Source organism: Olea europaea, chromosome 6 (assembly GCF_002742605.1).
Source record: "Olea europaea var. sylvestris chromosome 6, O_europaea_v1, whole genome shotgun sequence".
Lineage (NCBI taxonomy): Eukaryota > Viridiplantae > Streptophyta > Magnoliopsida > Lamiales > Oleaceae > Olea > Olea europaea.
In genome coordinates, this window is record NC_036242.1 from 13,460,912 (window position 1) to 13,529,732 (window position 68,821).

The 68,821-nt window shown below is 33.5% G+C and overlaps 8 protein-coding genes across 12 annotated transcripts; 5 read left to right on the forward strand and 3 right to left on the reverse strand.

Moving 5' to 3' along the window:
* The first annotated feature begins 12,174 nt into the window (after positions 1-12,174).
* On the forward strand, positions 12,175-16,064 carry LOC111395907 (microtubule-associated protein 70-5-like). 2 transcript variants are annotated; one of them, XM_023022125.1, is made up of 11 exons: positions 12,175-12,302; positions 12,775-12,860; positions 13,114-13,179; positions 13,457-13,627; positions 13,790-13,960; positions 14,045-14,200; positions 14,281-14,427; positions 14,699-14,770; positions 14,859-15,422; positions 15,511-15,650; positions 15,729-16,064. In XM_023022125.1, the coding sequence occupies exons 1-10, from the start codon at positions 12,209-12,211 to the stop codon at positions 15,610-15,612; spliced, it is 1,629 nt and encodes a 542-aa protein (XP_022877893.1). In that variant the 5' UTR covers positions 12,175-12,208; the 3' UTR covers positions 15,613-15,650; positions 15,729-16,064. The 2 variants fall into 2 exon arrangements, with proteins under 2 accessions (XP_022877893.1, XP_022877894.1); XM_023022126.1 differs by having other exon boundaries at positions 15,743-16,064.
* Positions 16,065-21,849: 5,785 nt separating this feature from the next.
* Positions 21,850-23,339, forward strand: LOC111395910 (microtubule-associated protein 70-4-like). The gene is made up of 4 exons (XM_023022129.1): positions 21,850-21,996; positions 22,468-22,553; positions 22,807-22,872; positions 23,121-23,339. Exons 1-4 carry the CDS (start codon positions 21,903-21,905, stop codon positions 23,298-23,300), a joined length of 426 nt encoding a protein of 141 aa, XP_022877897.1. The 5' UTR covers positions 21,850-21,902; the 3' UTR covers positions 23,301-23,339.
* A 134-nt stretch (positions 23,340-23,473) lies between these two features.
* LOC111395908 (microtubule-associated protein 70-5-like) lies at positions 23,474-24,900 on the forward strand. Of its 2 annotated transcripts, none has more exons than XM_023022128.1 (4): positions 23,474-23,627; positions 23,716-24,279; positions 24,368-24,507; positions 24,600-24,900. In XM_023022128.1, the coding sequence occupies exons 2-3, from the start codon at positions 23,905-23,907 to the stop codon at positions 24,467-24,469; spliced, it is 477 nt and encodes a 158-aa protein (XP_022877896.1). In that variant the 5' UTR covers positions 23,474-23,627; positions 23,716-23,904; the 3' UTR covers positions 24,470-24,507; positions 24,600-24,900. The 2 variants fall into 2 exon arrangements, with proteins under 2 accessions (XP_022877896.1, XP_022877895.1); XM_023022127.1 differs by having other exon boundaries at positions 24,586-24,856.
* Positions 24,901-41,208: 16,308 nt separating this feature from the next.
* On the forward strand, positions 41,209-44,144 carry LOC111395912 (heavy metal-associated isoprenylated plant protein 7-like). Of its 2 annotated transcripts, none has more exons than XM_023022132.1 (5): positions 41,209-41,310; positions 41,496-41,652; positions 41,774-41,970; positions 43,452-43,542; positions 43,630-44,144. In XM_023022132.1, the coding sequence occupies exons 1-5, from the start codon at positions 41,302-41,304 to the stop codon at positions 43,959-43,961; spliced, it is 786 nt and encodes a 261-aa protein (XP_022877900.1). In that variant the 5' UTR covers positions 41,209-41,301; the 3' UTR covers positions 43,962-44,144. The 2 variants fall into 2 exon arrangements, with proteins under 2 accessions (XP_022877900.1, XP_022877899.1); XM_023022131.1 differs by lacking the exon at positions 41,209-41,310 and adding an exon at positions 41,376-41,405.
* Positions 44,145-44,603: 459 nt separating this feature from the next.
* Positions 44,604-50,527, reverse strand: LOC111395911 (SNF1-related protein kinase regulatory subunit beta-2-like). The gene is made up of 4 exons (XM_023022130.1): positions 50,279-50,527; positions 48,388-48,566; positions 48,132-48,294; positions 44,604-45,100 (listed from the first exon to the last, which is right to left on the reverse strand). Exons 1-4 carry the CDS (start codon positions 50,456-50,458, stop codon positions 44,774-44,776), a joined length of 849 nt encoding a protein of 282 aa, XP_022877898.1. The 5' UTR covers positions 50,459-50,527; the 3' UTR covers positions 44,604-44,773.
* An 11,039-nt stretch (positions 50,528-61,566) lies between these two features.
* LOC111395913 (acyl carrier protein 3, mitochondrial) lies at positions 61,567-63,730 on the forward strand. 2 transcript variants are annotated; one of them, XM_023022133.1, is made up of 3 exons: positions 61,567-61,781; positions 63,061-63,273; positions 63,394-63,730. In XM_023022133.1, the coding sequence occupies exons 1-3, from the start codon at positions 61,602-61,604 to the stop codon at positions 63,571-63,573; spliced, it is 573 nt and encodes a 190-aa protein (XP_022877901.1). In that variant the 5' UTR covers positions 61,567-61,601; the 3' UTR covers positions 63,574-63,730. The 2 variants fall into 2 exon arrangements, with proteins under 2 accessions (XP_022877901.1, XP_022877902.1); XM_023022134.1 differs by lacking the exon at positions 61,567-61,781 and adding an exon at positions 61,788-61,941.
* A 114-nt stretch (positions 63,731-63,844) lies between these two features.
* Positions 63,845-65,298, reverse strand: LOC111395914. The gene is made up of 2 exons (XM_023022135.1): positions 64,993-65,298; positions 63,845-64,388 (listed from the first exon to the last, which is right to left on the reverse strand). Exons 1-2 carry the CDS (start codon positions 65,225-65,227, stop codon positions 64,099-64,101), a joined length of 525 nt encoding a protein of 174 aa, XP_022877903.1. The 5' UTR covers positions 65,228-65,298; the 3' UTR covers positions 63,845-64,098.
* Positions 65,299-65,758: 460 nt separating this feature from the next.
* On the reverse strand, positions 65,759-68,570 carry LOC111395915 (nudix hydrolase 2). Its single transcript, XM_023022136.1, has 7 exons — positions 68,469-68,570; positions 68,183-68,320; positions 67,512-67,589; positions 67,364-67,414; positions 67,217-67,251; positions 66,927-67,035; positions 65,759-66,132 (listed from the first exon to the last, which is right to left on the reverse strand). The coding sequence occupies exons 1-7, from the start codon at positions 68,544-68,546 to the stop codon at positions 65,944-65,946; spliced, it is 678 nt and encodes a 225-aa protein (XP_022877904.1). The 5' UTR covers positions 68,547-68,570; the 3' UTR covers positions 65,759-65,943.
* Positions 68,571-68,821: the final 251 nt, after the last annotated feature.

Consider the following 68,821-nt stretch of genomic DNA (forward strand, 5'->3'; position numbering starts at 1 on the left):
TAATAATTAAATATTAGACAACACAATATAAGAATTAAAATAAATAGTTAACTTAAAAAATTAAAGGAAATAAATAAATAAGCTATTTTAAAAAAAATTTGGGCCTCTGGCGTCGGCCCAGATGACTGGGCTGTCTGGCCGCCAGGCAGCCCAGTCAACTGGGCGCCCAGGCGACCCAGTTGACTGGGTCGTCTGGGTTGATTGGCCCAGTCGACCCAGATGGCTGGGCTCCCAGACGGCCCAGTTGACCCAGGCGGCCCAGTCAACTGGCGCCCAGACGGCCTAGACGACCCAGTCAACTGGGTCGTCTGGGTGAGTCTGGGTCATCTGGGCATGCCTAATCGGTCCAGTCAGCTGGGCTTACGTATCCTTTGTGGAGATCGCCGGAAAACTCCATTTTCGGCGATCTCTACTCCATTTTCCTCCTCCCAAACTATTATCCTTACCCAAAAATCATGTATTTTTCCAAAAATCAACACATGTATATAAAATCATGTTTTTTTTTTCCAAAAATCAACATAAAAACTTTAAATATGGGTCGTCTATTTTTTCTTTTTTATCAGTGCTACAGTAATTTTTCTCTTTCCTTACTATATTCTCTTTCTTCTTTAAATAGTAAGGGTAAATTTGGATTTCTCTTGATTTTCAATATTTTAAACATTTTGCTTTTTTTTTTTTTTAATTGGTCAAAGGCCTCTTTGGAAAACTGGCCGGGTCAACCGGCTGTTGGCCACTAATTCCTCCAAAGTTCTAATTTGGGCCCTCGAAAACTGGATCAGAACGGTCCGGACCTTTTGTCCCCAGCCCTACAGTTAAAAAGGGCAAAATTACGCAACTACGTAAGTTTCAAGATTTATTTTTAAAAATAACAAACTTGTCAATTTATGTCAAAAATCAGGTGATTACATTTTGTGATCCCTAATTAAAGTTGAATCACATTTTATAACCTCTAATAAAAGTTTGTAACTTATAATTTAATTAATCAAGATTCTATCAAAATCGTATACTATTTATGATTACAATCACGTATCAATTATAAATCATACAAAATCATAGTCACATTGACAAATTGTGGGATTACAATTGCAAATTTAGCCGTAAATTATATTTTTTTAGGTCACATATTATTTATTGTTCACAAATTACTCATTTTATCGGTCTCAATTATTCAAATAATGGACACAAATGCTCTTCATTCTACCCTACTCCACTTTACTACCATCCAAATATCGTTGCCACCTCATTGTCGCCACTACCAACTACACCAACCACTGTTGACTTGATGGTTGACTTCTTGTTTTGATTATTACAAACAAATTATGTTTGATTCTAACAAATTGAACTTAAGTGACTGATAGTGATTATTGCAAAATTATGACACGAAAGATCTAGATCAGGAATCATGCAACCTTGGCGCAAAACGATATACACACAAGATTCACGAAAAAGGAAATAGAAATCGAGCTTTCACGCACCAAATTACATTGGATAAAGAAATTGAAGACATTAGCTATAGATGCATTTGTATACTCAAAGGTAAAGGTAAAACATTTTAATATCTCCCATCGATTATAACTCAAACAATTTTTATGCACGAGAATTATCATGACAAACTTTACTTGTATAAAAATTATTTTCAAAAAATAAGTAATTTGATTTTTCACAATTAAATCCTTATAAAATTACTTATCTATACAAAGTACATTAGAAAAACCTACAAGTTTCTTAAAGAATATTTTTCACGAAAAAGGAAAATTTGATGGGAAAATAGTTGGCTCATCCGGACGTCCGAATGGGGTCTTCTGGACGTCCGGATGCGATGTCTAACGGTCACATTTTTTAATTGTTTGGAAAACGGCTAGTTAATCGTCCGGATAACAAGCGAACGTCCGAATCACTTGTCCGGATCTCCTAATTGATGGCTATAAATACCTCTCTTTATACCTCTTTTAAGGTAAGCTTTGAGAATATTAAATAGAGTTATTTATTGATCTTATCTACCTTATTTTTCAATCTTTAAGAGATCAAAATATTTATTTGTTGAAAGACTTTTTGAGTGAGTAACTTTTTCAAAAATCATATATCTCAATAAAAGTTTTTCACACAACACTTGAGTTATATTCTTCGTGATTTATTGAAGTGTTTGTGCCTAATTCTCTCTTAATATTTAGTTGTATTCATACCATTTGTTAAGAGAGAAACCTTTCGATTGTAACTTTGATTTTCTTGTGGGTCGAGTTGAGGTCTCGGAAAGCTCAACGTGTAAAAGGATCGGTGCTCCTTAGTTTGGATTGCACCATAAAGTCAATCAAAGATAGTTAAAAAAGCCTTGCTCATGACGGAGAGCTTGGTAATGGGGGACGTAGATCGTGATTGGATCGAACCTTCTTATTACATCGTTTGCACTCTCTTTTCCCTTCCTCTTATTATTTTGTGTTGTCTTGTTTATTCATAGTTATTTGCTTAAATTTGCGGTTATTTTAGAAAAATATTCAAATAACCAATTCACCCCCCTCTTGGTTAGTTATTCTTGGGCCTTCAACCACTACCACTTCCACTTCCAAGCTAACACACAAACATGCACAACTAGAGATGCAACGTCAGTATCACCACCATTACCTATATCAAGAAGCACCACATTGCCTCCTTAATTTCACCATCTCCTTGACATCTACCACACTACAACAACCACTATCACCTCAAATCCAGAACCTACATCCTTCCATCTGCAACAAGTCCGTCCAAATCCGCAAAGTTATGTAAAGCACCACCTCACACCTTTCTGCTAGTGAGAGGATACTTGATTTAGTAAAGTTAGGGCAACCCATAAAGATGATAAAGATGGATAGCCAGAAAGGGACAGCAGAGTCTATTTAAGTGGTGTTGGTGGTATCAAACTTGGTAGGTTTCACAGTTGGTCTTCCTAGAAAATCATAAGGTTTTTTCAAGATTCTAGTGGAAAAAATTGTCATAGCACAATTCCAACCTCAAAAGGGCTAAGGATCGTCTAGCAAGGCCATAGAGTGGTTGCTAAAGGCGATAGCCACCTCTATCACTAAGCTTCCTTTGATTACTACAGCATTTCCAGTTGATCCAATCACAAGGTGGCAATGGTGATGGCCATTGAAAGGATGCAAATCGAGTGATTAATAGTGATTGGAATTTGGGGAAAAACCAGGGCTTTATAGACTAAAGTTTCCACCATCGCGCAATGATGGTGCCTCTGTAGTGGCAGCGCTTATAACTGTGGTAGATTGGAGGTGGTGAAGTTGGTCAGGATTATGGGGAAGGTGACCCCACCGTCGGTGATGGGTGGATTTAATGGTTTGGGGGACGATTTCAATGTGGCAATGGGCAACAATGGGCCTCAATGGCGTGGGTTTGGGATATGGGATAGATTCGAAAGGAATTGAATTAAGAGCGTGTTTGGTTTGAATAAAAATCTCATTTTAATCTAAGTCAAAATCAAACAATCAATATTAATCACATCTTTCATGAATCCCACAACTTTTCAACTACACATTTCAAAAATTTCTATCACAATTTACTAATAAATCTAATTTTAATCCCCACCAAATACCTTCTAAGTGATAGGGTGAGTGGTGTGAAGTAATTGGATGTAGTTGACTTTATTTTTTGAAAAGATAAACTTAAATTTTGATTTTTGATATGAAAAAGTAAAATTCAAAAATGAGTGTAATTTTTCCAATAAAAAATTACAAAATCATTTTTTGGAGAATTTTGTAGCAGTAGAGATCCCAACATTTTAAAATAGTGCAAGTTATTCGCAAAATATTAAATTATAACATATAGTCTTGAACCTTTCAAAATTGTGCGATGAAGGACCTCTGAACTTTTTTGTCCACAAAAGGGTGCCTCTATTTATATTCACAGTTTTCATATTTTCATTTCACTCTATATACATCCTTATTAAATTTTTTAAATTTTAAAAAATTACTAATTTCACCCACATCAAATTCCAATATTATCCTTTTAAATTCATTAATTTAAACATTATGGATCCACACAAATTTTATATATTCATTCCACTATAAATATATCCTTGATAAAATTTCAAAAATTTTAAAAATCACTATATTTATCGAATCACTATCAACATTTAATCTAATTCTTAATTTTCCTTTTATATATAGTTATAAAAGGTTAGGGAATCTCTTTTCTAGAGTTTATAGGATTCTCTCAATACTACTCTGCACGTAACCAAACAAATTACTCCTCGAATCATATATTAATTAAGTTTTTTGCTTATAAGCTAATAATTTTTAAGTTTGTTTCCTTTTGTAATGTAAAAATATTTGGACAAGTATTGAAATTTATTTTGAAAATTTTCATTTACTTTAATCTATCAAACAAATACTTAGAAAAACATAAAAATAAGATTCTATTTTTCATATCATAAAAGAATTATAACTAAAATAATGCATTATTTTTTTAATTTCAGTTGAAGACAATATTTTTTTGATTATTAGGGTTTTATGATTTTATTTGAAGATAATATTTTATGATTATTAGAATTTTTATTAAACCAAACTCTAAAAGAATATAAAAATGTTTGAAAGAATTTATGAAAATAAATAGCAATGAATGAATTTAGAATGATATATTTTTATTTAATGTTATAATGTCTATTTAGGTAAGTTTATATAAGATTGGAAATATAATAAATTATCTTTTTAACTGTGAATGTAAAGAGTTGTATCACGCACAAAATTCATCAATTGATTGGGACCTAATTTTGTTCAATCCAATAAAGGACAAAAATGTCATTTTACCTTTTTCAACTTCCCTCCAAACCCACCTAACCTCCCCTCACCCCCACTTCTCCCCACCAACTCACTCATCCTTACCTCGGCAACCGCCACCAACGCCAAGAAAATATCCTTGTTCTTTCTAAGGATCTTGTTACATGTACATCAAGTTTTACATAATAACATATGTCACTTTATCATTTATCAGTTTAAAATACAATCAACTTTTTCATCCAATCTTTCCTCACCATATCAAATTATATAACTCTTTATGTACCATTTTTATGTACAAATAGCATAATCTTTAGAATTCTTGTTCTCTAAACTATAAATTCATAATTCTTCGAGATTTTTAAAATTAAAAAATAAATAAATAAAAATGGCAAGATCTATTCATCTGATTTTTCCTTCGAAAGGTGGCCTCCATTTTTCGATTTCTTGGATGCTTTCGAATTCAAAGACGAACTTAAAAATTTATTTTTTTCTTGGATTACTCAAATGAACAAGTGCTTATATAAAATTAACATGTATATTTTTTTATGCTTAGGTAGCATATGATCGAGGGTTGAACATAGAATACTTTGAAGATATTGTTTTGTGAATTTACCAAATTAGTAAATTTGAATCACCACAACTACGATTTTATCATCCATAAACCTCAAAATATTCGGACGTGAAAGGTTCAAATTTATATATAGTGAAAATCTAAAATTTTGAAAGAAGAAAATGAAACCCTAAAACCATATTGCTAAACATAAATTTGCACCATTTTACACCAGAATTTCCACTTTGGGTTGCAACCAAAAAAAATAAAAAATAAAATAAAATTGCCAAGGGTGAAAAAGATAAAAGGAAAAATGTGGTGAAATCAAAAGGCCCTATACGGGCTACACAAGTAAATAAAGAGCAAGATGGGAATTCATCAAATTCACAACTTAATTCGGTCGAGACAGCTTCATGTTCACTTGGAAAAGGGGCGCAGAAACCTATGGATCCGGATGTGTTACATGGGCAGCCTCCTAATTGTAATATGGAGCAATTTCAACCTGTTCTTGCGGCCAACCAAGAGGGGCATATCTTGGACCAGGTTGAGCCTCCATTTGTTGAGGTTGTGAACAAGAAAAAAGGGCTGCTACTAGGAAAAAATCTGCACATGATGGCCTCTCAAAATCTGGGGCAGATTTCTCATTAATTTGTAAGGAGGCAAATTTAAATAAATCTAAAGGAAAGCTTGATGAGCAAAAAGAAAGCCAGGAACCAAAGTTGACAAGAGGAAGGGTGCATCCCTTGCTTCTACATCATGAAAATCGCTTCTTGGAATATTAGGGGTATGAATCCACCTCTAAAACAAAATGGAATTCGAGAATTTATCAACCAACATTGCATTGATATTATGGGTATTTTGGAGACGAAGTTGGTTGATCAAAAATTGAAGAGAATTTGCGGAATAAATTTGATGGCTTCATGCATGTAAACAATTTTTGCACTCATAAAGCCAGATGGATCTTGATTTTGTGGATCCATCCAAAGTGTTTTTGGATGTGATGGATGTTCATCCACAATTCATTCATTGTAAAGTTACTTACAAGGTAACATCTTATACCTTTCTTGTTAGTTTTGTTTATGAATTTCATACTTTGGTTAACCGGCGGCCACTTTGGAATAACATTATGGAATTCAACACTAGAGTTTCGTTGCCTTGGATGATTCTTTGTGACTACAATAATGTTCTCAAATTTGATGAGAAATGTAATGGGGCAAACGTTAGTCCTTATGAAATTAAGGATTTTGCAAATTGTTGCCTTCATGTGGGTCTTACAAATGTACGGTCCATTGGTCATTATTACACGTGGACTAATCACTCGGTTTGGAGGAAAATTGATAGGGCAATGGTCAATGATATTTGGGTGCAAAATGGGGCATATGTTCATGCAAATTTTCTACCTTCCGGGTGCCTTTCTGACCACTCCCCTTGCATTGTTTTCCGTACATGACCATGTTGGGGAGCGCTAATTTGCACTCATAAAGCCAGATGGATCTTGATTTTGTGGATCCATCCAAAGTGTTTTTGGATGTGATGGATGTTCATCCACAATTTATTCATTGTAAAGTTACTTACAAAGTAACATCTTATACCTTTCTTGTTAGTTTTGTTTATTAATTTCATACTTTGGTTAACCGGCGGCCACTTTGGAATAACATTATGGAATTCAACACTAGAGTTTCGTTGCCTTGGATGATTCTTTGTGACTACAATAATGTTCTCAAATTTGATGAGAAATGTAATGGGGCAAACGTTAGTCCTTATGAAATTAAGGATTTTGCAAATTGTTGCCTTCATGTGGGTCTTACAAATGTACGGTCCATTGGTCATTATTACACGTGGACTAATCACTCGGTTTGGAGGAAAATTGATAGGGCAATGGTCAATGATATTTGGGTGCAAAATGGGGCATATGTTCATGCAAATTTTCTACCTTCCGGGTGCCTTTCTGACCACTCCCCTTGCATTGTTTTCCGTACATGACCATGTTGGGGAGCGCTAAAGAACTTTTCAAGTTTTTTTAACATGTTGACCAAACATGAGGACTCTCATGATCTTATTCAAACTTATTGGAACTTTAATATGCGGGAGATAAAGCAATTTATCCTTTACAAGAAGTTGAGCAAACTAAAGGGAGCTTTGAAGGAGCTTAATATTAAGCATTTTGGGCACATTTCAACTAGGGCAAATGAGACTAAAAATGAATTGGAGGTTGCCCAATTACAACTACATAATCAACCCATGAATGAAAATCTTCAACTTATGGTTGCTAAATTGAGAAAGAAAGTTGTTGGCTTATGTGAAGCGGAACGTGGCTTTTATTATCAAAAGGCAAAATACATCTTCCTTAAGCAAAGTGATAAATGTACAAAGTTCTTTCACTCGGTGGTTAAAAGGTGCTCAAGGAGGAATTTTATAGCTACTATACTGAAAGAGGATGGGATGTATACTACATCAGGAGATCAAGTTGCCACGAAATTTGTAAAATTTTACACTACTTTGCTGGGAAAAAATTGCCCAACTCGGCCTATTGAGATGGAAATTGTAACAAACGGTCCCTTGGTTTCATTGGAACAAGGTAACTCTTTGAGTCGGGACATTTCTTATAAGGAGATCAAAGAAGCACTCTTTGATATTGGAGATGATAAGTCTCCCGGACCGAATGGTTATACTTCTTGTTTTTTCAAGAGTGCATGGGGGACTATTGGTGATGAGTTTGTTGAAGCTATCATGGAGTTCTTCTCTTCGGGTTCCATCCTCAAACAAATCAATCACACGATCATTGCTTTGGTGCCTAAATCTTGTCACACACTGCATGTTGGGGATTTTAGGCCTATCTCTTGTTGTAATATTACTTACAAAGTGATCGCTAAAATTCTTGCCTCTAGATTGAGAACTATTTTGGATGGTATTGTGGATCATGCACAAGCTGCTTTTGTGGAAGGTCGGAGTATGATAGAGAACATTCATCTTGCCCAAGAACTCATGAGGCAATACAATAGGAAAAGTGTTGCTCCAAGATGCCTCCTAAAAATTAATCTTACGAAAGTTTACGATTTGATAAGTTGGGATTTCCTTAGAGATATTCTTGAAGGGTTGCACTTCCCCTCGAGATTTATAAGTTGGGTCATGGAATGTGTTACTTCTCCTACGTATTCCGTAGCTTTGAATGAGAATAGACATGGGTTCTTCAAAGGAAGAAAAGGACTCCGACAAGGTGATCCCCTCTCCTCCTTTTTGTTTGTGCTATGTGTTGAATACTTCTCAAGAATGTTTAAGGCTACCACGAATGACAGTGATTTCAATTATCACCCTAAATGTGGCCCCCTAAAGATCACACAGACTTTTTCAATAAAATAAAATCATATGTAAATCGAAATTTTTTTCTTATTTTTAATCACACGTTTTCCAAAAAATCACTATTTAAAAATACATTTATAACAAAAAAAATAGGGCTCAAACAACGGCTAAATCTACGAGTATACCAAACACGCATCAAAATAGGTAAGTTTGAACCAAGACTCACTTTCCAACTTAGCGCCAAAATTTCAATTAGGATTAATACTTCTAAAATAATTGATAAATATCCGGTTTGAAATTTTGGTTATAGTGTATTCGGTATTCCACTATATCTTTTTCTCCCTACGAGGGACAGCACCCTTTTTTGGACTCCAATAGATATATAATTTTCCTTATTTTTCACCTCACCTTCCTCAAAAATCACTATTTCAAACATATTTTTCCCAAAATCTATTTTTAAAAGAGAGAGAGGATACGTTTGATGAGATTTTTGAAAAATAAAAATTATTTTTGAAATTAAGAAGTTTTTGAATATGTTTGAATAATTTTTTAATAGTGCTTTGCCTGGATAAAAATTTTAGGAAAAATTGATCTAAATAATTTTCTCATAAAACTCTTTTAAAAAAAATAAAAACAAAAGTAAAAGTACTATCTAATATTTGTTAAAAGGATTCTCTTCGTCGTCTCATCGAGTAATCTTTAGTAAAGTTGTCATAGCCTCATAGGGCACTTTTTAGTCTCTCATCAAACTTCCCATGTCAGTGCTTGATATTGTCTTAAAATTTCTTTTACAAGATTTCGAAAAAAAATTTAGTTCCTGTTTGGTTTAGTTAAAAATAAGATTTAAAGTAGATTTTCATAAAAATTTATAAATTGTGTGTTTAAAATTAATTGTTGACTTTTACTTTAATTTTAATTCAAAAATCTAGTACGACCAAACTGGGGATTGACATATTTTGATAAAATTTGATGAAATATATGAAAAATTTTATTTAGTTGTGAATCTAATAAAATGTGTAATTAAAATTGAATGTTGACTTTGATATCAACTTTTAATAACTTTTTAAACAAGTACTTACAAGCAAAGATGATCATATGGTGATTCATGTTATTTTTGAACCCTTTTCAATTTATTGAAGATTCCTACATCAAACCACTTCGTCTAAAAGTTTGAATCATGAGAGTAGCAACAAACATATTTTTAAATTTTTTTTTTTTTAAATGTTCACTCACGTGCTATAAGATTTTTCTTTCATCCAAGGCTCAATGCGTGAACAAATTTTGAAGTCCGATTTTCCTTAACTCTAATACCATCAACCCAACTAAAGTAAAACCATATACTTCGTATTCTTGGTTTTAGTTCAAATCGCTATCAGAATAAAGACTTGCCTTGACATCAAGCATGAATCTAGGCGGGTTTAATGATTAAGCAATTGATTAAGTCCTAATCAAATGCTTTCCATCAAGATTTGCAGATCACGACTTCACTAAAAATTTTCCTTGATATTTTCTCTTGATTTATGATCATTTTGCAAGAAACCCATCTTATTAAACTTGATAATTAAGACGGTTTAATGTAAACGAAAAGTCCAAGAAATGCACCTTAGTTTTCTTGGTATAGGAATGAGATGTTACCAAATTACCTACCATCTCTTTCCTTCTCAGAACGTTCGCAATGCCAATTTGAACTACTGGCTGCAAACTTTCAGTTTTTTTTAATCACATTTTATCATTTTGGAGTTTTGTTTTCTTGAACTAATGTCATTAATTTCCCCATGAATTTGTTCCATCTATATATATGGTTTTACATTAGTAAAATTTAAGTTAACGTCAAAATTGGCTTTTAAAAGCGTGGATGCTTGAAAGTTCTTTTATAACATTGTTGTATTAGTCCTAAGATAGTCGAAAGATCAAGCTACCGTAGTTTTGCGAATTGCGACACAAACTCAACATAGTAGTTGGCAATTGCACATGTGAATGGTGAAAACATGAACATGTGTCTATTCTATATTCTAGTATTGAAATTGCTATCTATCAAATTCGTTTAGTAGGACGTCATTTTTCAAGATTTTCCAAGGAGCTTGATTTCAATGGGTCTAAATTTAAAGAAATAATAGTTAATATCATGAAGTAGGTGGTGTATCACGATGAAAATATCTGAATTTACTGTTTATTCTATAACACATGCTAGGACGTCATTTTTGAAGATTTTCCGAAGAGACCTTTATTTCAAGGGGTTTAAATTTAAATAAATAATAGTTAGCACTTGTTTGATTGCCATTATATTTAAAATATATATTTTTCTCTCTTATTTTCAATCATACATTCTTTTATAAAATAATATTAGTATATTATACGAAAATTCAAAATTTTTCTTATTCTTTAACTACATGTTCTCCATCAAATCACTATTCTAAAATGTATCTTTGGAGAATATCGAGGTTGAAACATGCCCTTAATAATCATGAAGTAGGTGGTGTGTCATGATGAAAATATCTGAATTTACTGTTTATTCTATAACGCATGCATAGGACGTCATTTTTCAAGATTTTTCAAAGATAACTTTATTTCAAGGGATCTAAAATTAAAGAAGTAATAGTTAATAATCATGAAGTAGGTGGTGCATCATGATGAAAATATCTAAGTTAACTGTTTATTCTATAACACACGCTACAATTTTCATTTTTCAATGGATGGCAAAGTGCAAAAGGATAAAATCCCATGTCAAATGAACATAAAAATATATACCAATATATAAGATTGTAACCACTCCTCTTAATAAGTTTGGCATTTTAAGATAGAAACACATGTCTTAATATAATATCATAACTCATTAAATTTGAACGAGCAACTCGATCCAATTAAGGCTCGAAAAATAAGCACACATATTTCAAGATTGATTTGTTCAAACGTGTCACCATCTTGCAAACGTGTTAAATAATGAAATCTCACACTGAATAAAAATAAAAATATAAACCAATTTATAAAGACTTTGACTACTTTCTTAATAAATTGACCTTTTAAGATATGATCCCAAATTTTAACATAAAGCACGCGACGTAATAAAGACCTTTATCACGTACGGTAGGGTCTATTTGTGTGAGCCTTACATAAAATTTCCTTAGGAGAAAAGGCCACCTCGTGTTTAAGAGAGGTGCACTAAAGACTTGCACGATAAAGTATTAGTGTGAGCCATACATAAAAGGATGAAGCTGTTTTTACAGCACCCCCACTGTGTTGTACTGCTCTGGGGCTTGAGCTATTTTTTTATTAGCGCGGGCCCCCCAGTGTGAGGGTGTTGTGAATCGAGCCAGGTGCCATGTTGTGCACATAGTTCGATCCTACATAAAATTTCCTTGCGAGAAAAGGCCACCTCATGTTCAACTGATTCTCGAGACGAGGGAAAGAAGGGTGGGTATCAGATATTTTCGATTGGAGTTTGCTTCAAAATGAGGGAAATCCATCCCTCTCTTTGTGGTCAATTCCTTACAAGTATGGACTCTCTCTTCAAGGGCTAGGAGCAATTACTATATAAGTAACTCGTAACTAGTCCGTTTCTTTGCATTAGAAAGCAGGACAAAAGATAACAAAGAAAATGTCTGTGTTGAAGGAACTTGGTGAAGAACTCTCTCTTTCACATCCAGACCCTGTTGTCCTTGAGCTCAACAGGCTCAACAACCTACTCAAAGGTTCTCTCTCTCTCTCTCTCGTTTTTAATAATACGTGTCACCGAGCATAGTCGAGTAAGAAAAAAAAGATGTTTATGCATGTGAGCAGTATTTAAACAAAAAATTAGTTGGAGACATCAAGAATTAGTTGTGGTACTGACTAGGACAATTCAAACACAGTGTTATCTAGTTTCCAGGTCCTCTATATTCATTTTTACATTAATATATCACATTTTGGAGATTTCACACTCCTATTCTCCTGCCCACGGAGGAAAAGTATTATTTTGCTCACTTTGGAAAGGAAGTCTTTCTTTGTGCTTCAGTGAGAAGTCTTATTTTATTCTTTGAAAAGAACTGTAAGTGAGAATCTCATGTCATATCAAGTGGACAGCTTTATCCTGTCCACGATGGGCAGGAGAACAGTTTCAATAGTAAAGACAGATATTACATTAATAAACATCACTAAAAATGATGACTGCTGACATAATTTCAGAGAAGAATGGGGAATTGAAGAAGGCTCAATGTGAATTCAGGGCACTGAGAGCAACTGAAGTCCTCAAGGATAAGGCAATGGAACAGGTACTCAAGACAAACATTCTTAATTCATATTTCGAAAAAAGTAAACTTTTCAAAGACTTAGGAAATGTCTTAAGAACTCAAAACAAGTATCCTAATTTCTTTAATTTTATTATTAAAATTCGGAAACTTTAAAGACGCAGTTGCTTTGAGTAGCGACAGCATGAATTTCAAACTGCAATTCACCAATGATATTGGTATAGCATGATTAAAATTGCTTCCTAAATATACGTATCTATGTACAATTTGTTTACAGTTCAGGAGCGAAGTGATAAGATTGGAAGAAAAGCTCTTAGTCACTGAAAATCTTCTTGAACAAAAGGTACATTTCTCTTTTTTTTTTTTCTTTTTTTTTTTTTTTTTTTTTTCATATATGAAACATTTAAGCCTCTATTTGGCAAATTTATAAATGGTTTTTAAAAAGAATAGTAAGAGAAATAGTAGTGGATCCCACAAAATATGTGTAAATAATTATTAGTAATAGTTATGAATATGCAAATTAATGTTTGACTTTGACTAAATTTGTATCCAAATGGAGCTAAGTTGCTATATCAGAAAGTTAGATATGAAGATAACTGGTTTGAATGTGATTGATGCAGAATCTTGATATCAAGAAACTTGCTGATGAGAAGAGAGAGGCATTGACCGCACAATATGCGGCAGAGGCGACTCTTAGAAGGGTGTATGCAAATCAAAAGGATGATGATTATGTTCCTATTGAATCAATCATAGCTCCTCTTGAGGCAGAACTTAAAATGTATAAGAATGAGGTAAATTAGATGGAGATATACAACATCTGTACTGTACTCTTGCTAGCCAATTGGTGTATAAGTTGCCAGAATCGAAAATAGTAATGTGAAAGTCGAGCTGATAAACACGATATTGGTACATGTATCTACTTTTCTGTAATCTTGTTTTTTGGAACTTTTTAGATTGGAGCACTGCAGGAGGATAAGAGGGCAATGGAACGTCTCACAAAGTCGAAGGAAGCAGCCTTGCTTGAAGCTGAGAGGATACTGAGGAATGCTCTTGAAAGGGCACTTATAGTAGAGGAAGTTCAAAGTGAAAACTTTGAGCTCAGGAGACAAATTGAGATCTGTCAGGCATGATTCGACCAAATAATTATAAGGTTAATCTACAACTTAAATTTGAAAAAAGCTAATTAAAATGCTTTTGTGTTTGTGCAGGAGGAGAATAAAATACTTGACAAGAATAATAGGCAAAAAGTTTCAGAGATTGAAAAGCTTAGCCAAACTATTATCGAGCTCGAGGAGGCCATACTTGCTGGTGGAACAGCAGCCAACGCTGTCCGTGGTTACAGACGACAGATTTCTGAACTAAATGTAAGTCATGCTTGTGTAATTTGAATCACCTGTCTATACTTTTAAGTATCAATTCATCTTAGTCCTGTCCATCTCGACAGGAGGAGAAGAAGACATTGGAGAGGGAGCTTGCAAGAGTCATGGTTTCAGCAAACCGAATAGCAACAGTTGTTGCTAATGAGTGGAAGGATGAAAACAGCAGAGTTATGCCAGTCAAGAAATGGCTAGAAGAGAGAAAAATGTTTGAGGTATTACTTACTACTCAAAACCGTAAAAGCTCCTATAAGAATGGCCCGCATTCCATTCTTCTATGCATGAACAAAAAAAAAAAAAAGTATCCCTTTTCAGCTGATCTATAACATATTTGATAGAGGAATTTGACAGCATATATATATATATATATATATATAAAGGTAAGTTAAAATCTTCTTGTTCTAGTGTCTAGTCCTATCCAGTGTGATTCAACGGTTTGTATGTGTTACGAGTTTGTTTCTTAATTTTGAGACCTATATATTATAGGCTGAGATACAACGGTTAAAAGAAAAACTAGCTATCTCAGAAAGAGCAACCAAGGCAGAAGCACAACTAAAGGTACTGGGAACCATATTTCATACAGCCATTAGATATAATATACTTCTTAAGTTGATTGAGTGAACTAAAGATGCTTCATTTTCCTTAGGATAAGTTGAAATTAAGGCTGAAGACACTGGAAGAAGGCTTAAAGCATGTGTCTACTTTCTCAGTGAATTCTAATGGATCCCCGAAAATTGAGAAGTCAAATAATTTATTTGGAATCCTAGCAAGTAATACCAGAGCAAACAAAAGATCTACATCACAACAAAGATCGTCCACCGCTAGTAAAATCTCGATGCAGACAGGGGATGAAAGGCAAACTCCAGGCGCAGCCGGAGAAATTAAGGCAGTTAATAGTTTAAACAAGAGATACTCTTCTGGGGGAAGTTTCTTGAAAAAGAGTTTGTGGGCTTCTCGAAATAAGATCGTGGATTGCAACGAAAAGGAGAATACAGAAATAAACGAAAACACTATGATCAGTATTGAAAAGTGTAGAAGTGATGAACTCAGAGACTCGGAGAACGTTAAAAGTATGGACAGTACTAAAAAGGATAGTGATGATATGGTCTCGGGATTTTTGTACGACAGGCTTCAGAAAGAGGTCATATATTTGAGAAAGTCCTGTGAATCGAGAGACAGTACTTTAAATGCTAAAAATGAAGAAATCAAGGTAAAGTCCCAGTAACTGCCCCCATATTTGATGAGTTTGTGTGATTAATATGCATGTTGTGTTCTAATGCTAGGTTCACTATTTTCAGATTCTTATGAAGAAGAGTAAAACGATGACACGAGCATTAGAAGTACAGTCGAAGAAAATAAAGAGAGCACCAATAAGAGAGAAGGCTTCAGTTCTAATATAGGTGGATGACAGGATAAGAAACAGAAGCTCATCAAAAAGGTTTGTAAATTTTCCCATTGGTCTGAATTGAAATGATTTTATATGCAATTACGGATAAATTTGCTAACCTTTTGACAGTTTCAATTGATAAGGATCATGGATGCCTTTTAAAGATCCATTTGAAGAAAAGAGGTGATAATGATCTGGAAATCACTCCATCCATTAGACTTCTCAATATTTCTACATATTCAGATGCAGAGAATTTGACAGTTGTTAAATAAACAGAAATAATGTCTCGATAGTATGTGAAATTGAAGGCTACAAGGCTAGTTTTTATGAATTTTGGAATGATATGTATCCAAATTATCATATTTACGTTGATATTACTCGATCCAATGTATAAGAGTTCCACCAGTAAATAATTCAATGAAAATTGTTAAATTTTCACCAAATAGAAACACGAAGCATTGGACAGATTCTAGAAGGTTGAATGTTGCAAGGAAAAGAGTTTTTGATACACCGTAACAGGGGAAACAGAGATGATCAGCCTAAAGACTAAACATCTTTCCTCTCTAAAATCCTGAGAGCTCACAGTTTCAATCAAACCATGGTGCAAATGCTCGAAAATATCGGCTTTTTGTCATACAACACTAGAGTTTCGTTGCCTTGGATGATTCTTTGTGACTACAATAATGTTCTCAAATTTGATGAGAAATGTAATGGGGCAAACGTTAGTCCTTATGAAATTAAGGATTTTGCAAATTGTTGCCTTCATGTGGGTCTTACAAATGTACGGTCCATTGGTCATTATTACACGTGGACTAATCACTCGGTTTGGAGGAAAATTGATAGGGCAATGGTCAATGATATTTGGGTGCAAAATGGGGCATATGTTCATGCAAATTTTCTACCTTCCGGGTGCCTTTCTGACCACTCCCCTTGCATTGTTTTCCGTACATGACCATGTTGGGGAGCGCTAAAGAACTTTTCAAGTTTTTTTAACATGTTGACCAAACATGAGGACTCTCATGATCTTATTCAAACTTATTGGAACTTTAATATGCGGGAGATAAAGCAATTTATCCTTTACAAGAAGTTGAGCAAACTAAAGGGAGCTTTGAAGGAGCTTAATATTAAGCATTTTGGGCACATTTCGACTAGGGCAAATGAGACTAAAAATGAATTGGAGGTTGCCCAATTACAACTACATAATCAACCCATGAATGAAAATCTTCAACTTATGGTTGCTAAATTGAGAAAGAAAGTTGTTGGCTTATGTGAAGCGGAACGTGGCTTTTATTATCAAAAGGCAAAATACATCTTCCTTAAGCAAAGTGATAAATGTACAAAGTTCTTTCACTCGGTGGTTAAAAGGTGCTCAAGGAGGAATTTTATAGCTACTATACTGAAAGAGGATGGGATGTATACCACATCAGGAGATCAAGTTGCCACGAAATTTGTAAAATTTTACACTACTTTGCTGGGAAAAAATTGCCCAACTCGGCCTATTGAGATGGAAATTGTAACAAACGGTCCCTTGGTTTCATTGGAACAAGATAACTCTTTGAGTCGGGACATTTCTTATAAGGAGATCAAAGAAGCACTCTTTGATATTGGAGATGATAAGTCTCCCGGACCGAATGGTTATACTTCTTGTTTTTTCAAGAGTGCATGGGGGACTATTGGTGATGAGTTTGTTGAAGCTATCATGGAGTTCTTCTCTTCGGGTTCCATCCTCAAACAAATCAATCATACAATCATTGCTTTGGTGCCTAAATCTTGTCACACACTGCATGTTGGGGAATTTAGGCATATCTCTTGTTGTAATGTTACTTACAAAGTGATCGCTAAAATTCTTGCCTCTAGATTGAGAACTATTTTGGATGGTATTGTGGATCATGCACAAGCTGCTTTTGTGGAAGGTCGGAGTATGATAGAGAACATTCATCTTGCCCAAGAACTCACGAGGCAATACAATAGGAAAAGTGTTGCTCCAAGATGCCTCCTAAAAATTAATCTTACGAAAGTTTACGATTTGATAAGTTGGGATTTCCTTAGAGATATTCTTGAAGGGTTGCACTTCCCCTCGAGATTTATAAGTTGGGTCATGGAATGTGTTACTTCTCCTACGTATTCCGTAGCTTTGAATGAGAATAGACATGGGTTCTTCAAAGGAAGAAAAGGACTCCGACAAGGTGATCCCCTCTCCTCCTTTTTGTTTGTGCTATGTGTTGAATACTTCTCAAGAATGTTTAAGGCTACCACGAATGACAGTGATTTCAATTATCACCCTAAATGTGGCCCCCTAAAGATCACACAGACTTTTTCAATAAAATAAAATCATATGTAAATCGAAATTTTTTTCTTATTTTTAATCACACGTTTTCCAAAAAATCACTATTCAAAAATACATTTATAACAAAAAAAAATAGGGCTCAAACAACGGCTAAATCTACGAGTATACCAAACACGCATCAAAATAGGTAAGTTTGAACCAAGACTCACTTTCCAACTTAGCGCCAAAATTTCAATTAGGATTAATACTTCTAAAATAATTGATAAATATCCGGTTTGAAATTTTGGTTATAGTGTATTCGGTATTCCACTATATCTTTTTCTCCCTACGAGGGACAGCACCCTTTTTTGGACTCCAATATATATATAATTTTCCTTATTTTTCACCTCACCTTCCTCAAAAATTACTATTTCAAACATATTTTTCCCAAAATCTATTTTTAAAAGAGAGAGAGGATACGTTTGATGAGATTTTTGAAAAATAAAAATTATTTTTGAAATTAAGAAGTTTTTGAATATGTTTGAATAATTTTTTAATAGTGCTTTGCCTGGATAAAAATTTTAGGAAAAATTGATCTAAATAATTTTCTCATAAAACTCTTTTAAAAAAAATAAAAACCAAAGTAAAAGTACTATCTAATATTTGTTAAAGGGATTCTCTTCGTCGTCTCATCGAGTAATCTTTAGTAAAGTTGTCATAGCCTCATAGGGCACTTTTTAGTCTCTCATCAAACTTCCCATGTCAGTGCTTGATATTGTCTTAAAATTTCTTTTACAAGATTTCGAAAAAAAATTTAGTCCCTGTTTGGTTTAGTTAAAAATAAGATTTAAAGTAGAATTTCATAAAAATTTATAAATTGTGTGTTTAAAAGTAATTGTTGACTTTTACTTTAATTTTAATTCAAAAATCTAGTAGGACCAAATTGGGGATTGACATATTTTGATAAAATTTGATGAAATGTATGAAAAATTTTATTTAGTTGTGAATCTAGTAAAATGTGTAGTTAAAATTGATTGTTGACTTTGATATCAACTTTTAATAACTTTTTAAACAAGCACTTACAAGCAAAGATGATCATATGGTGATTCATGTTATTTTTGAACCCTTTTCAATTTATTGAAGATTCCTACATCAAACTACTTCGTCTAAAAGTTTAAATCATCGGAGTAGCAGCAAACATATTTTTTTTATTTTATTTTTTAAATGTTCACTCACGTGCTATTAGATTTTTCTTTCATCCAAGGTTCAATGCGTGAACAAACTTTGAAGTCCGATTTTCCTTGACTCTAATACCTATCAACCCAACTAGCAGCTTGTTTGGGAGCGATTTTTTGCCCCAAAAAAATTGATTTTTTGACCGTTATTTCACTATTCCAGCCGTCATATTTGACTTCTTCTCTCACAGGTGGACCCCACTTTTCTACTAACGGTCAAAAAATCAATTCTCAAAATCACTCCCAAACAGGCTCTAAAGTAAAACCATATACTTCGTATTCTTGGTTTTAGTTCAAATCGCTATCAGAATAAAGACTTGCCTTGACATCAAGCAAGAATCTAGGCGGGTTTAATGATTAAGCAATTGATTAAGTCCTAATCAAATGCTTTCCATCAAGATTTGCAGATCACGACTTCACTAAAAATATTCCTTGATATTTTCTCTTGATTTATGATCATTTTGCAAGAAACCCATCTTATTAAACTTGATAATTAAGACGGTTTAATGTAAACGAAAAGTCCAAGAAATGCACCTTAGTTTTCTTGGTATAGGAATGAGATGTTACCAAATTACCTACCATCTCTTTCCTTCTCAGAACGTTCGCAATGCCAATTTGAACTACTGGCTGCAAACTTTCAGTTTTTTTTAATCACATTTTATCATTTTGGAGTTTGGTTTTCTTGAACTAATGTCATTAATTTCCCCATGAATTTGTTCCATCTATATATATGGTTTTACATTAGTAAAATTTAAGTTAACGCCAAAATTGGCTTTTAAAAGCGTGGATGCTTGAAAGTTCTTTTATAACATTGTTGTATTAGTCCTAAGATAGTCGAAAGATCAAGCTACCGTAGTTTTGCGAATTGCGACACAAACTCAACATAGTAGTTGGCAATTGCACATGTGAATGGTGAAAACTTGAACATGTGTCTATTCTATATTCTAGTATTGAAATTGCTATCTATCAAATTTGTTTAGTAGGACGTCATTTTTCAAGATTTTCCAAAGAGCTTGATTTCAATGGGTCTAAATTTAAAGAAATAATAGTTAATAATCATGAAGTAGGTGGTGTATCACGATGAAAATATCTGAATTTACTGTTTATTCTATAACACATGCTAGGACGTCATTTTTGAAGATTTTCCGAAGAGAAGTTTATTTCAAGGGGTTTAAATTTAAATAAATAATAGTTAGCACTTGATCGCCATTATATTTAAAATATATTTTTCTCTCTCTTATTTTCAATCATACATTCTTTTATAAAATAATATTAGTCTATTACACGAAAATTCAAAATTTTTCTTATTCTTTAACCACGTATTTTTCATCAAATCATTACTCTAAAATGTATCTTTGGAGAATATCAGGCTGAAACATGCCCTTAATAATCATGAAGTAGGTGGTGTGTCATGTTGAAAATATCTGAATTTACTGTTTATTCTATAACGCATGCATAGGACGTCATTTTTCAAGATTTTTCAAAGATAACTTTATTTCAAGGGATCTAAATTTAAAGAAGTAATAGTTAATAATCATGAAGTAGGTGGTGCATCATGATGAAAATATCTGAGTTAACAGTTTATTCTATAACACACGCTACAATTTTCATTTTTTTTTATTTTTTATTTTTTGATACCCAAGTATCCCAACTTCGTCAGACTAAATCCTAAATCTCTAGTCACTGACCCCTCAATGACTCGAGGAGGTAAATCGTAGGTTATGCCCTTGTTGGCTCCCAAGTTCCCACTTGGTTTATACTCATGGCCCCAAGAGAATCATCCTCACTGCATTGATCAGGAATCGAACTCTCCACGCTAAGGTTGCAAGCCGGCCATAGTGATTGTTCCACCAACTCGGATGTGCCCTGGGGGGCACAATTTTCATTTTTCAATGGATGGCAAAGTGCAAAAGGATAAAATCCCACGTCAAATGAACATAAAAATATATACCAATATATAAGATTGGAACCACTCCTCTTAATAAGTTTGGCATTTTAAAATAAAAACACAAGTCTTAATATAATATCATAACTCATTAAATTTCAACAAGCAATTCGATCCAATTAAGACTCGAAAAAATGAGCACACAGATTTTAAGATTGATTTGTTCAAACGCGCCACCATCTTGCAAGCATGTTAAGGGATGAAATCTCACACTGAATAAAAATAAAAATATAAACCAATTTATAAAAACTTTGGCTACTTTTCTTAATAAATTGACCTTTTAAGATATAATCTCAAATTTTAACATAAAGCACGCGACGTAATAAAGACCTTTATCACGTACGGCAGGGTCTATTTGTGTGAGCCTTACATAAAATTTCCTTAGGAGAAAAGCCCACCTCGTGTTTAAGATAGGTGCACTAAAGACTTGCACGATAAAGTGTATTAGTGTGAGCCATACATAAAAGGATGAAGCTGTTTTTACAGCACCCCCACTGTGTTGTACTGCTGTGGAGCTTGCGCTATTTTTTTATTGGCGTGGGCCCCCCAGTGTGAGGGTGTTGTGAACCGAGCCAGGTGCCATGTTGTGCACATAGTTCGATCCTACATAAAATTTCCTTGCGAGAAAAGGCCACCTCATGTTCAACTGATTCTCGAGACGAGGGAAAGAAGGGTGGGTATCAGATATTTTCGATTGGAGTTTGCTTCAAAATGAAGGAAATCCATCCCTCTCTTTGTGGTCAATTCCTTACAAGTATGGACTCTCTCTTTAAGGGCTAGGAGCAATTACTATATAAATAACTCGTAACTAGTCCGTTTCTTTGCATTAGAAAGCAGGACAAAAGATAACAAAGAAAATGTCTGTGTTGAAGGAACTTGGTGAAGAACTCTCTCTTTCACATCCAGACCCTGTTGTCCTTGAGCTCAACAGGCTCAACAACCTACTCAAAGGTTCTCTCTCTCTCGTTTTTAATAATACGTGTCACCGAGCATAGTCGAGTAAGAAAAAAAAAAAAAGATGTTTATGCATGTGAGCAGTATTTAAACAAAAAATTAGTTGGAGACATCAAGAATTAGTTGTGGTACTGACTAGGACAATTCAAACACAGTGTTATCTAGTTTCCAGGTCCTCTATATTCATTTTTTCATTAATATATCACATTTTGGAGATTTCACACTCCTATTCTCCTGCCCACGGAGGAAATGTATTATCTTGCTCACTTTGGAAAGGAAGTCTTTCTTTGTGCTTCAGTGAGAAGTCTTATTTTGTTCTTTGAAAAGAACTGTAAGTGAGAATCTCATATCATATCAAGTGGACAGCTTTATCCTGTTCACAATGGGCAGGAGAACAGTTTCAATAGTAAAGGCAGATATTACATGAATAAACATCACTAAAAATGATGACTGCTGACATAATTTCAGAGAAGAATGGGGAATTGAAGAAGGCTCAATGTGAATTCAGGGCACTGAGAGCAACTGAAGTCCTCAAGGATAAGGCAATGGAACAGGTACTCAAGACAAACATTCTTAATTCATATTTCGAAAAAAGTAAACTTTTCAAAGACTTAGGAAATGTCTTAAGAACTCAAAACAAGTATCCTAATTTCTTTAATTTTATTATTAAAATTCGGAAACTTTAAAGACGCAGTTGCTTTGAGTAGCGACAGCATGAATTTCAAACTGCAATTCACCAATGATATTGGTATAGCATGATTAAAATTGCTTCCTAAATATACCTATCTATGTAAAATTTGTTTACAGTTCAGGAGCGAAGTGATAAGATTGGAAGAAAAGCTCAGTGTCACTGAAAATCTTCTTGAACAAAAGGTACATTGCTCTTTTTCTTTCTTTTTTTTCATAAATGAAAAATTTAAGCCTCTGTTTGGCAAATTTATAAATGGTTTTTAAAAAGAACAGTAAGAGAACCCAAAAAAAATGTGTAAATAATTATTAGTAATAGTTATGAATATGCAAATTAATTTTTGACTTTGACTAAATTTGTATCCAAATGGAGCTAAATTGCTATATCAGAAAGTTGGGTATGAAGATAACTGGTTTGAATGTGATTGATGCAGAATCTTGATATCAAGAAACTTGCTGATGAGAAGAGAGAAGCATTGACTGCACAATATGCGGCAGAGGCGACTCTTAGAAGGGTGTATGCAAATCAAAAGGATGATGATTATGTTCCTATTGAATCAATCATAGCTCCTCTTGAGGCAGAACTTAAAATGTATAAGAATGAGGTAAATTAGATGGAGATATACAACATCTGTACTGTACTCTTGCTAGCCAATTGGTGTATAAGTTGCCAGAATCGAAAATAGTAATGTGAAAGTCGAGCTGATAAACACGATATTGGTACATGTATCTACTTTTTATATATATATATATATATATAAAGGTAAGTTAAAATCTTCTTGTTCTAGTGTCTAGTCCTATCCAGTGTGATTCAACGGTTTGTATGTGTTACGAGTTTGTTTCTTAATTTTGAGACCTATATATTATAGGCTGAGATACAACGGTTAAAAGAAAAACTAGCTATCTCAGAAAGAGCAACCAAGGCAGAAGCACAACTAAAGGTACTGGGAACCATATTTCATACAGCCATTAGATATAATATACTTCTTAAGTTGATTGAGTGAACTAAAGATGCTTCATTTTCCTTAGGATAAGTTGAAATTAAGGCTGAAGACACTGGAAGAAGGCTTAAAGCATGTGTCTACTTTCTCAGTGAATTCTAATGGATCCCCGAAAATTGAGAAGTCAAATAATTTATTTGGAATCCTAGCAAGTAATACCAGAGCAAACAAAAGATCTACATCACAACAAAGATCGTCCACCGCTAGTAAAATCTCGATGCAGACAGGGGATGAAAGGCAAACTCCAGGCGCAGCCGGAGAAATTAAGGCAGTTAATAGTTTAAACAAGAGATACTCTTCTGGGGGAAGTTTCTTGAAAAAGAGTTTGTGGGCTTCTCGAAATAAGATCGTGGATTGCAACGAAAAGGAGAATACAGAAATAAACGAAAACACTATGATCAGTATTGAAAAGTGTAGAAGTGATGAACTCAGAGACTCGGAGAACGTTAAAAGTATGGACAGTACTAAAAAGGATAGTGATGATATGGTCTCGGGATTTTTGTACGACAGGCTTCAGAAAGAGGTCATATATTTGAGAAAGTCCTGTGAATCGAGAGACAGTACTTTAAATGCTAAAAATGAAGAAATCAAGGTAAAGTCCCAGTAACTGCCCCCATATTTGATGAGTTTGTGTGATTAATATGCATGTTGTGTTCTAATGCTAGGTTCACTATTTTCAGATTCTTATGAAGAAGAGTAAAACGATGACACGAGCATTAGAAGTACAGTCGAAGAAAATAAAGAGAGCACCAATAAGAGAGAAGGGTTCAGTTCTAATATAGGTGGATGAAAGGATAAGAAACAGAAGCTCATCAAAAAGGTTTGTAAATTTTCCCATTGGTCTGAATTCAAATGATTTTATATGCAATTACGGATAAATTTGCTAACCTTTTGACAGTTTCAATTGATAAGGATCATGGATGCCTTTTAAAGATCCATTTGAAGAAAAGAGGTGATAATGATCTGGAAGTCACTCCATCCATTAGACTTCTCAATATTTCTACATATTCAGATGCAGAGAATTTGACAGTTGTTAAATAAACAGAAATAATGTCTCGATAGTATGTGAAATTGAAGGCTACTAGGCTAGTTTTTATGAATTTTGGAATGATATGTATCCAAATTATCATATTTACGTTGATATTACTCGATCCAATGTATACGAGTTCTACCAGTAAATAATTCAATGAAAATTGTTAAATTTTCACCAAATAGAAGCACGAAGCATTGGACAGATTCTAGAAGGTTGAATGTTGCAAGGGAAACAGTTTTTGATACACCGTAACAGGGGAAACAGAGATGATCAGCCTAAAGACTAAACATCTTTCCTCTCTAAAATCCTGAGAGCTCACAGTTTCAATCAAACCATGGTGCAAATGCTCGAAAATATCGGTTTTTTGTCATCCGCTTTGATCATCCTACTTTCCCACTTTTTTTTCATAGGATCTGTCAAAAAAAAAAAAAATAGAATCCTATGGTTCAAAAATTCTACAACTCTGGAATGGTAGCTAAACATGGCCTCCATCGCTTACAAGTTCTTCGTACACGGGACTGATTTGAGATTCGTCTCAAATGGAGCTCCACTCCACTTTTAATCAGCAGCTCCAACTGCTTCCTTGTCACTCCGCTTTGATCATCCTACTTTCCCACTTTTTTTTCATAGGATCTGTCAAAAAAAAAAAAAATAGAATCCTATGGTTCAAAAATTCTACAACTCTGGAATGGTAGCTAAACATGGCCTCCATCGCTTACAAGTTCTTCGTACACGGGACTGATTTGAGATTCGTCTCAAATGGAGCTCCACTCCACTTTTAATCAGCAGCTCCAACTGCTTCCTTGTCACTACTATTTTAACTCTCTGAGAGTTACAATCTTCTGCCACATCTGTTTTAGAAGGCAATGCCAACGCCTTCTTATGACGCTGAAAATCTTCTCCAGTTTTATTTCCATTGCACAAGGCTTCAACTTCCTCCTCTTCACCTCCATGAGGTCTAATTCTTTTGTGGGATTTTACAAACTCTGTGCGTACACATTTCCCATTTTGCATGAAAGATGAGTCTTCAGATAACTAATACACAACATACATATACATGCATACTGCTGTTTATACTGAGAATAGGTCTCAACCAACCAACAAACGTGCAGGCCATCTTACAACAATAATTAAATGTTTTCATAATGCAATCATTTGTGGAAATAATGACCTTTTGAGGCTGACTCTAACACTATAATTTTATATTTACAAAGTCAAATAGGTAATGTTATGTTCATTGTACTTTGCACCCCAAAGGGCGCATGAAATGCTGAAATTGTAAAATAATAGTCAACTTCTTGTAATCAAATGCGCACCATTATATAAAAATCAGATTTTTAGTGGATTTTGATAAAAATTGAATAAACATGTGGTTAAAAAGTTGGTCTCGTGAAATATATTGTTCAATTCATTAGACTTTAACTTAAATCTTAATCAACTTTTTAAAATAAACCAAACTGGATCTTAGTTTGTATGAACATAGTTACATAGCAAAATTAAAATTTGGGCCTCGGTTAGTGTGGGTGGTAATGCTTTGTAGTGTGCTGGTAATGCCTTGTGTTGGGCCTCCTGTGGCTTGGAGCACTATTATGTTGGGTTTGACTCTCTAGGCCAGAAAAAAAAAAAAAAAGTGATATATGTTCTCGTGTGTTTCGCCTTCTTAAAAATGAGACATATTTTGCAACATGACGAATATTTACTAGTCACGTAGATGTAACTGACGTGGAACAATGTAAGTCCCTTGACGTAGCATGTATCAGGAAAAAAAATCAACAAAGCTCCTATTACAGGAAAATTTTAACAAAATGCATACCGACGCTGACGTAACCAAATCTAATTGGCATTTTTCATGTTTTCCTATCTTCCAATGGTACCACGCCAAGACAATTCAAAAAAATCTGCACTTATAACATGATTGAAAAATAATAATAATAATAATAATAATAATAATAATAATAATAATAATAATAATAATAAATAAATTGCAACGAAGGTAGTAAGGTATTATTCTTAACAATGAGGATGAAACTTGTGTGACCAAATCAGAACAAATATGGAAAAGATAGAAGACTTCTCTCTGTAAGACAGTAAATAAGAAAAGGTAGACGAAATTTGCGAAATTTGAATATTGAAAAATAATCTTAAGATAATAAATTAATCTCTAAATTATAGGGATTCGTGAAAATGAAAAATTAAATGCAAAAATATATTTATTTCTTTAATAGTAGATACCTGACTTGTGGGGAAAAATATTTATTGATTTGTGATAGGGGAAACTCAAAACATGATTTTATCAAATTTTCTCCTTCTCTAATTTCTTTTCACAAAAAATTCATATCTAAGCAATTAAGTATGGCCAATTTCAAAACTAAGAGACAAGGTTTAAAACTTCATAAATGAAATATTAATTAAATTTTACTTATGAAATAATTAATTAAATATAAATATATATATACACACACACACACACACTCACTTAAATATGTTAAGATCACAAATTATAGAATTAATTGGTCACAAATTATTTCTCAATCACAATCAAAAATTTTATATGTCACTATTTATTCATTGGTCACAAATCAAACTATTTATAAGTCACAATATATTTATCGGTCATAAATTACAAATTTTATAAGTCACGACTCGAATTTTTATGTCACATATTATTTATTAGTCACAAAATATCCAATTTATTGGTCACAATCTCAAATAATTGATCACATATTATTTATTTATCACAAATTAATCAATTTATTAATCATGATCAACCAAATAATTGATCACAAATACCTTCACCCTACGCCATCCCACCCACAATCACCGTTCCACCGCAACTCCCACCGCTTTAGAGATGCATAAAGGAACGAAAATGTAACCTTCTCATTTTCTGAATAAAACATAGAGGTTATATCAACACTACACTTTCGTAAATGCACTATATTATAATTATATTATATGCCCCTAAACTTTATTTAGTGTCACATTTATTTCCCTATTTTTCATTATATTTTAACCTCAACTTTATATTAGCAAATATTGTCTATAATGACAGGTTTCATCTATAAATTATTATAACATGCTTTAAAAGAGGGAGCAAATATTTAGTGATAATTTTGTAATTGTTGTTTTTTCCTTCTTAAAAAATATGAGGTGCAAATAAATGTTTTTCTCCCACTTAATGAATTTTTTTGAGGAAAATCGTCATCATAGACAACATGTTTTAATTAATGAAAGATTGAAAATAAAATGCGATAAAAAAGTTGGAGACAAAAGTGTGACAATTGGTAAATATTATGGACATTTCATGCAATTATACTGTGATGCACGTAAAAGAATTGATATCAATATATTTAGCTAAAACATAACACAATCGAAATCATGGATTCATTTCTTCCAAGGAAATTGCAGCGGAGGTCCCCAAATATTTTATTTTGTTACAGAATATGCCTTAACCTTTCATTTTTGTAGTTGCAGTCCCAAACCTTTTGCTTTGACTACAACTGAAGTCCAAATGATAGATTCTATCCAAAATTCCGTTAATCAACACTGAAATTGGAACTTTGACTCAAATTGACAAATTAAATGAGGGGTAAAACAATCAATTTACTTTTTCTATAATAAAAAGGTTAAAATATTTAAATCAAATTTATTTATTTTTTAAAAAAAAATATTCATCTCCTCAAACCCCCACCCCACCCTTTTCAACAAAATTGAAAATTGAAATCCCAACCATCCATTGTCACCATTGCGAACTGTCACCATCTCCGTCCAAAGTCTCAAAACCAAAAAAATCAAAAAAAACTTTTCAATCTATCCACATGACCTCAAAAAGACATGCTACACATTCCAATAGTTTAGGGATCAGGGTTTCATCGAGTCCCTTCCTCAAAATGCTTTTGATTTGAAAACCTCAAAGTTTCGATTTGTTCCCATTGTTTGAAAATATCATCAATAAAAAAAAAATAAAAAAAATTTAGAATTTAGAAACAAATTTTGAGTAAACTCCCTTGTAAATTTGCAAAATTGTATGCAGATAAGGAAAGAATCCCTAATTTTAGCATCAATACCTCATTCCTTGGCTCAAGCCTGGTAATGCTTCCGTTCTATTGTTAATAGGCTACAGTTTTCCCTGCCAGTGCGATTGTTGACATTAAACCATTGCTGGCTGTTAACCGTGTACTTAACATCTTAAGCGTTGAGGCCCAATGATGCAGCCCAATAACTTGTACAGTTGGTCCATTATGGTAGAATGTGACCCGACTGGCTTCTATGTGCATACTCACATTTACTTAAACACAACTTAGTTGTTGGAGTCAAATGGCTGAGATGGTAACACTTGGTGTTGACTCAACCGTTGGATGCATGATGAACCTTTTATATTCAGAACCTCTCATTTACTTGCTAGATTTTTGAGATAATTCTAGGGTTTTACTTTCACTTTAATCTTTGTACTTTCTCTTTGAAAAATCTTAGTTTTCGTCTATAATCTCTTGGGTCTGGATGTTCTTGGTGATGTCTAGTATGGATTACGGTATGTGTGTGATTTTTCTATTCTTTGATAAGCAGTAACCTTTGGTTACTTAGTGTAATCTGTAAAAGAGAGAAAAGTGAGAGTTTGCGGCTGAGGGCTTAGAGTCATTGGATTCTTGAGTCTCTGATACTTGTATATTGATATACTTTGCTGAATTCTAGTAGATTAAAGCGATAACCATTTAGGTGGATGCTCAACGTGGTGATTAACCCTTTGTAGGTTAACATCCAAGCCTAAAGGCGAAAAGTCCTTGTGTTCTTTGTTTCGATTTGATTTGGTTTTTATCTGGGACTATTAATAGCAACAATGGTATTAGAGCCGCTTGATGTGTGTTGAAAACCTTGGATCTAAATATTTTCGACATTCTTGATGGTCAAAACCCTAATCTTCACAGAGTTGTACTGTAAGGGCTTGATCTTCATTATTCGGAGAAAGTAAAATAGTCTAGCATTTACTATTTTACGTCGTAGAATTGAGACACATCTAGTAACAAGTTTTTTAACCCTATCTCTTTCGATAACTTCAATTTTTTAGATAATTTTAGGCATCTTGATTGAAACTAACCTCGATCTTCCTTTGTCTAGGGTTTCATACGAGAACCCTAGGATTTGAGGGGACAATGTTTGTCGATTTCTTCAAGATTATCTTCTAGATTTGTTTTTCAAAAGTCTTTACTTTGTGATTTGGTTACTTGAAATTACTTGCCTTCTTTTTTACGAGTTTGTGCATCTTTGTTAATATTATTTGCATACTAACACTTTGTGTGTGGACTTCAATGAATGAAATACTTTCTCTATTTTGTGTACTTCAACTTTGCATTGTTTTCAAAATAATCAAAGTTTTTCAAAATTATGGAAAGTACCAAAATTGATAATGAAATTTGGAATGGCAAAGGAGACTTAGGCTCTGGAATCAGAAAATGAAGTCCCTTCTAATGCAACATAAATATGTTAAGCCCTTGACGAATCATGGGGTGAAGAAGTTACTGAAAATAAAAGAACTAAGCAAGATGAAATTGCATGGAACATGATTTTCTTCCATTTATCTGATTGTGTGATTAGAGAAGTATGGAAGCTTGAAATTGCAGTAGAAATTTGGACAAAATTTGAGTATCTTTATCAAACTAAGACCCTTCCCAATAAATGTTTCTTGTGGAAAACAATTTTTAAATTTGATCCTAATTGTGATCTTGAAGTGTATCTTGACATATTTGATAAACTTTCCCAAGATATCACCAATAGCGGTGAAACTCTTGAATCTTTGATACTTGTATATTGATATACTTTGTTGGATTCTATCGGATTAGAATGATAACCACTTTGGTGGATGTTTAACGTGGTGATTAGCCCGTTGTAGATGAACATCCGAGCCTATGAAGGAAAATTCCTTATGTTATTTGTTTCGATTTCATTTAGTTTTTATCTGGGATTTGAAATTGTACCAAGCTCTAAAAATGAATATTTTCATCAGTAAATTGAACTTTTGGTTCATGGTTTTTACTTCACAAACCCTGTGAGAAAACATCTAAGAAAAAGAGCTTAAACACATGCAGCATATGCGGTTGATTAATATGTTTTTAGTTTCTGGCAACTATGGTTGGTAGGTGAGACAGTAGAGGCGGTGGCAATTAGGTAATGCAATAGCGTGTGGATGGTAATGGTAGTCGAAAGTGAGATTCTAGGGTGGGGGTGGGGCTTGACTAACAGAATTTTGGGAGAAATTGATCATTTGGACTTCAGTTGCAGTCAAAGTAAAAGGTTTGAGACTACGGCTGCAAAAATAAAAGGTTAAGATATATTCTGCAACAAAATAAAAGGTTTGAGACCTCCACTGCAATTTTTCCTTTCTTCCAAATGCCGAAGACACTTCATCCTCATCAAATATCCTCCTTTCTTAAGCATTAACAACATTAGATGTCCATTCTATTGATTAATTTTCCCTTCATCAAGGATCCTCTAGAGACATCATCGACAAAGCCCCATCTAACAAGAAGCCAGTAGCAATCTAATTGATTGCTAAATTGAAGGAACAATCTTTGTCAAAAATTTTCATTCTTCGAGCAACTAAGAATTCTTGTATATAAAGTGATATTGGTACGACTATCAAGGTTCATCACTCTTTTCACTTCTACCTATCTTTTTTCTCTCCATCTCCATTCCACGGTAGATAGAAACTTCTGAGTACATTGACTCTTCCTGCTACAAGAGCTCAAATTCATCATCATTCGATTCCAAACTTGATTTTCTTGAACAACTTTTTCTATATTAAAGACTTTAAAACTTTTCAAGGGGAAAGCACTAGCTAAGGTTATTTTTGCATCATCACATGTGTTGTTAATAAACAAGGGCAGAGCTAGAGGATTTGTCCAGTGCGGGCACAAATTTAAGTATCGGCTACAATGAGTTTTTTTGGCCAAAATTAGTCTATAAATGAAAAGAGTTTCATATGATCAATGCAGAGTCCTAGAGAGAAATAGTTCATGTTTCATGTATTCCATACTTGTTTCAAGGAAATGACCCAGTCTCGTTTATCTGATTAGGCGAGAAATACCCATCCCATTTAGGACGGGAATCTGCAAGTATCAAATTTAACGATTTTTTTTATTTTTTTTTATTTTTTATTTTTTTGCCATCCCTACCCTCAAGTCTCTCTCTTGCCACACTTGGCTGCCCACCTCATAAAATAACATTGGTTTGAGATTATTAATACAGCTAATATTTGATTAATCTTTTTTTTTTTTTTTATCTACCATATCTTCCATTGATAGCTCAAAACTTAGGATCTTCAGTTTAGTTCCACCAAAAATTCTGTAAAAATAAGGTAGTAGATACAAGTTCAATCACTATAACACCTCATCAGCCTCGTAATAGATCAAGAATTTAAATTTTCATCATAATTAATTTAAAATTTAAAATATATAATGTACACTCCCTTGCAAAATCCTTCCGATAAATTCAGAAAAAATATATATTAAACTAAATTACAAGAAAAATTACTAGGAAATTTCAATTCGCTTTAGCATCCTTCTTTTTACTCACCACAGAATAATCCTACATATAAAAACAAATGAACTCAAATCAACAACTCAACCAAAAATTCTGTGTATTGAAAAAAAAACCTAGAAAAAAACACAATTACCAACTTGTGAGAAGTACGAGTAAAGCCAGAGGGATATGAGATGTCACGAGTGGAATTGGAGGTAGAATTATCAATAAATTTCACGATCCATTTGCAACCTGGTCTTGAGAAATAAGTGGGAAGTCAAATAGGGTTTGAAATTGCTTGGATGTGTTTTGCAAATTGCAATTGATTTGTGAATAATCACAATTAAATAATACAAACCAAGCAGCCTGAAGGTAGTGAATTGGGCCTAATTTTAAAAAAAATATGGTCCAAAAGAAAATCCCACAATTTAAAAAAAATAGACTCTATGTAGCTTTGCCCCTGTTAACAGATACTGTAATATGAATTTACTATTCTTTCACGATTGTTACACGTCATAATAAATTTTTTTGCTGCTTGTTACATAGTCTTATTACAGAAGTAAAAGATTCATCCGTTTTAGATCAAACAGTTACTTCTAACTATTCGAATGTCAAATTGGCTGCCCTATCATCATAGGGAACTTGTGAATGAAGTGAAGAAGGGTGAAAATTTTATATTGATATTATGTCTATATCTTCTATTTTTCAAATAAATGAAGCACACATTGCTCTATTGAGGAATCAATTGTTTCAAAAAGAAATATAAGATTTCTAAAATTATTAAGTTACAAAACAGGCCCATGAATCTCACTGGCAATTTTTCAAGATTCATTTCTAGAGATTCCTAAGCATTCCATATCCATACTTGGCATCCGCCAAAAAAAGAAAAAGAAAAATGGAAAATAGACAAAGAAGATGATTTAATAAAATATACCATAACCCTTTTCTGGTTTCCCGTGTCTCTGTCCCATTAAGAAGGTGTGGTATAAAATACAACAAAATTCAAACTAGTTGTGCTTTGGTTATTTTTGGAGCTTAGGGTGAAAGAATACTACGATTTTGATATTTTGTTACTTTTGGTGGACTAATTTGGAATCATTTTGTGCACGTCAATTATTTTCGAGTTATCTCATTAAGATTCTTTCATAAGAGTCAATTTTTCAAAATTTTAATTATAACTGAAAATTTGTTATGTCACAAATGTTGAGTCCTAAATAATCTAACTAGCAAGTGTACCAAAAAAGGAAAAGGGAGGGGGTGCAGGTCATTAATTGAAGAGGCTAATTAGTGTAGGCCAATGTTTGAGGAAAACTCGCAAGCGTACGGGATTATTGTACAGACAATAAGATTTGTGAGTTACAAATATTGTTCCTATAAGAAATAAGGTCTAATTTGTAGTTTAGTAGTTACTATTAAATTCGTGTGATGACATCAAAATAGTTGTCATATGTTTGTTGTTTAATTCTACTCTAAAAAAAAGCAATAAAAAGTGATCAAATCTAATGTGAATGTTTGTATTGGAATCTTGAATCCCCCTATTATCATTTATATCAATTCTTAATTCGTAATCTAGTAAATCATGCATTCAAGATAATCGATAATCTATTTCTATTCAATATTCTTTGTCAAAATATATTAAACATATGTTTAACATGATCAAATCTTATTCCAATTCCGAATTCATAGGAAAAATATGTATTGATTCATAGGATTTATCTCACATGATTACACATATCATAAATATTATTCATAATACTTATTGCTTATATGTTAATTTTGCAGCATTCTAAATTTATTGTAAGTATTCATACATCACAACAAGCAAATTACTGTCTAATTGATGATCAAACAGTCAAATAGTTTAATGAGAATGCAAAATCAATCAAGAAAATCAAGAATTATTAAACTAATTGTCTTGAATTAAATTAAACAAACAATATTATTCATTGTTCATTTAATACAAAGGAAAAACCAAGCCAACCATCTTAATTATTAAATCATACAAGAAATAATGAAGAGACATCACCCGAGTCGAAGAAATGTGGAAGAAAGTGGATAAAATATTGATTTTGGATGGATAAATCCACTTTCTTGAATAAAATATTGATTTTGGATGGATAATCTTCAAGAATATTGCACAATTCCTTTGATGTTAATGATCTAATCTCATTATTCACCTCCAATATAGATTAAATATAAAGATTTCTAGGTCTAGGGGCCTAAAAATTGTTATCAAAGTAGAGTTTCAATTTGAAAAGGAAATAAAATCTCGCATCGGAAAAGTACTATGCGGTCGCATAGTACATATGAAAGAGCTACTTAGAAAAACATCATAGCTAGTCTTGGGGGCTTTGGAGGCATAGATGTAGTCGCATCTATTTAAACCTATGCGACTGCATAGGTATAATATTTTCCTACTGGACAGCCTTTAGTGTTGTGGTCATATATTTCTCTTCCTATATTTGATTGAAGTGATTCAAAGTGAGTTGTAAAGTTAACTCAAAGTTAACTCGATTCGAACATTTTCTATGCTAAAAATTGGTCTCAAACTTAGACTAAAAATTTGAAACATAAGTTTTTTGCCTGAAAGTTGATATGCGATAATACGTTAATATATTTCATCTTTTTGACTTCTTTCCTCATCCAGTTGACCTCTAACACTCTCGAATCTTCATCATAAGGACACAACTTTTCAGTATTTTCACTTTAGTCCTCGAACTTTGGATTTGTTTTATTTTAGCCTATTTTCTCTTGTAATCTTGTTCATTTATTTTTCAATTATATCCACTTAAATCCTTGATCGCCCGTCTTATCTATGAATTGTTTGCAACTTAGACTCCAAATTTTTCGCCTATGTTTCACTATTTTTGCATTCATTTCTCCAATTCCTCATCAAACATCGAGTTTATCTACAAAATGTAATATAATACAAGTTGGGTAGTATTTTATATAAAGAACAGGAAAATATCATCTCTTATGACCTCAAATAAGTGTAGAAACCATACTTATTAGCCAAGTTCATCAACAAAAAGTTAAAGGGTATATTTCATGATGAATTTTCTACATCCATAAATATGACAATCCTATTCTTAATCTATCATTTATTACACTCACGGTCCCAACTATTCAAAATTATGGTACCCATATCCTCAACTAACAAAAAATATTTATATAAATGTTAAATAATCACATGACATTAATGTGTTGTCGGGGATGCAAATTGGGATGGAATGAAGCAAGGATATAAATTTCGTGAACATTGAAGAATTTTATCATATTAAGATTATCAATGAAAGTTAAAGACGTCATTTAGATTTTTCCTTTTATAAAGAAAATTTTGTTGGGCATTTTTTTTTTTCCTTTTGTGTCACGTGGTCATTAACGTTTAAATAAAGTTGCATTTGATTATCAATATTTTTCATAGAAAATGTATTATTCTACCCAAATTTCTATTTTTATGCTGTTTTCATGAAAAATATTTTTTCTACTTTTGGTCACATGACCATATTTTTCTCAAAATTAAGGAAAATATTTTCTTTAGAGGAGTAGGATTTTATTTTCCAAAAAACTCACTCTCTCTCTCTTTCTCTCTCACCAATTCATTCCCTCTCATCTACCAACCAATAAAAATCGAACAAGTATAATAATTTCTAGGTTGAAAATTAAATCAATCAAATACATCTAATTGACTATTTTCATGCAAATAAATTCAAAGCATTTGAATTACATAGATTTTATTTTCTTTCCACATAAATTCATGTTTGCAATCAAACGCACCATAAATTTTTTTTGTGGACTTGAGACATTGGTGCTACACATTTAAAAAGTTGAGAACATGAGTGCAATAAATGGTAGGTTGGGGAATGTGTGCCACATTTATTGAAAGTTAGGGACTCCGATGAAATTTATCAAAAAATTGAATTGCATCTCGAGTAAAAATTTAATTTGGGCCTACTCTGAATTCGAAATTTCTCAACTTTGTTGCTAAAAGTTGAATCTTTAGGGCTGCAGTACCACATTCAATGTCAAGATGAAATATGATTCATCAACATGAATATGGGTGTCGTAAAATTAAATAATTTAAAATATGTTATTTCACTTTTGATTCCATTTTTATCTTATGAGACAAAAATAAAATAAATAATGGATGTATATTTGTGTACTATTAGAGATTCTCCATAGACTAGTCATTTTGTTTTCTTTCACATACTATCTTTAAAAAAGGTTGAATCCTAATCTTAAGGGTCCTCCACCATCGCATCCCTAGAGTATTGTAAGAGAGGTTAATCGCAAGATGTGCTCTAGTAAGTCAAGGAACAAGAGCTGTCTGTACACTGGTACTAACAAAGAGTCTCAATCCAAATTTCAGGAATCAAAAAGTCAAGGAACAAGAGCTGTCTGTACACTGGTACTAACAAAGAGTCTCAATCCAAATTTCAGGAATCAAACCCTCACACTGCGGCTAACAGTAAGACTGAATATACCTCACTCTTATCATTTGCACCACTGAGATATGCCTCAAGGGATTCTTTCACATACTATCTTCATTTCATTGCAGATAACAAAAGAAGTCAATAGTTATCATCCACGTGTCAATTCCTGAGTGGTTGTAATGGGGAAGGGTCTCACAAGATTCAAGCTTCAATTTCCCTATCAAGATCCTGATAGGGTTCTCTAGACAGACCATAAATTTGGTTTTCATTCTTATAAATCACTGGGGTTTGGAATCCACTGCCATGGGGCTCCACCCTAGATATAATTCATAATAATTCGACCACTTTCAAGAAAATTTTATGGCCCCAAAAAAGGTATTTCAACATGCAATGTAACTTTCGTCCATTAAATTTAAATTTATAATCTCCTCTGGTTCTTGCTACTTGCATGTTTTCCCAAAAGTAGAAGGAAAAGATTAGGGGTCACCTCGATTGGTGTAGACTTGTACGTGTGGTTATTTAGGAAGGGAAAATGCTCCTCTGTCAAAAGAAAGCTTGACAGATGCACTGACACTCTCTCACAAGCACGGGCCCCACATGAATAAATAATTGGGAGAAAGAAGTGGTCTCACCTCTAATGTGAGAATAGGTCAGGGTTTCTAGAACCATTTTTTGGGTAGTGCAGCTCAGTCCTTTAGGAAGAGCTTATCAAAAACATGTATAAGGTGGTTTATATTTATTAAAATATAAATTTCAAATACGTGATCTATTTAAGTTTATTGTGAGTGTAGGTAGGTCCATTTTAAAAACAAACAACACATTTAGCATCTGCTTGGTAGAGATTATAATTAGATTTTTAGTAGATTTTGATAAAAATTTATAAAATGTGTGGTTGAAAAGTTATTAGTCCTATAAAATGTGTGGTTAAAATTAAATGTTAACTTTGATTTGAGATTTTAATTGAATTTTAATCCAAATCAAACATGGGTTTAGTATTTATTTTTAAATATAAGTCATCCCTAACATGATAATAGTATTTTTAGGAATAATTCGGCATAGTTCATTGATTCATTTGCCATTTCGACTTATCATGAACCAATAGCGGTTGTTATAATCTTGTTAATAGTGGCTAATGTTGCTAGATATTTGAAATAAGTTAATTATATTGAATCACATCTAGCTCCTATAAGAACTACATTCTCTAAAAAGAGGTTTTCCCCTTAAACTTATTTTTAACCACAGATTCTTTCAATAAAATAATTTTACACATAAATTTAAAAAATTTCCTACTTTTTAACTATATATTCTTTAAAAAAAATCGCTATTATAAAATCTATTCTCCCAAAAAAATAGGGCTCAATTAGAGCATTTCGAATGCAATCTTGGAAATGTGAAAAAATTATTTGATATAACTAAGCGTGGACAATGGCTAAAAAATTTAGAATATTGCCCTGAGTACAGGGCATTATTTCTACAGGGGCTTGCAAGGCCCCTCACTGTAGAGGGAGATCGGTGGGTCTGACCTGTATTAAAAAAAAAAAATTGAACAGACCCCACCAATGTGTCTAACTTGACAGAAGCCTGTGAGCCTCGACCTGTACCTGAAGCACCTCCCAAAAATTTATATCCAATACGAGTTGACAGGATTCTTCCAGTTTACTTGACAGAAAAATGTTGTCTAGATATTCTTCATCAAAATTTAGAAACTTTGTTAGACAAGATGACTCAACAAAATTCATGTTTCTTTTTTGAATTTTTATGTTCTATTCAAATTTAGATTTTTTTTTTTTTATATTTAAGAAAATAACTGATACCTAGACCCCAATCTATAAAATGCATTGGAAACTAATTTTAGACTTGACTCTTGAGTGCATGTTTATTAATGTTCTAAAAGTCAGATTGCGAATAAGCGATAATGTCAAGTTTCAAACTATTAAGAGCCTAAGCGGGAGTGTGAGTAAAAAAGTGTAAAGAGTTGATGGTGACAAGATCAAGCTTCTCACTGAGTCATGACTTTTAAAACACTGCTATTTATTAGGTATTAAAGCTAAGTAGAGTGGATGTCTTTTGTCTTGTAACACATCGATAGCAATCCAATGATAGAGCATTGAAAATGCTTTTAAGATGCCAAAATTTTTCAACCCGCCCTAACTCTCATTTTATAAATATATAATTTAAGACACAAATACAAAAATAAATTGCACATCCCCACTCTCCCTCCAAAGATACCCATCAAGAGGGGAAGTAGGAAGTTCAACTCTGTTTTAGTCTCTAGGCCCCTATTTGGTACAGAATAAAAATTGAATTTTAATCTAAGTCAAAAGTCAACAATTAGTTTAACCACATATTTCATGAACTTTTACCAAAATTTACTAAAAATTTGATTTTAATCTCCACTAAACACGAGATATTTAAAATAAAACATTATTTTCTTTCACTGTTTAAAGTAAAGAAGGTAGCAGTTGAGTTTAGAGTTGACTTTAGATTCATTGATTGCGATTTGTGGTGGAACTAGGAAAAAAATTTAAAATCTTCAATAAAATAAATTGGTGAAAATATTTAAGAATTCTTGAATACTCTCCGAAGAAGGAAAATTGCAAAATAGGCTTAAATTTAGGGATGTAAACAAGATGAAGGTCGTGGCCCAATCACTGCTCCAATAAAAATTGTCCAGAGCTTTTATGGCTCGAGCTGAGCCAAAGCTCGACAAAAAAAAAGGCTCAACTCAAACTTTTTAGCTGGGGTCTTATCGGGCCAAGTTGGCTCAATTTTTTTTTCCTAAAATTTGAAAAGAATTTAAAAAAAAAAAAAGAAAAAAAAAGAAAGAAAGCTGCAACTATGTAGCTCAGGCAACTCCATAGCAGTATGTATAACAGCTTCCTGTTTACACAGGTAGCTGCCAGGCAACTGTGCACGATCTTGATTTGCATAGAAATTTCAGAACTATAGGCCTAGTTAAATTGAAGAAACCCGAATGCCTACTGGCAGGCAACTACAAGCTGCCTATTTTTGCCCATGTTCAAGGGCCATTTTGGCCAACCATACGAGCCGACTCGAGCTTGAGCCAATGCCCAAAAATAAGGCTCGATCCCATTGGGCTTCAGGCCGAGTCGACTCGGGCTTTTTCTGAGTTGAGCCGCGAACAGTTTGAGCCAAATTGACATCCCTTCTTAAATTTCCAATAAACATAATAAAATATGAGACATTTTTAAAGTCCCAAATAGTCTCTTGTGAGTCTTTCCCAGATCAAGTCTCGTTAAGCCTATTGAGAAATAGTGATTTGAAATTCATTTCTTACCTATTTGACCAAGATCAAAATTAAAATAAGTATAATTATATCCACTATACACTTTTTATTAGTTACATTGCATTTTAGTTATATTAAAGGACAATTAAGATCATCAATATTTGCTCATTATGATTTTTATGTTCTTAACTTTTTCAATGCATTCTTATCTTCAATCATCCATTAACTAATAGATGGCTGTTTCCATCCAAAAAGTCCATTGAGAGGAAGTAAAATAACTCTTTTAATATTATATTTTAAAAAAATAAATAAATGCAAATGTGTGACTCGAGTACTTTTCTCTCATTTCAAAAAGAGTATTTTGATGAAAACACGTCAAAAAGAGCGAGATGTGTTAGTTAATAGGATGTTGAATATAAGAATTTGACAAAAAAGTTCGAGAAACAAATGTTATAAAGAGAAAAGATTGAGGACCTTAGTACAATTAAAATATGATACAACAAATAAAAATTATGGTGTAAAAAAATTTTGGACATCAAGTGAGTCGATCCAAGTATTTCGACAGCCACAACCCTAGTACATTCCAAGTATTTCATTAATATAGACATTCGAATATGCGTAATTACTAAAATAGATGCCGAACTCGAATCTCAATTCAAGTTCCATAATATTTTCTACAAAAATATGAGCTGAAAATACAATTTATCTTTCCAATATCTAGTGGGAATAGAACAAATAAAATATGTCATCAAATACATATATAAACTACAAGGCAATTTCATCTTCTTAATATCTAGTAGAAATGAAAGAAATAAAATGTCATAAAATACATATAAAAACTATTTTTTAATTCATGGTAAATATTTCAACCACTTTTTTTCCGGACCTTGAAAACTTGCTACTTGTTAGATCAAGTCTTTGGATCAATGTGAAAAAATTATTTAAAAAAATGACAAATTTGATTCCAAAGTCGGATATTTATGGTTCCAATTCAAGAATTAATGATTCTTGATTTCGATTCCTTTCCTTCTTTTTTTTTTTTTTTTTTTTTTTGGGAGCAGGGCCAAAACCTCGATTTCAATTCAAGAAGTTCAATTCCGCTTAAAATATACACCCTAAGTATAAATATGATGAACACTAAAATAAGATGGAAAAAAGTGAAAAATTGAATGACCATTTTGTCCTCCTCTTCAAGTCAGGTCAGCATGGATGACTGACTTGTCATTACCCGAAATTACACGTTAAATTTCATTTTTCGCATTCTTCACTTATAAATGTTTTCAAACACACACAGAACATTACAGTAGAACCCACTACACGTAACACATACACACAGATATAGATAGAGAGAGAAGATCTCAACTTTTCATAAGAGCTTTTCAAAATATGGGTGAAGTAAGCACAATATTTTCTCTCAAAATCCAAGCTCTACTACACATTTTTACTTTCTGGCCTTTAAACATACATGTTTATTCATGCAGCCATTTCTGGTTACAAGAATTTAGATTACAAAGTTATTCATATATTTAGAAACATGCTTTTATAGTTCTAGTGATATGTATTTGTTTATGTTTTTGAAGGAGAAGAACGAAGAGGCAAGCAAAGAGGGCAAAAAAGAAGAAGAGAAAAAGGAAGAAGAAAAGAAAGATGAAGAGCCTCAAGAAATTGTGCTCAAGGTTGACATGCACTGTGAGGCCTGCTCCAGAAAAGTTGCCAAATCTCTGAAAGGATTTCAAGGTCATTTCTATAAACCTTGTTAGTCAGTAGTGTCTTTCTTGGAATATTAAGGTTGGTCAATTTATCTTTATATTGCTTTTTATAATTATAAATTGCAAATAAAACTGGTTAACTTTAACAGGAGTGGAGGATGTAACGGCAGATTACAAGGCCAGTAAAGTTGTAGTGCAAGGCAAAACTGCAGACCCTGTAAAAGTGAGCGAGAGAATTCGAAAGAAAAGTGGCCGAAAAGTAGAAATCATTTCACCATTGCCAAAGCTACCTGAGGAGGTTAAGGAAGAAATTAAAGAGGAGCCCAAAGAAGAAAAGAAAGAAGAGGTAACATCTCTACTCCATCCCAGTTTGAAATTTTAACCCCGCAGTAAATGTGAAATAAATGTTGGTTGGTGTATGTTGAGTAGACGCCAGTTTGAGCTGCCTCAGTGCAACTTGTGAATGAGATTGAAAAGTGTAGGAATGGTTGACAATATTTTTGACAAATTGCAATCTCTCAAGATTTTAATTGGCTGTTAGACAAAAAAATAAATAAATTCAATCTACCGATGCAGTGTTACTCGTACATTTGTAATGCTTTTGTCAATAAAGTCATTTATACATTCGGGGTTGACACCCCAGATGACACTCCTCTTACAAGAGAGGAGGGCCCACACACAATAAAATAATTGTTAATCCCTCTCTTGTGAACCCCGAATGTACAAATAGCGAAGTCGATGCTTTTGTACGTTTCGTTTGACAAGGAGCTTAATTCAAGGATAAATAGGGGCTGGGCACATTTTACAATGACTTAAGGCTCTGTTTGACCCCACTGCTGTCACAGATTGTACGTACTGTCAGGGGTCAAGAATTCACGGGGCTGAGGTTGAACCGACCTCGCCTACACTGAAATGTCTGAATTTATTTCTGTACAAGAACAAGTGCATGTGCTTGGAAAATGATATTACATCTATTGGGATAAATGTTACAAAACATGGATTTAATTTTTTTTTAAACCTAAGATGATGAACTTACCGTTCGGTTATGTTTGTGATAAGATTCGGATATGTTTGATATATAGTATTGAATAAAATACAGATCCATCTTTAGCTTTGTCCTAAGTTTTGGCTGCTTTTCACTTTTTACCTTTTTACATGGGGTCAATTGCCTGAACCAAATGAATTATTTTGTCTCTCTTCTTGACTGTTCTTATCTCCATGTTTTCATTGATGCATTGCTGTGAAGTACTCAAGTGTAGCCAAAAATTGCAAGGTACCAATCACGTGGATAGAAAGAAAAGCAAAACAATTTCATAAGAAAAGATTTTTATTTTTTTTAAGAAAGAAGAACTATAGTTCCCAAAACTGATTTTCTAATGAACCATACTATGGCTCCGTTTGAGAGCGATTTTGAAAATTTATTTTTTGACTGTTAGAAAAAAAGTAGGGGTACCTGTGAGATAAAAAGTCAAACTTTATGGTTGGAATAGTGAAATAACGATCAAAAAATCAATTTTTTTGGGTAAAAAAAACACTCCCAAATGACCCCTATATGTACAAATAGATTTGGCAGATGGAGTTACAGGTTGCCTAATGACAACATTTCATTGAAATTTGCCCAAGAAACAAATTTAAAATATCCAATCAAGGGCTGCCATCTCAGCCCTTGTACGCTGCCCTGACAATCTCCCTTGTACAAGGGACTTATTCCTTTTCTAATTTGGGTTGAACTTAGATTTACATTCTTAAACGTCGATTATTATGAGCCATTTCTACAAGTAATAGAAATGACTTTAAACTAATGTTAAGTTTTTGTCCTACTTGCAGCCACCTGCTGTTATAACAGTAGTGTTAAAAGTTCGAATGCATTGTGAAGCATGTGCTCAAGTACTGCATAAGAGAATTAGAAAAGTTAAAGGTAAATAACTTTTGCTATTCTTCAAAGTTCAAAGTGAACTCATGCAGGACTTAATTCACAATGCATTGTGTATTGTGTGCATTCCAGGTGTAGAATCTGTGACAACTGATCTTGCAAATGATAAAGTAATTGTGAAAGGCGTTCTTGATCCTGAGAAGCTTGTAAACGACGTGTACAAGAAAACCCGTAAGCAAGCATCAATAGTGAAGGACGAAGAAAAGAAGGAAGAGGAGAAGAAAGTCGAGGAAAAAAAGGAAGAAAAACCAGATGAAAAGAGAGAAGAAAGTAAGGAAGAAGATGATACTAAAATCGACATCAAGAAAAGCGAATACTGGCCTCCTCCCAGGTGCTACATGGACTACGCGTACCCGCCACAAATGTTCAGTGATGACAATCCACATGCTTGCTATGTTATGTAATCGATTCGTTTACTTTCAGGGCATTTTCGTTAGTTATTTTACGTTAAATTTGCCATGTACTAGTATATATCATTAATTATACTGTTCTTTGGTAATCCAAAGTTTGTGCCCTCTGCAGCATTTTTCAAAAATAACTCTACATCCTGTTGTTTCAAGGGAAATAATTCTATACATCTTGGAATAGGATATGCGTAAATTGCATCCATTGAAGAATATTTGCTAAGTTTAATTCTGAAAATTCTCCAGCAACCATATAAATTATAAAATTGATGGCCTTAAATCATTCAAATCTATCATCATTCGGACCAAGCTAGGATATTTAGCACATACTAGATTGTGGTCCTGGAGATCCTTAATTTTACACACAAACATGTAGAAATTTCAGCCAGGCAAATCCAGTAAAGGTGAATGTGCTGCCGTACTTCGTGGCAGTCCCAGGAAACTTAAAAGTTGCCCCCACAATTCCACCTTCTGAAACTCTTAATCAAGACTACGAAAAAGTGGGAGGGGGCACATGAATCGAACACTGATTGAGATGCCTTTTGTCCATATAGTTGTCGTAAGTCGATGGCAAGATCAATCATAAGCATATGATCGAATCCCTCAATCAAAGAAGCATATACACCGAAAGTAGAGGCAGGATTTGCAGAAGAAGATAATAAACAGGAAAGCATTTGCATATCAAATACACTTTAAAGCTCCCTTGATGGCTTTTCCCAATGTCAGCACAAGGAACGGTCTTGACATCTACTTCTGATAATTATATCAAATTATTAGTTACAAAGTAGAAAATACTGCTGTTCATATGGAATTTATCTCTGTATGGTCTTGTAAAGCAACACGGTCACATATTTGGAATGGAACCTATTAGTCGAACCAAGGGCCACCACTGATGGACGGCTCCTATCCTTGTGCATGTAGAGATGGTTTAGCACAACATGTTGAGGTCTTGAAAAAGGAGGGGGGATTTCCATGTGAGATGATGGGGCATTAATCAAAGTCGACTGCAGATGTGGAGGAACCATTGGCGGTTCTTTTGCACAGTCCTCTGCAACAAGTTGCGAGTTGTTGTAGCTGGAATCTGGGGATTGGGGTGGTTCAAAACCTGATATGCTATCGATATCTTCCGAGACATAATCCTACACACAAGGCAGTAAGAAACATTTTGTCAATTAATATTGCTGCCAAGCAGCAACCGATCACCATGACATTCTGAGAGGTCGAAAAAATGCTAACTCATTATCCCATGCAAACCAAACGCATATCATAAATTAAACACCACCAAAATGAAGGAACTGATATGTGAATGCCATGGTGAAAGATCCATAAAATATAAAAGGAAGTGATTAGTAAAAGATCAATTATTCAGACAATAATTGTCCATTGGATCATTAGGAGAAGGTGGTAAATTCCTAGTGACAACTGAGGAGTAGGGATGTCAAACCTTCATTGCACATACAAAGCACATGCTCACAGAAAAACAACCAGTACTGACACTCCCACGCTAATTTACTATCCAAGGAAAGATTCTTTTGAATTAGGGTTAGATCCGCCTTTTCCCCTCAAATTGTGAGATCATTTACCGAAACTTTAATTTTACCACCTAACTCCCTTTTTTAAAAATATTTGCTAAATGAATCCAAGCTGTTAACTTGCCATCCAAAATGGACTGTTTGCACCTCAAATGACATAAAGTAGGGGACAATTAACCTTACAACGAAAGTCAGATAATGCTATAAAAAATTCTAAACAAGTATATAAAGTTCAATACACCCTAAATGCTGCAACCATGTCAGCCATCCACCATAGTAGCCTGATTAAACAGCAATCAAAACAGGCCAGAAAGCACAGTTAGACGATCCATTTACTACGATTAACTCCTATTATAAATTCTTGTTGCACCAAGTGTCCAAGTTGCAATACACACTTGCCACTCAACCCACTCGCAACATCTATTTACACCATTGCCACACTGAATCTAATGTGTAATTCCAATTAGCTGACATTATTCACAAAAATATAGAGAAAAAAAGAACAGTCATCATTCACAGTAAGAATACCATTATCTTCCCTCCCACTTCATTCTCTACAAATTGATGCACACCGAAACAATCCTAGTATTTTACTTTTTGAACGAGTTTCCGCCAATTTTGGTTGTTGTCAGAAATTCAAAAATCTAGGGAGGATTTATGGATATGACAGGGGTGGTAAACAGTAGAAAATATGACCAATTAGGGTGTGCTGGGATGGGGTTAAACAACATAGTGTATCAAAAAAAGAGATGACGAAGTAATAGTGGTACATTGGTCTTCTGGTGTTTGTCAAAGGGTCTTTTTGGTAAGTAGTTTGTCTGTACTGTGGGAATTGTCTCTTCATAGAAATGAAGGGGAAAATCTGTTTTCTAATTAATAATTCAGGAGGCACTGATATATGCGGGAAGAAACATGGATTTTAACATTTAAATAAAAAAATATTTAATTACAAATAATGAAGAATATATTGGATATGAGGAAGAAAAAAGGATCTTGAGATTCATTCAAACTGATATTTTATTTGCCTATGAATAAAAAAGAAAAATTATTGTAACATGGTTGTTCATTGTAATTGAGACAGCCAGAGAAACCATTAGACTTCAAGTGAAATTTTGTACAAAACTACTTTGAAAAGTAGCATCATTTACAATGGAAGGCCAAATTCTCCCTATTCTCCCTCTCTGCTACTACAACAAAGAGGCAAGGTGAAACCTCAAGTTATAAAGAAAAATTTGACAACTTCACTACATAGAATAGCATTCATGACCTCATAATTAGAGCTCTAAATGCCAACAAAACATATCACGTCATATTTTCACTGTTAGTCATGGCACAAGTCATTATGGGAAACATATGAATATGATATGCCTCCAAAACATACTTACACCTATAGTCAGCATGACAAACCTTCACATTTTCCTCTGATATATATATAAATCAGTAATAGTTAAACAATTTTTATACACAGTGCATGTTCTACAAGGATCAGAAAGAGAACCTAAAGGGATGCATATGGCAATTATCTGATAGGCCACCGGTTCTAGAAGGGTTTGGAAGGATTGAAAAATAGGTGCATCAACAGATTTCTGTTACTATGGCACGTGAGGGGAGGGAATTAGTTAGGGAGTAGCTATAAATAAAGGTGGGAGAGAGGGTAGAGCTTAGGGCAGAAATTGAGTAAGAGTCTGAGTCATTGTTCTTGTTTACAGCCTTCTACAGGCTTTAATATTTTTTCAGCACTAGTAATCGTTCCATATTCAATAAAATCAGTGTTTGAGCTTGTTCTTCCCGGTGGTATCCTATCAACTGGTATCGGAGCGGGTCTTTCCGATGGCACAAAAGAAAACAGACGGCTGCATCAACACCGTGGAGAAGGAAGAAGAGATGAGGGCAGAAATTGAGTAAGATTTGAGTCGTTTTTGTTTACAGCCTTCTACAGGCTTTAATATTTTTTCAGCACTTGTAATCGTTCCATATTGAATAAAATCAGTGTTCAAGCTTGTTCTTCCTGGTGATATCCTATCAACTGGTATCAGAGCATGTCTTTCCAATGGAACAAAAGAAAACGGATGGCAATTATCATAGGAGAAGGACTAGCTACTAGTTAGTAATGTAATAAGGCTACCTCTAGAAAAGAAAAAAATTCTAAACCACCAAACGGAGTGGCAAGAAAGATTCATGTAAGCTAACCAAAATTCGTAGTTTGCTGTTGCTGTATTTTTTTTTTAATGACGCTACCCTTCGGATGCGCACTGGGTAAACTCTCGAGCTAACGCAATAGTCTGCAAATCACGCCAGTCATGTAAACTGCACTAGGCAAGCCCAACGCAACAGGTTCGACCGAGAAAGTGTTGGTAGGGGGAATCGAACTCGTGACCAAAAGCCTCCGCGCTCCCCTACTCCACCAATTCGACCACCCCATGAGGGGCTTGTTGTTGCTATTTTAATGGGACAAAACATGGATCAAATTCAACTTTACATTTCTATATTTTGTCCCCAAAAAAATCTACAGGTTACGTCTTCTTAATCTATTTGTACTTAATGTGTAAAAAGAATGAATAAAGCAACCAGATATTAAAACAAGAAACCAATTACGTAAAGCTATACAATGCAGGCAAGAACATATTCAGACAAGTACCTTTAAGTCTAAAATGTTGTAAGCACTGCCAGCATCGTCCTGGTCCCATAACATATCTGGGCAATACCTACGTTGTCCATCAACAATGAACCTATAGTGATAAACTCCTGAAGGGAGTACTTTCATAATGGTGAAATCTTTCCCTGATCTCTGTAATGGCTTCCTGATGGAAAGATACCAGTATGCAAAATCTAATTATATTCGTAAATGCCTGAGCTGGATAATTGATTGCTTAAGCAATAATATTAAGTATTACCTTGTCATCCAGTTGTCCCATGATCCCTCCACAGCCACTTCCTGGCCACCATGGCTCCATATGATCATAGTTGGAATTCCTCGCTCCATATACATGTCCTCAAACCCAGATGTTGTTTGCATCCATGATGGGCTGGGGATGTGCCTCTCATCAGATCTTTGCAAAGGAACCACTGGCATCTGAATGTACAAAGCAAGATATGATCATTTTAAATTCTCTTAAGTAGATATCTAATATCAGGCAGGGTAATGCAATGGCTTCCACACTTCATAAGTTGACTATTACAGACTAATAGCAAAAGTCATCTAAAAATCTCTCCAGTTGTCACCTTAACGGTGAGTATCTGAGCTAAAAGTCCATTTTGTTGATTGACAGAGCCAAAAGTTTAGTTGAGTGTGCGAAAGCATGTTTGGCTAAGTTAGAAAAGAAGTAGAGGTACATTTCTGAAAATTAAATATAGACTTAATTTTGAACTAAAAGTTACTTTTTTCACTTTGGTAAACATATTTAAAAACAGAAAAATTATTTAGAAGTAACTTCCAAACTTAAACACGTTTAGCTAAGCTTAAAAATTAATTGTAAGTAACTTTACTTTTTTCAAGACAGCCAAATCCAACCTAAAAAATTAATTCACAGTTCAACAAACTAAATGAAAGCAAAGAAACAAAATTAGGAAACCTTCCAAATCCTCATGCCTTCCAAGTCTCTATAATTACTGTAGTTGAATTTTTAGCATGATTCAGATTTTTAAAAAACAACCAGCAAAAATTGTCCTGCAATTCTTCGGAGGGATCTCTGAGGCTTCAAAAGGCCACTACTTTTAATCCTTTCACCTATTTCATTTTTGCATTTATGTCTCTCATTCATCTCTCTTCCAATTTTGCCTATTTGAAATCCATGTCGCACCAGCTACTCCCTCCATCAAACATCACCATGTTCAGCAGAAGCATCCTATTGAGCAATATAAACCAAGAATTGCAGTTTGTTATATGGGTGGGGTACAGAGATTCAAGCTAGCTGGGCATCCATTGTGCAAAGGACTCTCAAAGTATACAGTAGTGCCTATCCTTCTCACGAAACATTGGATTCCAATGCTAATAACTTTTTTCTTTTAAAGAATGCTGATAATTGTAGCTGCGAAAAGCTTTCAGCCAAGACTGTCCCAGAGAAGAGTCAAAGCAGAGAATTTTACGTCTACGAAAGAAGGTTCCCAAATCCAAGGGCAACTGCCCCATGTAGCTCTGTAAACATAAATTTCTTTGCATAAGAAAGATCGACATTAAACCACAGGCGCAAAGACAAAATCATATAACCCGTGGCAGATGTAATGAATTTCAGCCATACAACCCATTATTGGCCAATATTCAACTTTTTATCACCATATCCCCGTGTTTACGAATTCTATTGCAATTTTAAGAAGGATGATCACTTCCAAACATTAATCTCTATTTCTCCAAATAGTTGACATTAATTAATCTTTCATTAGAGGTCCTTGAAGCCCATCACATTTTCAAGAAATTTCATGAAACAATACATTACTCGTTAAAAAGAATACTGGTCAAATAATTAAACACTATGTGCACCTAATTTCCATGACAATATTCCCGGGCAACATTTTTTTCCCCGAATCATTCCACAATTAAAGTCACAGCCTTTAATCAGATCCAGCTAATTACTGAAAACAAGAATTATCCGTGCACAAATCTCACAAGTGCCCACATGATAGAACAGTGTAGTACTATTCAATAACACAAATTTCACTCAACTGAACCAAAAAGATCAAATCTATACTCTTAATTAATAAGCAAGAATCTTGATACATAATGAAAACCTTGAAACCCCATAAGAACAGAAAATCTTGAAAACCCATAAAAATAAGAGACTAACTAACCTGCGGCCTGAACATCAGAGGAGAATGAGAAGCCCTAGGGCTAGGAGGGGGGGACTGACCCATGAACTCTCCACCCTGCGCACCACCTTGATCAACCATGCGATCCTGCACACTACCACCGCTCTCCACCCCAGACTGGCTGCTGTCGCCACCGTCTTCTTTTCCATTAGCATTCCCCATTTTAATTATTACACGAATAGAATATTCAAAGAATCTGTATATATAGATTCTCCTTTATAACATTAACACAAAAGGAAAAGGCAATTAAAAGGGTTGAAATTTAAGAAACAATCTTCATTGCACTAATAAAGTCAATCAACAAAAGTGGATGGGACTGTAACATGATGGGTTTATATGTGCAGTGTGAAATAATAATGGAGTGGGTGTGGGAGTGGGCCCAAGAGATGCGGGTTTAATGGGGGATTCAAGTCGCAGTATCCTGTTCCTGGTTATATTTGTTCCTGGGTTGATTATTCTTCCAATTTCTTTCAATAATTTTTTCGAAATTTCCTAAATTAACTTGACGTAAATCTTTTCACGTGATCTTTGGTTTGAGAAAAAAATAAATGTATTTGTCAACGTAAGCAAACTTGGCAAATTAGAAAACATATGTTAGAAGATAGATGGAAATATTTCTGTGTACACTTGTAGAGTAACATAAAAGGAATTTTATGCTAACATTTTTTACTTTGAGCTCAGAGAAAAGAAATAAAACTATGTTATAATTTATAACACAGACAAATATTTTTTGTTAAATTTGTAAAATTAACCGTTAATTGGATTTACTTTTGTGTGTTGACCGTATAATTTGCATATTATAATAATACAATGAGCAAACAAATTATTTTCAATCCTTTTAAAATTGGAGAGCGCCATAGGATCAGATTTTAGCATCGTCTCAAAAGTCGGGGTAATACTCATTCAAATGATTAACACGTGTCCACATAAAATCATGTCTTATCAAGTGTTCATTTTTTGCCATGGAAAAGGGCATTATTTTAATTCTGTGATAGAAATAAACTAACAAATAACAGTTTTCAAGATTAAATCCCACAGCATTAATAGAAAATTTTAAATAAAAGACAATAGAAGTATTTCAACAGTAGGCAATATGTGCATGATTTGGAAGTTCTATGTCCTGACTTAAAAAGGCAAAAATTCAGGGAAATACAGCTAAAAGTTAAAATTAATTGCAAGTGGGTGGGGGCACTTGGACCATATAATAGAAAATAGAAAAGAAATTTTAAAACATCTGTGTAACAAGCATTTATTTATTTAGAAAGAAAAGAGAAATATGCATCTGAAAAACATTAATGTAAGAAAACAATAGGTGTTGCCGTTGCTCGAAGTGTGGATTTATTATCCACTTAAAAGATTTCACCAACAAAAATCAAAATTTATAAAAAAAAAAAAAAAAAAAGTTTTGTTTTTTTTTGGAAAAAAAAAAAAAAAAAAAAAAAAGATAATTAGTACGAAACGTCTTTACCTTTTAATGTTATTGTGCAAAATGTCCATATATTTTATTTTTTGACACTTTTACCCCTATCTTCACCTTTTATGGCGGAAATCATCATTTTCCTCAAATTTCTCATATAAATTGACAAATATACCCCTTATTTAAATAAAACAATAAAAAAGAAAAGAAAAGTTAAAGAATAAATTGCAATCATACTCCCAAGCTTTTTAAAAAGTGCAAATGAGTCCGAATAAATTATTAAGAAGGTAATTAGCACAAAATATCCATACCTTTTATTATTATTGTGTAAAACATCTCTATGTTTTATTTTTTGGCATTTTTACCTTTATTTTTATATTTTATTGCAAAAATCATTATTTTCATTCATTTTCTCAATTACAAGCTGTAAAATAACCCATACGTCCTCCCCTTTAAATAAACATTAATAAAGAAAAGAAAAATACTTTTTAATTATTTATTTAAAATTTATTTGAACCTTTTTGAAAATTTTGGGAGTATAATTGTAATTTATTTTTTATTTTTCTTTATTTTGTTAAAATTTTTATTTTTGTTTATTTAAAGAGGAGTATATATTTATCATTTTATAGCTTTTACTTGAAAAAATAGTTAAAAATAACGATTTTCATATTGAAATATGAAATAATGGTGAAAATATCAAAAAAATGAAATATATGAACTTTTTGCACAATAATAATCAAAGTTAGGGACATTTTGTGCTAAATGCCCTTTTAATAGTTCATTTGAACTTTTTAAAGAAATTTGAGACTATAATTGCAATTTATTATTTAACTTTTCTTTTCTTTTTTATCGTTTTATTTAAATAAATAGTATATTTGTCATTTTACACAAGAAATTTGATGAAATTGATGATTTTTGCAATAAAAAATAAATGTAAGAGTAAAAGTGTCAAAAAATGAAAGGTATGGACATTTTGCACATTATCATTGAAAGGTAAAGACGTTTTGTGTTAATTATCCAAATAAGCTTTCTTAAACCCTGATCCAATTGGGGCAAGAGCTTAATATTAGCCCAGTACACAATAAGCCCAATAACAATTCTTAAGTCCACCCAACAATTTAACAAATGACATGATGTTTACGAGGATAATTATATTGTGTTTGAAAGACATTTTTATGTAAAAATGTATTTTTCAATAGTAAATTGGCGGGAAATGTGTAATTGAAAAATAAGGAAAAAAATTTTTATTTACGTATAATATTATTTTAATAAATGATGTGTGGTTGAAAAGAAAAGAGAAAAAAATATATTTTGAAAAAAATGGCTATCAAACGGGGCCTATATTTTAATTTCATTTTACGATTCTTAATCTTTTTTCATTATAATAATTATTTTCCTGACTTTCTACATTGTAATTTTATCTTCAACATTCAATTAATTAACACGTCATTATCAATAACGTTTGTTATTAAAAAGTTCATTCGAGAGTGTGAAACAATTTATTTGCCCATCTTATTTTAAAATGAATATAAAAATGTGAAAATTTATTTTTTACTCATTTCAAAGCACATAAATAGAATAATTTGACAAAAACTATCATCAGGGATAAGATGTACTAATTAACAAAATATTGAAAAAATTCGAATAAAAAAGTTAGAGAAATGAGTTCTTTAATGAGCAAAGACTAGAGAATTTAAATGCAATTAAAGCACTGTGCATCAAATAAAATATAGTATAAATATAACTCCCCTCAAAATAAAATATGGAACAGTTCACGAACATCCTTAAAAAATTTACTAATTCGATTACTTTAAACCCCTCCCCAAAATATTGTCTTTATTCTTCTTAATTTTAATTATTTTGTAATATAATGAGTTTCACACATTTCACCATCCCTATCATTGTTATCGTCGTCGTCGTCATTTGTAACACAATTTCTTACACACTTTTGTCGCCAACCTTCATAATCATCGAGATTGCTTCCACCATCGATTGTAACATTTAGTATTTCACGAGCATAACTTTTATTGTTACACGATGGTCACTTGTGACAAACACTTTTACACCGCCACAGCCACAGCCACAATCACCACTAAATCAACACCACCAACATCATAAAATATAGTTTTGCACTAACCAACCCACTTTCGCACTCACAACTTGACTCGTAACGATCACCCCGCTTAGATCAACCAAAAATACTTGCCCACCACCTAGCCGTCTTCAGAGCCATTCACCACCATCGACACCGCTAATGTCTAAATTGAGTTTTTTGCCTCCAAGCACAACCACAAAATAGCCACTACAAACTTGAAATAACCTAGTTCAATACTGCCATTGTTCTGCACCCATCACTCTTACCACCAATCGGCCCCTAATATGCAAAAACCAAATAATTCATCGATGATTTCTTCTTTCTTCTCTTTGTTGTCAATTTTATTCACACACAGATATACAAAAACCACACAATGCTTGCCAAAATGGTGGTGCGTCCAATGGTGTGGTATTTTGGAGAGTTCATTCTTTTGGTTTGTATGTGCACTTGAGTGTGTGGTTGCCGTTTGAAAAAGTAAGAATGTGTTTTATTGGCATAGAAAATTTCTTAGAAAAGAAAATGTTTCTCTTATTTTGAGGAAAACAAGAACCCATCCCTAAAAGAAAGTGTTTTCCTCAAAAACAAAGAAAAGTAGACATTTTCAGAGGTATTTTACATGGAAAATATAGCAATCAAACACTCTAAAAATTAGAATTTAAGTGAAAGAGAGTCATTTTTCATGAAAAAATTTCCAATCAAACAAACCCTAAGCAGCGACGGACACAGATATTTTGAATTAGTAGGGCACAATCAAGCTTGTTAAAAGGGTGATGGATAAAATTAAATATTCGATATCTTATTACAATTGTTCTCTACGAGTTCTCATACTTCAATGACATTCCATGATGACATTATTTTCAATATTGTCAAATACATCCTTCTCAATATATTTAATCAAGCTATGATTCAACCATTGATCTCCGATTCGACTAAGCAGACGATTTTTTACAACTGACATCGCAGAAAATGCTTTCTCGACTATGGTAGTAGCCGCAAGAAGATCCAAGGCTAATGTCGCAAGCTTTTAAACTAATGAATGAACTTCATGTTTATTATTCACAACCAACTTTTGTACGAGATTATTAAGGCCTTGTAATTCTCTAAAATCTTCGTAAGTGTGCATGTCAAAGATATCTGTTGTGTCAAAATCTACCGAATAATATTGATACAGTTAAATCAATTTGTTCTTGTCAAAGGCAGCAAATGAATTATTTGGACACAAACACGCAACACAAACAAGCAAGTCACTATTTACCTCAGAAAAACAATCATTCAGCTCTTAAAGTTGGATATCAATAATGGCATAAAACATTTTCACACGAAAAATGATGCAAATTTGTCATTGTATCACGTCGTGAACGACCTAAAGTTATGAACATATCATTCATATTGGGAACATTTATCTCATGAGCTTCACAGAATGAAAAAATCATTCTGAAAAAAGAATCACATCAATCATCTCTCATGGTTTGGAGTTGTACTTTACATAATTGTACCAATCTCATAGCATTGATAATATCTTGATCTTTTTTCTTTTTCTTTTTTGGTAATGCTTTCGACAATTCATTTGAAATTTCTAAGATCTTTCTCATGAAATATAGATTAAATGCAAATTCAAATTTTAACATTAACTCCAATAAAAATACAAGCATCACCTCTTGTTCCAGAACTTAGAGTGTCAGTAACAATCATCTCAACAACATCAACTGTAGTTGAAACCGTGAGAAACAGGTTAAGTAAAGAACTGTAGTTAGATCCCTAGCATGTATCACCAAAACACTTGAGAATAGTTTCTTGATTGAAACCCCGCCCACTTAGGGGTGTCAACGAACCGAGCCGAATAAGCTTGTGAGTTGAAACTCGAGGCTCGGGCTCGACACGTGCAAAATGGATCGAGCTAAGCTTTTGCTCGGCCAAGAAATCAAGACTTGCTCTTTTGGCTCATGTCTTACTGAGTCAGACAGAGCCAGTTTTTTTTTGTTTTTTTTTATAGATAAAGGCAACACAGTGCCGCCTAAAAAAAGGCAACACTCGGCTGCCTAAAAAAAGGCAGCAGGTTGCTGCCTTTAATTTTTTATTTCTTTTAAAATTAGGCCCTGAGCTCGAGCCGGAGAGCTGCAGGGGCCAAGCCAGGTTCTGCTCGACCTGGCACCCCAACATGGGGCTCCATTTTATCGAGCCTCGAGCCAGGTCGACTAGAACTTTTGCCCAAGCTTGCAAGCCCAATTGCCATCCCTACGCCCACTTGATATTTCACCAACACTAAGTGATTCAAAAAATTTCAATCTTTATTTCTCTTGAACAAGATCATTTCATTTAGCTGATTTTCTTACAACATTCACCAATCTGTATACTAAAGTGATAAAAGTTTCAATCTTTGGATTTTTCCGTTAGAGCTGTACAATAAAACCATGAAACCGCATATTAAATTGAAATCGTTGGTTTGGATCCACGTGGACCCTCGATTTTTCCTTAATACAAACCAAATCATTTCAAAATGGTTTCAATTTTTAAAAATCGCACGAAATCGAACCGAACCATTTTTAAATTTTTTAATTAAAATATTAATTTTATTAACTTATAAATTTTATTTTTGTTCTTTTCAGAAAAAAATACCAATTTAGCAATACAAATTATTACTAGCCCATTGAAATAATCATAGAAAGTAAATTAGGTTCATCATTATTGGCCCATCGTTTAAAAAGTTCATAACACATATCCTCACCCGATATCTAAACTAAACTAAAATTATTCACAAATCATTTGAAATGAAAAAAATCTATATATATATATATATTCGACAATCCAAATCATAATTCAACAAAATTACGGCACCAAATCACGTCCAAAACTTCAGAACCCTAGCATAAACTTTCCTTTTTCAAACATTTGACGTATAGTCGATTGGTGTGTTAGATACGTCATGGATATCTTCGGAACAGGTAGTGCTACTGGAGTTTGGGGGATCGTATTTTGAAAATGGTATGGAGGTTATGCGGTTTGACAATGGTTTTAATTTTAATAAGACTTAATAGCATAAAATGTCCCTACATTTGACACTTTGGAAAATGTCCCTATGTTTGACATTTCTTGGGGAAAACGTCAATATGTTTCAAATTTTTTTTTTTTTTGCATTTTCATCTTTATTTTCACGTTTCATTGCAGAAAACGTCATTTTCATCGATTTGAAACGTAGGAACGTTTTACACACTGCAAGCCAAACGTAGGGACGTTTTGTACTATTAGGCATTTTACTAATTATTTGGACTCGCTTACACTTTTTAAAACATTTAGATGTAAGAATGCAATTTATTCTTTATTTTTCTTTTCTTTTTTTTATTTAAATAGGAGGGTATTTTGATCATTTTACATTCAAAAATTGTGAAAATGACGTTTTCTGCAATGAAACATTGAAATAAGGGCGAAAAGGAAAAAAAATAAAACGTAGGGATATTTTCTGCAATAAGTGTCAAACGTAGGGATGTTTTGTTTTATTAACCCTTAGTTTTTAATTGTAGACTAATGTATATGGTATTGTGTTATTTGTAGAATAACATACACTCTCCGTCCAATTTATATACACTTGTTTTGTTTTGCACACGAATTAAGAAACACTCTCCGTCCAATTTATATACACTTGTTTTGTTTTGCACACGAATTAAGAAATCTTATATAATATTATTGAAAAAGCAATTTTTACCAATAACTATTCTAATTTACCTTTATTTATATTTGTATAATTTCAAGATTAAGTAGAAAAATTGGTTATAACTAGACAAATTAAATAATGTATATTAGTAAACGAACAAAATAAAAGAAACTCAATAAAGAAACATGGTTATATAACTGGGACCAAAAAAATAAGGAAACTAAGTATACAAATGAGGAGTAATTATTAGTGTTAATCATTTTTTACCCCAATTAGCATTATTTTCTCTATTCGATAACATGCTATATATTTGTAACATGTTGTATTCCCACCACCATCTCCCACTTTTTTTCTCAGTTAGCTCCATTTTCTCAACTCAATGACCTACTATCTTCTTCAATGTCCAAATTGGCCGGTAAGTTACTATTACATTCAAGTGACGTACTATATTTCCGGCAACCATTGCCACTTCTTTTCTCCAACTAGCACCATTTTCTCAACTCAACGACCATCTTCATTCACAATTTAAATTTGCTTAGTAATATACCGTTACAATAAAGTAACATATCGCGTTAGTATCACCATTGCACCATCCATACTAGCACGCCACACACAACCACCCCCTACTTTTACCTAGCTGACACCATTTTTAAATTGAACGATCAACTATCTTCATTCACAATCCAAATTTGCCTAGTAATTTACTGTTACAATAAAGTAAAATACTAAGTAACTACCACCATCGTGCCACCTGACCCACAACCAACCTCACTTCTTTTCCCTGACTAGCACCCATTTTTAAAGGGACAACTATCTACAATTACAATCCAAATTTTACCTAAGAATATATTGTATTACCAATAACACAAAATACTACTTTCACAATTACCATCACGTTCAAACACCATTGGCGCTCACGGCACCAACACTAACAATTTAATAGAAAATTTAAAACAATGATATCACTGCCACCACAGTATTTTATTATTGTCACAATGAAATTCCTCAAGCCACAACCACATCATAAAATCTATAATTTTAGCCTTTCAACACTATTCCACACCTATCATGTTCACCATTAACATCCCACCACCAGTCTTTATGCACCACCACCCATCGCTACCTAGAAATCAACTACATTTCAATAACTAGGGTTGGCAACCGGGCGGGTATGGCTTTGGTTGACCATTCTCGTCCCTTGCCCCGTCTAGAATTTTTGTCATATTGCCACATCTCCATATCCGATTAAAGCGAGGTGGGACTGGTATCGATCGGGTCGAAGGTCCCAGTCCTGTTTATTTTCTTATTTTAGTTATTTTTCTTTTTTTTTTATGTTTTTTGTTAGTGAATACTATTGTTATTTTTTAATTTATTAAGAGCAATCCATATTCTATTTAAAATGATGATAAATATTTTTACTTTTATTTGATAAAAAATAAAATCTGAAATTAACTTTTAAGGGGCGCATGAAGCAGGCACGAGAACTATATTTCTCGTACCTGCTTCAGGGCAACAACGCTGGTCCACCCCTCCTCGTCTAGTCCCATCCCATCCCGGCTTCATTTACCCGATTAGGTGGGTAATCCCCACCCTATTTGGGATAGGGTCGCATGCATCGGATTGAATGGATTTTTTTGCCATTCTTATCGTTGATTCTATCAATGATTGACATATATTGCTGCTTTCAATAGAATTTCAACAAAATATTATATTGTACTCTTTTGACAAATATCAATGATCCAAATGGAGAGTATCTAATAAGGGAAGGATTTGAAGATCTAGTTTATTTTGCTTGTAGATTGCAATTTTTGGTATTCAAGGAGTTGCTAGTCATTGTCGCCCTTGATATTGGAGAAGAAATTTTTTTGTTACAATGCATGGGCTTTAGGTTTGAATTTTATTTTTTTAAATATAAATCGACTTAGATATGAAAATTATCTGAAATTCTTCATTATATCCTCGACCTCGATCCCAAAAAAAATAAAAAAAAAATGTAAGAATTTTGCTGGTGGAATGGCTTGGTGGCGAAGGTGTCCTTTAAATTCGATATGGACAGATCTTTTGGCAACAACGGTTGCGCTAACCAATGGGGATAGTGATGGTGTGAGGGTTTGAGTGACTATGATGTTAGGGTTTGAAAAGGTCAAGAGAGAGTAAAACAAATTTTATTTTGTTTTGTGTTTTATACAATTAAAAATAGAGAGATTTTTCGAAATGCTTTATCTAGGCGTAGCATAAAATTTAAAGAATTAAAAAAAGTGTAATTTTTAAATTTGAAGAAATCGATGTATAAGAACGTTTTGATTCTCATTATTTTCAGATTTTATTTTTTTTCAAACTCATTTTTAATCACATATTCTTGTAATAAAATATTTTGTAGGTGAACTCATAACTTTTTTTCTACTTTTTAATTATATTCTTCAAAAAAATTACTATTACAACTCATTTTGATGAAATAATGGCAACAAACAAGGGTAGAGTAATTATGCCTAATAAAAAGAGTAATATTATTTACCACTACTGGCGTTTAACATTAGTTTGGGTGATAGTGTAGTGATATTAAATTATAGTTTCAATTAAATACAAGAAATTATGGTACATTTAATAGGACCTATGATATGCTGCTAACTAAATTGGTGTTAGATAACATTATTCATTTTATAATCATGTATAACTCATATTTCGTTAACCAAAAAAAAAAATGTCGGAAAATAAACACACATACATAAAAAGTTCTTGAAGTTAACAAATTTACCTTTTTTAACTAATTCTCGATATATTTTAATTTATTTTGTTAAATTCATTATGTTGGAAAAAAATTAGGAAAAATTTCATATCCGAGAGGTTAGCTATAACCTATTTCAAAACTAAGAAACAAGTCTTAAAACTTCAAAAATCAAATATTATTAAAAATTATTTACGAAATAATCAATTAAAAATATATTTTATTAACTAAATATATTAAACTCACAATTCTATACAATTTGATCACAGATTATTGAATTAATTGATCACAAAATATTTCTTGATCACAAATAAAAAATTTTATAGGTCACAAATTATTTCACGGTCACAAATTAAAAAAATTTATAAGTGACAATTTATTCATCAGTCACAAATCAAAAATTTTATAAGTCACAATTTATTTATTCATTTCAAATCAATAAGTTACTACTTATTTAACGATCACAAATTATCAAATTAATTAATCAAAAATTATTTTTCGATCACAATTTAATAAATTATAACTCACAATCATATTTTTTAAGTCACAATCAATCAAATATTTGATCACGAACACTCCCACCTTGCCCCACATTACAATTCTAATAAGGCAGAACATAAGAGAACTCTAATTAGAAAATTTTGCCAATATTACTACCCCTTCGATATGCATCCATCACATCCAATACCTGTCTGACTTCCCTTCAGCACGTGACCATCAACCTGGACTCTATGGTCACCTCCACCTCCATGATATAAAATGATCTCCATCCATATTTAAATTGAATGTAATGAAGGAAGAAACAAAACCCACATTTTCCTAGCTTATAATCTGATATAGGATATATTTTACATCATGAAGTGATCAATGGTGAAGCTACATGGGGGACGGACTTAAAAAAATTTCATATATACATAATACATATATTTTTTTCGTCCTCCGACACTTTTTCACCTCCTATGTGAAAATCAGCGCTCCACAATGGATAGTGTAAAACTGGCATGCAAAGATACACTAGGCACACTAGAAGCAAATATATATGAGAAAAAAATCATCACAGCAATAGATCTCTGCAACCTCCGTCGCTAGAGATGTCTAGAGAGTGAAGGGAGAGAAAGAACGTCTCGTCGATGATGGTGGAAGGTAAAGAGAATGAAGAGCGGCCGGCGATAGTGGAAGGTAAAGAGAAATAATTAGGATTTTGGAGGGTAGATAATGAGTGGGGTAGATATATAAAATAATTTTTATAATATTATTATTATTATTATTAAAATTTAATTATATCTGTTTTTGAAAAAAAAAAAAAAAACTCGTAATTCTCAATTACCAATTGAAATCTTAAAAACACTCGGTCGTGTAATTTCCACAAAAAATTACCATTCCAATTTCCACGACATTGGGTTGATTTGGGCCTGCAAAATGACCATAGATATCAGCATGATCCGAAATTTTCGTGCTACTATAATTGGCACAGGCCCATTTAGAGTATGTAATTCAAATCAAAATTATAAGAGGTGCCTTCCTGATAAAAACTTCTGTGAGACAATAAAGCAAACAGCTTATAAGCTTGAAAACAAGCAAAAGTACTCGAGATTTTTGGTAAAGTGAACTCTTTCCCTGTCGATTCATTTCTATTCCTTTCATTTTATTGAAGTTTTGTTCATATATTTATCATCTTGCTTCCTACTTTTACCTTCTGGACTTTGGTACTTTTTTTGGTTGCTTTCTTAGTGAGTTCAGTGTTCGTTTTCATAACCAGGTCGGCATATTTTTTGTTCTTTGTTTGATTCCTAACGTGATTTCACATTATTTACCAAATTTTGGATGTGTTGAAGTTGGCCTCTTTATATTTCTTGTATTCTGTGCTGTAAGATGAGTTAATTTAAGTTTTCACAAGGGTTTGTATTTCACTTCGCATCTTGCTGTTCTTAATGATTTTTATGGTTATGTTATGTTAGTGTAAATGTGTTTGCATTGATACCTAGTGTAGCCTCTATAACTAAAAATTCAGAAATCGGAACGCATACAAGGTAACAAAATAGTGCCTTCAAAGCAGAGCCAAAGTTCCCTGTCAATTTCTCACGCAACGGTCAGTAAATTTGATGTCATTCCTATTTCAGGAATGCTTTTTAAGTTGTTTTGCTTGGACAATTGCAAAGAAATTCTTCCATCTTTTGCAAAGTCTGAACATGAAACAAACCTATTGAATTTTATTTTCTCACCTCGGCTGCTCGGCAAGTTTGATTGTAGATATGCATTTAAAAGATTGTATCCAGCCTTATCGTGATCTGTAGGTTGTAACACAATGTGATTCAAAAAGTACTAGACTGAGCTACCACAAGGGAAAACTACAGGTAGTGCTTCTGTGGCTTCTCACGACAGCATGCATCAAGACCAGATCAGAATTTCTAGTTAAAAGCTGGATCAGTTTCTGCATTATAGGAAAACATGTCTGTGGTTTTTAATAGTTTTGTTGCTATCAATCACTGGAACATTTTACGAAGATGAATGCTCAAATTCATAAGTTCGTATTGTATTGCTATTTGAACTCTTTCAGCTTTTGTCACATGTCAGACAGGGACATGCATTTGTAATTGGTACCGAATTTGGGAGTGGACAACGGATATCACTTCCTGGGTCCATGTTTGAAGTCTTTTGTTTAGCATGTGTTGCAAATCGTTTCTTATAATCTTGAAGTACTTGTAGAAAAAGAAGAAATCAACGCACCCTGACTTCACCTTTGACTACTTTTCTTTCCTCGTTGATCTTCTACATAAATCATTCTGTATTTGCTTATTTTGTTTAATTATCCACAAGTTTTCCGTGCTTTTGCTTTGTAAAACTGACCTTTTTGAACATTTCACTTGTTACTGGATAGTTGAATATGCAAAGCCTGCGAAATTCTATTTTGAACCATGTGAGGGTTAGGGTCTTCACAACCAAGCGACTAATAGCAGGCGAATTGAGTGCACTGTACGGAGATGGCCAACAGTTGAGAACATGCAGCACAATCTTGAGTAACAGCAATGATCAGGTAATGGATCGAGTGATTAAGCTGGTGAAGAAATTTGACAAGATAGATGCTGCTAAGGTAATTAGTCAAGTATTCCCTGATCATATATTTTTTCCATCTCCAACTGCCAACTCTAAAGACGTTTCTTGTTTTGTTACGAGTTAAATTACAATAACACAATGTTTTTATACACCACAGGTTACTGAAAAAGCTGATTTCCAGAAGGATTTGAGCCTCGACAGCCTTGATAGAGTTGAACTTGTTATGGCTTTTGAGGAAGAATTCTCTGTTGAGATACCTGACGCCGAAGCAGACAAGCTTAAATGCTGTGCCGATGTTGCTAAATATGTCATTTCTACTGCTGATCAGAAAATTTGAGAGATTTTTAATTGTATTATACATTAACTATCTTGTGTTTCAGTATGTTCATGTATTCAAGAGTCCCTTCAAATTTTGTTCTCTTAGATTTTCGTAGAAACTACTCTTGAATGCAAGATTTCTTGAATTTTATCTCAGTTTAAAACAACTTTGTTCACTTTCTTCTTTACCTATCTTTTTATAGTCTTGATTTACATGCTATCGTTATGATCATTAATAAAATTTTTCCCTTATTCGGCTTTATCATTATTGCCAAGACAGAAGAACATCATTGATGTTGAAGAACTTGTGGCAGCTCCCTTTCGCTTGAAGGTACGGTTTCTTTTACAACTAGATACATTTTTGTGTACACAAGCTATTTAAATCCCCATCCCCATCAACACACACACACACACACACACTCCATGCTACACGCACTGGCGACTCATATTGCGAATAAAGCGCCATCCACACGAGCTGCTTGTTAACTCAATTCTTCATTTTCTTACATGACATCTACCATAACTCTCGTCTTGTGTCCATCTATCATGCGCCCTTGTGAGGCACCAAATGAATATTATGTGTTGTGTAAGTACGGATGCCTTCACCAATTGATGTCAGTTTTATACCTTTATGTTTCTCAGTGAAAGATTGCTGGCAGGGAGAACTCTCTGGCAGATGATGAACTTTAACACAACAGATTCTTTCCAAGTTTGGAATTGCATGAAGATGGGAAGGAAGATCAAGGAAGAATTCCCCGTGATCATCCGTCGTGCCCTCTGCCCATGATTTACTTGTCGTTCCGGGGGTGCCACATAAAACAGCCACCGAAGCACCTACATATACATACACACACTTTTAAAGCACGTTTTGGTAATCAGTACTTGACAGAACTGCCCATCCTAATAGACAAGTCATTTAGGTTTTCGAATCACAACTTGCATGTACTAGAATTTGGCGCATACAAGAAATCCGTGTCGTGGGCTGTTACTTTCAGACATTCTAATCTGTATTTGACTTAAGGTTTCATTTCTCAACTATAAATGAAAGAAATTAAGCACCAAATATAATGGAGCACTTGAGACAGAGTAGGTGACTTTCCACTTTCGCAAACACACTTGATTAAAAAGAGAGAGAGAGAAAATGGGTTGCTTTGTCATGTATATGTCAGGGAAAAACTAAGCAGATATTATTGCAAGGAGTCAAATTCCAGATTCCAACAAGAATTTGGAACATCTTAAATTTCTACGTTAAATTTTGCCCCCGTTTGGTAGGGAATAAAATCAAATTATTAGTAAATTTTGATAAAAGTTGAAGAAATGTGTGGTTGAAAAGTTATGAATATTCTTAAATATATGGTTGAAATTAATTGTTCACTTCGACTTGATCTTAATCCATACCAAATAGAGGCTATATCCAATCATAGAATTAATAACGAACCTGAAATAGGATTCGTCTGCATAGAAGCTTTGCTGTGGCAAATAACTTTGCCACTGATCACAACCGTTGAGAGCTTTTCTTCGCCATATCCAGCCCAATTTATCGAGTCTTTCCTACTCGATGGTTCAATAATGGAGTTCCCCTGTTCGGCCATAGCTGTCCCGAGACAAAAGAAGAGTATGAAATTGAAGAACACCATCTTCACAAGAGAATCCATGCTACAAAAATGACTCATTCTCTTGTATTTTTGCTTACTAACTTTGTATCAACGCAAGAAGGAATGAAGGGACAATGAAAATTTAGCTACCACCTTCGGGTTTTATACTAGTGCCTGCATGGTCATATGCCCTTTTCAGTAAGTTGAAATGACTATTTTGGCCTCAATAAATAATATAATTATTTTTTGATCTTTGCTTTTAACTTAGATTTAATGTCGCCTTCTTCATTATGTAGAGTAGAAATTCAGGAGGTGGGAAATGGAAGGGTAATGGTTTTAGGTTGGTAGCCTAACATTATCCCTTACGAATTGTTTTAATCATAAATTATTATACAATCCACGTCCATGTCTTTGGTAAACAGGCATACAAGTTTGAGTTAATTTGTCAAGCCTGCCCCATCTATTTTTATTGACACGATTGCACTCTTTCTCGATAAAAATCTTTTCTTTTTGTAGTAGTGAAGTATAAGGCTGAGATTAGACAAAGTTGGTCTTGTTTCGTGAAATGAAAAAAAATATATGAAAAAGCAATCAAAATGACCATGATTGGCAAATTGATATCACAACTCGTGAGTCTAGATAACATTAATCAATATTTCATATGAGACTCGTCTCCTTACATTCAAGATATCCTTAAAAGTTTGTGTCTATACAATTTGAGAACCTCCAGACTTATAGGAAGTCCTTTATTTTGCAAATCTGTCATTCAATAATGTGTCGAGTACAAACAAATCTTACGAATCTACATCTTGCCTGTTTACATACAAAAAGCTTTTCTTCTTAGAAAAACTAGTTACTGTAGGCACCGCGGAGAATCCAGAATACCCTCCATCTTTCTTTGTTCTGCATACATCAGCAATATACCTAAGAAGCTCGTGTTTTTGAACAAATGGTTGGGTCGCATATTCTTCGTATGGCATCCACTGAAAAGAAATAAACAGCTCAAATAAGATTTTTCTTTTAATTACTGAAACATTTTTTTAGATTTCGGTATTTGCAAGATGTACATATAACTTTACTTCCATGAGAATTGTTCTAAGAGAATTCTAAAGAATTACTCAAATGCCATAGGTAGATTCAGAAAAACTATTCAAACAAGAATTCCCCACATGAAAGCGACCAAGTCGTGCCATATATTCATAATACTATGAAATTATCACTTCAATGGAAGTTGTGAAAACCTGCTCCTACACCTCAAGGTCAAATGGCTTTTATGAAATTGGTGCCAAAGCTCTACCTAGTTCAGCTGGCAGGTGGTAAATGACAAATTGTTTTTCTACTTTGAACCACACATAAAGCCCTTGGAACAATGTCTCGCATGTGAGGCACATGACCAGTTAAAGGTAATTTTGGAAGGAAATCATCTGTGGGGATCCAAATGCTACTTGATTAAAGGGGAGGGACCCAAATACCAAGAAAAATTGAGTGAGGATCCAAGCATTCTTTTGAGTTTAGAATGAGGGATCTAGGTGCAAAGTTCCTTTGTGTTTATATGTATCAAAGAACGTGTTGCATATGCCAAGCTTGGGAAATCAGCTGAAAATAGAGAAGAGGAAGTGGGGTTACATGCAATCATGCATTATCCTAAATAGAGAAAGTAACTTGGTTTTTGCATCTGGACTTGGAAAACAAACACTGTGGCTATGATAATAAGATACTCAACAAATTTCTGAGAAAATAACTTCTTTAATTGATATAATATGCCAACTGAATATACCTGTGCTGCCTCTATCTCTGCTTCCTGGGGCTTGATGTCAAAGGAGAGTGGTTGCATCATGCACACGAAGAACAAATCTGACTTATCAAAGAATGACTTGTGGCTCTGTCTGGAAACCATGGCATGAATTTACTTGGTATACAAAGCAATAGAAAACTAACAATGATAGTAAACAGGCATATACCGGTCCCAAAAGGTACTGGATGATAGCCAAGTATGTATAGCATATAAACAAGAAAATAGCCAATACTACAAATACATGAAATAAATGATTTTGGGCAGGGAAGTACCTGAATGCCAGTATTTCTACAAATTTTGAATCGATCTGGAAATAGAACCAAGTAAAGAACAGCATTATTAATGGATTTCATGCACAAATACTGAAAATGTAAATCCAATTATGAACATAACGTATAAGTTGTGCACATCACACTTACTCCTGTCTCTTCTTTTACTTCTCTTACTGCGGCATCACATATATCTTCACCCTGTGAATATAAAATACAAATGAAGGAGGGCCTCTGGCACTTTTTCCTTTTATAATTTTTCTTTAAATGTGACAATAAAATTACTGGTAGGACATACCTCATCAACAACTCCTGTTGGGAACTTCCAGACACCCGTTCCACCGAAGGTTCCACTCTTTTCCTGGACAACTAGAACCTAGTACAGGTGCTGAGAGGTTAATACAAGGTCACAAGAAACAAAATATCAAATATCCATGCAGATACGTATGCAGAGTGAAAACCAAGTACAGCATCATTTGCATCTTTTCTGAGAAACATGCATAAAAAGGGCTGCAAGAGGTTATGGACTATTATGTCAGGGCACTTTATCATCCACACACGCACAACAGTGGGCCGATAAAAGGGCAGGAGGAGGTTAAGGACTAATATCTAAGATGTTCAAGTTTCTTCATTGTATTTTAGAGGTGCATTTGCATAACCAGTGGATAACTCATATAGAGAGGCAGATATTGTCCTGAGGAAACTGACACAATAATGTGCCTTGAAGCCAGTTTGATTTCTACATATTATCCAGATTTAGCAAACATCACAGGTTATCTTTTTAGAGGTACTCGAAGTCTCAAAGTCTGATATCTCGAGACTGATATCTATTATGTAAACCCCTTAGAAATGCTAAATGCACTCAATACACAACCAGAGCATTTAGAAATGCTAAATGGACTGAATACACAACCAGAGCATCCAACTAAACCAAAGAAGATAATGTGTTACACAAAGAACAATTGATACCTCGTTCTTTTCATTCACGACGAAAGCACCGATACCGACTCGATGTGAGGCACTGGCTGGCAGAGTATTAGCAATACTAGGAAGCCAATGCACAAGCATTATGTATTTAGCTTCAGCATGGTGATAATAAAATCCTTCCTGAAAAATAAAATATTGGCTATAAAAAAAAAAAAAAATTTTAAAAATGGTGGGCAATGAAGTAACATGGCATTTTGTCACGAGCTTCCTCATTTTTACTAGGATAAGATTCTGTGCCAAAATAATTCGAACAAGAGAACAAACTAACCTTAACAGCCGGCTCAACAAGATTTACAAGCTCAATAGGCATTTTAATCCAGACACCTTTTTTCCCCTGCAAAAACATCCACCTAATACTTAGCACATGAAAACAGACTTTTTTCTTTTTTGCTGAATACCTCTTCCTTCAGAGTAAAACTATGTAATAATTACTAAAATTTGCTCTAACGCTTGGATGGTTATCAAACCAAAAGATATAATTTCTTGTAAAGTTAATATATGAAGCATTACCACCAAGAGACTGAGGAGATGCAACTGGAACTTATCGTCGCTTCCGTTCCATCATTTACTTAACACCTTAAAATTAGTATTCTATTTTTAGACATAATTCCAATGCCCTCA

Bases quoted from the DNA above. Each gene is read 5' to 3' on its own strand.
- LOC111395908 (XM_023022128.1), top strand. From the start codon at position 23,905: ATGCAGACAGGGGATGAAAGGCAAACTCCAGGCGCAGCCGGAGAAATT. The intron at 24,280-24,367 runs GTAAAGTCCCAG...CACTATTTTCAG, and splicing joins CTAAAAATGAAGAAATCAAG to ATTCTTATGAAGAAGAGTAA.
- LOC111395913 (XM_023022133.1), top strand. From the start codon at position 61,602: ATGACCATAGATATCAGCATGATCCGAAATTTTCGTGCTACTATAATT. The intron at 61,782-63,060 runs GTAAAGTGAACT...GTTACTGGATAG, and splicing joins AAAAGTACTCGAGATTTTTG to TTGAATATGCAAAGCCTGCG. The intron at 63,274-63,393 runs GTAATTAGTCAA...TATACACCACAG, and splicing joins ACAAGATAGATGCTGCTAAG to GTTACTGAAAAAGCTGATTT.
- LOC111395911 (XM_023022130.1), bottom strand. From the start codon at position 50,458: ATGGGGAATGCTAATGGAAAAGAAGACGGTGGCGACAGCAGCCAGTCT. The intron at 48,295-48,387 runs GTAATACTTAAT...TCTTTCCATCAG, and splicing joins TGGGACAACTGGATGACAAG to GAAGCCATTACAGAGATCAG. The intron at 45,101-48,131 runs GTACTTGTCTGA...CCTTGTGTGTAG, and splicing joins ACAACATTTTAGACTTAAAG to GATTATGTCTCGGAAGATAT.
- LOC111395915 (XM_023022136.1), bottom strand. From the start codon at position 68,546: ATGTTTTTGCAGGGGAAAAAAGGTGTCTGGATTAAAATGCCTATTGAG. The intron at 67,415-67,511 runs GTATGTCCTACC...TTATATTCACAG, and splicing joins CAACAGGAGTTGTTGATGAG to GGTGAAGATATATGTGATGC. The intron at 67,252-67,363 runs GTAAGTGTGATG...TTCTATTTCCAG, and splicing joins AAGTAAAAGAAGAGACAGGA to ATCGATTCAAAATTTGTAGA.
- LOC111395910 (XM_023022129.1), top strand. From the start codon at position 21,903: ATGTCTGTGTTGAAGGAACTTGGTGAAGAACTCTCTCTTTCACATCCA. The intron at 21,997-22,467 runs GTTCTCTCTCTC...ACATAATTTCAG, and splicing joins GCTCAACAACCTACTCAAAG to AGAAGAATGGGGAATTGAAG. The intron at 22,554-22,806 runs GTACTCAAGACA...ATTTGTTTACAG, and splicing joins AGGATAAGGCAATGGAACAG to TTCAGGAGCGAAGTGATAAG.
- LOC111395914 (XM_023022135.1), bottom strand. From the start codon at position 65,227: ATGAGTCATTTTTGTAGCATGGATTCTCTTGTGAAGATGGTGTTCTTC. The intron at 64,389-64,992 runs GTTCGTTATTAA...ATGTATATGTAG, and splicing joins GCAGACGAATCCTATTTCAG to GTGCTTCGGTGGCTGTTTTA.
- LOC111395912 (XM_023022131.1), top strand. The intron at 41,653-41,773 runs GTCATTTCTATA...TAACTTTAACAG, and splicing joins ATCTCTGAAAGGATTTCAAG to GAGTGGAGGATGTAACGGCA. The intron at 41,971-43,451 runs GTAACATCTCTA...TCCTACTTGCAG, and splicing joins AAGAAGAAAAGAAAGAAGAG to CCACCTGCTGTTATAACAGT.
- LOC111395907 (XM_023022125.1), top strand. From the start codon at position 12,209: ATGTCTGTGTTGAAGGAACTTGGTGAAGAACTCTCTCTTTCACATCCA. The intron at 13,628-13,789 runs GTAAATTAGATG...GGAACTTTTTAG, and splicing joins TTAAAATGTATAAGAATGAG to ATTGGAGCACTGCAGGAGGA. The intron at 13,961-14,044 runs GCATGATTCGAC...GTGTTTGTGCAG, and splicing joins GACAAATTGAGATCTGTCAG to GAGGAGAATAAAATACTTGA.